Source organism: Protopterus annectens, chromosome 1.part1 (genome assembly GCF_019279795.1).
Source record: "Protopterus annectens isolate FY-2018-M chromosome 1.part1, PAN1.0, whole genome shotgun sequence".
NCBI lineage: Eukaryota > Metazoa > Chordata > Ceratodontiformes > Protopteridae > Protopterus > Protopterus annectens.
Window position 1 is genome coordinate 1,498,700,732 of NC_056726.1, and position 72,089 is coordinate 1,498,772,820.

The 72,089-nt window shown below is 39.3% G+C and overlaps 1 pseudogene; it reads right to left on the minus strand.

Moving 5' to 3' along the window:
* Positions 1-9,193: 9,193 nt before the first annotated feature.
* On the minus strand, positions 9,194-38,605 carry LOC122816429 (annotated as a pseudogene).
* Between the last annotated feature and the right edge of the window lie 33,484 nt (positions 38,606-72,089).

Genomic DNA, 72,089 nt, shown 5'->3' on the forward strand with positions numbered 1-72,089 from the left:
TGTGTGTGTGTGTGTGTGTGTGTGTGTGTGTGTGTGTGTGTGTGTGTCTGTGTGTGTGTGTGTGTGTGTGTGTGTGTGTGTGTGTGTGTGTGTGTGTGTGTGTGTGTGTGTGTGAGTGTGTGTGTGTGTGTGTGTGTGTGTGTGTGTGTGTGTGTGTGTGTGTGTGTGTGTGTGTATGCACGTGCGCATATGTGCCTGTGTGTTTGTGTGTGCCTGTGTATGTGTGTGTACATTTGCATGTGGGCTTATGTCTGTGTGTGTGTGTGTGTGTGTGTGTGTGTGTGTGTGTGTGTGTGTGTGTGTGTGTGTGTGTGTGTGTGTGTGTGTGTGTGCCTGTGTATGTATGTGTGTGTGCGTGTGTATGCGTGTGTGTGTGTGTTTATGTCTGTGCCTGTGTGCATGCCTGTATGTATGTGCATCTATGTTTGTATGGTGCTTCACAGGGTGCCACCTATGCCTTCTGTAGTTCAACTGGAAGATTTTTGCTGCTGTGTGGGAAGTTGATGGGATGAAAATAAGGTTCCTATTGAAATCTCAGAATTCGAATTCTTTAGTCCCAAGATACTGAAAAAATGTGATTGAAAATGCTGGCAAAAAGGTAAATATGTTAAAAGATTGTGCTTCGAATGCCTAGCCAATGTATTATCAAACATTTAACTTTTTAAATGTCTTTTTACAAGGTGGTTATGGAGTGCAAAATCCCCACACTCCTAAATTTATATATATCAACTCCCAGATTGCTGAAACTCAGAAAAAAGGGAATAGTTCAAGAAATGGCAATGGTGGACTTAATAATGATACCCATTTGATAAGCTGGTAGGCACAATTAATACACAACCCCTTTTCAGGGGAAACCCAGAAACAATGTTTGATTAAGTGATGTGCTTAGTCACATAGTAGGCAAGAGAGAGCTGATAGAATCAAACACTAGACTAAACAAACTACAGCTCAGAGTATAAACCCTCTGCCCTAACTGTCAAATACAACTGCCAGTGTATGTACATCCTGATAGAATCAAACACTAGACTAAACAAACTACAGCTCAGAGTATAAACCCTCTGCCCTAACTGTCAAATACAACTGCCAGTGTATGTAAATCCTGATTTTCAACCATTCAGTTTGCACATGGTAGGACTCAACAAAGTGAGTCCTAAGATTTTAAACAGTTGCCATGTAAATCAGTACCTCCATATTAGAGCTCATGGTTCTCTCTGAGAAATCATTGTTTTCTGTCAGTTAGGAAAGGGGAAAAGAATCTTGTGTGGAATAGTTTAAACATCTTGGGGTGTTGGAAGGTAGAGGAGATCAAAAAACTGACCAACAGATGGGTGAAGTTGCAGCAGTTGTACCAAACAGAGTCATCATAAATGTAAGCAGTAGCAATAAGGTTACTTTACAGTAGAGCCATGATCATTGTCTGTGACAGATGAGGTCAGTAATCTGGTAGTGATTTTAGCGACCAGCCATTTTTCTTTTTTCCTTTTGAGAGAGATTAGATGATGAAGTTTGTACTCTTTGTGAGGACAGTCATAGGTTATCTCCCATCTAGGAAATATTTGTTTGCTTTGTGCTTTTCCCAGCTTTGCCTGCTGGCAGATAAGACCGCCTCTCTTAAACATAACCCATTCTCCATACATTTGCTAGGAACCATCTAAAAGATCTGTCAGTCAGGCAGGTATCATGGAGTTTGTGTTCGTATTGGCATCCTGCCAATAAAAGGATTTTTGTGTAAGTTCGTAACTCTAGGCTTTGTACATCCCCATGCACTTGCTAATGATAGCTACCACTACAAGATGGATTTGTTGAGCGAAACTACTTCTTACGGGATACCCACTGCAATGTCAATTCACTTCTAAGAGACTGTAGCTCTGTGCATCCTGCTTTATGCCATGCTCTCTTAAGGACTGGAATACCCTTCTTCCCACCAGCTTCATCAAACATCCGATCCATTATTTAAACTTGAGTCACTAGGTCAGTCAGGGCTTTTGCTCTATACCATCAGTACTTGACAGTTTCCCATGAGGCATTCACTAGAGGTGGTCCACTGACAGGGGGCCACCAGGGCAGATGCAGGACACATCTGGAAAGATTATATTTATCAGCTTGACTGGGACTGCTTGGGTCCCACATAATAAGCCTGCAACAGTGGATGGGGATCCAAACATTTGGTCGGTTCTGTTTATCTTGCTACTAATTATTACCCTCGCAAAGAGAAGAGGTTTAGATAATAAATGAATGAGCAACTTTTATTTTGCATTATACAACCATCTTTATAGTAATTGGTATGACCTAGTTTAGAGAAAATGCAGGTCTGGGAGGAATTCTTTCCAAGAAAATATGTAGGGCATACGTATTCAAGAAGAGGATAACAGATATTGTAAATTATCTGTACAAGAATCCAAGTCTAGTGTCATTAGTTAATTCAATCTAATAGAGAGCATTTGTGAAGGCCAACCCACTCAGATTCTTAACATTGAATTAACTTCTGTTCTAGCTTTCTGCATTTCCACTTTTACTGAAAAAAAAAAATTTCTAAGCTTGCTTCCCCCCTTTCCTGTGGCAGGTCTTGTCCAGATACGGATTTGCTGTGTCCAGGACTGTTTGTGAGCTCCTGAGCCCCCCCACTTAACTAGGGTTAAACTATTCCTGGCGCCATAAAGTCTGCTCTTCAAAGTTTCCCTTGCAACTAGCCAGACTTTTAGTTTTAGCACTCAGCTCTGTTTCTTTGAGCTCAGCACTTGTTCAGAACTCATTGTAAGCACTAAATAAGCTACAAATTACTACAGTACTCAACTTTCCTCACTTGTCTAGAGGAAAACAGTTTTTAGTACTTAATAAATAAGCACCTATTCAGGCATGTCTAAAGGACAGCTCCAAGTGTTTTCTCCTGTCTACCTGATGAATCTGGGCATCTTGGGACAATGCAGCAATTGCCTCATGTACACAGACAACCCTCTCCTCCTACCACCCAACACTACGACCTGTGAGAGATGCACTTATATAACCAAACTGGAAGAAAATCTCTCTTCACCAAAGACTGGCCTAGACAGTCAAGAGGAGAAGGTAAACACTTGCACCGCACCACACTCATCACATAGTCCCTCAAAACCTACACCACCAAAACACACACACACAAGCACAAAACACACACCTACATTCACGGAGGCTCTCAGTACAAATCTGCCCAAACAACAGAGACCTCCAAACCAGAAATGCAAGCAACCTCCACCCCCCCCCCAACACAACCCAAATGACACATAGCCCACACATTCAGTGTGCCACTCAACTACAGCCCATAAGGCATAACGTACCCAACACTCTAGTCATAGGTGACTCTATAGTCAGGCACACTGATGTTCCACTCACCAGGCTAAACAAGGAAAAAGTTACTGTCAGCTGCCTGTCAGGTGCCAGGATCCACCACATGGCCTCAAGTTCAATGCCAAAAAGTGCAGTGTCATCCCCTTTGGTAAAAACTCTGTACCCATGAACTACCACATAGGCAGCAATCTACTTAACACCGAATGCGTGATAAGAGACCTTGGGACCCAGGTGGACAGCAGTCTCTCCTTTGATAGTCACATCGCCACAGTAGTCAGGAAGACCTTCTATGTGGCACACCTCATCATAAAAGGGTTCTCATCCAGGAAAAAAAGAGGTCATCATTCCCCTCTACTCGACACTCATTAGACCCATTATAGAGTACAATGCCCCTTTTGGAATGTACCTCACAAGACATCTGCAGCAGCTGGAAAGGCCACAGAAGTACCTCACAAAGAGGATTACTGGACTCAAACAAATGCCCTACACTGACTGTCTCAAAAAACTCCAGCTTTACTCCATAGCATATCGCCTACTCCGAGGTGATCTCTGCCTAACATATAAAGCTGTGTCAAATCCAGAGCTTTTGGACATGCTACACCTAAAGAAATCCCAATCCCTCCGAGCTACACGCTTTAGGGACCTAAACCTTGTCACCACAATAAACAGGACATGCTGGAGGGATAGATTCCTATCCCAGAGATTTCCCATACTCTGGAACAGGCTACCCATCTATGTCAAGCAAAGTTCTTCATTAGCACTCTTCAAGAAAAATCTTGATGAGTGGATGGAAAATAGGAAATACACCCCGGGGAACACTTCTGTGTCTCTGCTCGACAGTGGCACAGGAAAATAACTTTCTTGGGTGGCATAAGCCAGGGAACCTCGTTGGCTAGGCTTGCATAGGCTCTTGTGCCGATAGCCTAGTACCTACCTATGAACCTATGAACATAACGCATGCACTCAGGTCACTCCACAACAAGTACAAATATGACTGTCATTGTCCATGTTGGTGTGAATGACCTGAGATGTACCTCCCTGAACTACATGAAAAGAGACATGTAGAAGCTCTCCGATCTTGTAGCCCTGGCAGGTATGACCCTAGCCCTGAGTAGCATCCTGCCATCACCCAGAATGATACCACAGTACAAGGACAAAATGATTGACTTTAACAATTGGCTAAGCTTCTGGTGTCATTCTAAGGGAATCCAGTATCTTTCTGCCTGGGATGACATGATCGACAGACCATGCTGCTTTGCCAGAGATGGCCTGCACCTGTCGACCTTGGGATTCCGGATACTGGCAAAGGCTCTTGCCACCCCTGTAGTGCCTTTTTTAGGGAAGGTTCAAATAACAAATTCACCACCATAACAGGTACAAGCAAGCAAAATCTGAGGGTAATGCTACTCAATGCTAGAAGTCTAAACCTCAAAATGCACTCACTCGAGGCATTCCTTAAAATGGAGAACACTGACATCTGTGCAGTGACAGTGACCTGGTTCAAAGCTCCAGAGAGCACCCCTGCATTACCAAACTATAATTCATACCACACCTTTTGGCCACCAAACCCAGACTGAAACACTAAAGGTGGAGGCATGTCCATATTCATTAAGGATATCCACACCTCCAAGCTAGTTGCTCAGCATAATGCATCCAAGATTATCCAAGTTCAACTAACTCTGTGCAAAACCGCAATCCAGATTGTAGCTTGCTACAGACCCCCCACCATGCCCCAGGATTCCCACTGCTCTTTTCTTGATACACTGGAAAATATTAAGGTACAACCCAACACTCTAATAATGGGTGATTTCAACTACCCTACCATTAACTGGGAAAACTACTCATGTACCAACTCTTTTGCTCAACGTTTTCTGGAAATAATCAATTCCAATGCCTTGGATCAACTTAAACAGACCCCCACCAGGGGCAGCAATGTCCTAGACCTGGTCATCACCAACATGGGTGACCAGTGTTCCACACCAGAGGTTAGCTCCTCATTAGTCAGATCCGACCGCAAGCTAATCATCCTAGACATCCACATTCTGCTCCCACCCCTCATTAAGAAAACAACCGTAAAAAATTTCTCCAAAGCCAACTTCATGCTTCTTAAGACAGAAGTGGCAAACTTCACAACACCCATGCAGATGGACAATAGAGGTACGTCTGCTGAATCCTACACAAATGCACTTTATAAGCACTTACACGAGTGCATGGATCATGCTATCCCTAACAGAACCAAGATGCTATCCTCCAAAAAACGGAAGCCAATCTGGTGGTCCATAAACAAACTCTACAACAGAAGAAAGAAACTGTTGCAAAAAAGAGTAAAATCCCATGACTGGAGGAACTCCCTGGTCAGCCTCAGTAAGAAGCTGAGATCCCACATAAAATCCTCCAAAGCTAGTTATGAAAACAAAATCACCACTGATTCTAAAGGCAACCACAAAGCATTCTATAGCTATGTCAAGAATCTCAATGGCAACACTCAGATCTGCTCTGAGTTACAGAACAATGACACTAAATATACAGAACCAACTGATATTGCCAATATCTTGGCAGATAGGTTCAGTGCTAACTTTACCCCCTCTCACCCCCTAAAGGGCCCATCTTTATAACGGAAGAATGCAAAGTTCCTGTAATCACGACTGCACAGGTAAAAACCTCACCCTCCAAAGCCAAGAACACAGCATCCATAGGACCTGACAACATCCCAGGATGCCTTCTACATGAACTACAGAATGAACTGGCACCCCACCTAAGTACCATGTTCAATCATAGCCTCACCTCAGGCTTTGAGCCCATTGAATGGCGCACTGCGATGGTTATCCCACTCCACAAACGGCGGGCCACAACAGACCCCGGGAGCTACCGCCCCATTAGCCTGACGAGCCTGGTCTGCAAGGCCATGGAACTCATAAACAAAGACATTGGAGATCTCCAAAGTCTGGACCCCACACAGTTTGTGTTTGTAAAAGGCAGATCATGTCTCCTAAACCTGATAGACGTCTTTGAAGTAGTCACCAAAGCCATAGATGAGGGTAAGGTGGTTCACACAGCCTATCTAAATCTTGCCAAGGCGTTTGACACAATCCCCCACTCTGGAATTATAGATAAACTCACTAAACTAGGTATAAATCCCTATGTCACAAGATGGGTTGCCAACTGGCTTACTGACAGAACCCAGACGGTGAAAGTAGCAGACTCCAAATCAGACTTCAGACCAGTGACAAGTGGAGTACCACAGGGTTCAGTCCTGGGTCCTCTCCTGTTTGGTATCTACTTCTCTGAAGTACAGGCTAACACAGACGGTCTTTGGCTAACTAAATTTGCAGATGACTGCAAACTAGGAGCCATAATCGAAACTCCTAATGATGTGGACATCCTACAAAAAGGCCTCACTGAGACAGATGCCTGGTGTCAAAGCCATGGTCTCAAGCTCAATGCCAAAAAGTGCATTGTCATCCCCTTTGGCAAAAACTCTGTACCCATGAACACATAGGCGGTAGTATACTTAACACCAAAAGTGTGATAAGAGACCTTGGGACACAGGTGGACAGTAGTCTCTCCTTTGATAATCACATTGCCACAGTGGTCAGGAAATCCTTCAACATGGCACACCTCATCACAAAAGGTTTCTCATCCAGAAAAAAAGAGGTCATTGTTCCCCTCTACTCATCACTCATTAGACCCATTATAGAGTACAACGCTCCTTTTGGTATGTACCTCACAAGACATCTACAACAGCTGGAAAGGCCAAAAAAATACCTCAGAAAGAGGATTACCGGCCTCAAACAGATGCCTTATGCAGAACGTCTCAAAAAAACTCCACCTTTACTCAATCGCATATCGCCTACTCAGAGGCGATCTCTGCCTAACATACAAAGCTATGTCAAACCCAGAGCTGTTGGACATGCTCCACTTAAAGAAATCCCAATCCCTCCGAGCTACACGCTCTAGGGACCTACACCTTGTCACCACAATAAACAGAACATGCTGGAGGGATAGATTCCTGTCCCAGAGACTTCCCATACTCTGGAACAGACTATCTATCTTTGTCAAACAGAGCTCCTCATTAACACTATTCAAGAAAAATCTTGATGATTGGATGGATAATAGGAAATTCACCCTGGAGATCACTTCTGTGGTTCTGCTTGACAGGGGCACAGGAAAATAATTTTCTTGGGTGGCGAAAGCCACGGTACCTTTTCGGCTAGGCTTGTATAGGCCCTAGGACCAGTAGCCTAGTACCTACCCATGAACCTATGAAACCAGAAGCATTTAATATTTACATTTTTAAAGAAAGAAAGATTTTTATTTGTTTACCAGGAAGGTCCGACTTGGAATGAAGACAATTTTCAGCGGAGGCCCGGGTAGAAATGCTCCAGATATATGTCCTTGTAATGTGGGAGGAAACAGGAGCACCTGGAGAAAACCCAGACGAATGCAGGGAGGACATGCAGACATGCAGACTCTGCACAGAAGGCACCACAGATGAGAATCGAACTGGAGAACCTTTTGGTGTGAGGTGACAATGCTACAGCTGCACCACTGTGCCATCCAATGGGAGTGATAGAAACAACTAAATAAATCAAAAGATCTATAAATTTACAGAGACTACCATCTTTTAGAAGACAAGCATGCAGAACAAGGGAATGGAATCTACAAATTCAAGACAAATGATATCTAGAGCCGCAACTGCATGTTCAAATTATCCAAGCTTTAGCCTCAACTGCTTGAAGAAATTAGTTTGAATTGGCATTTGTTTATATTTTTTGCTGGCTACATAACATACTGAGAGCATGATACCCATCTGATAATACATTTGAGGGTGGTCCAAAATTGGGGCACACTGAAGAGAGGAAGACAAGCTTTGAACTACTTGTTAGTGGTCAATCTTTGTCCAAGGTACCAGGATCTCAGAGTAGAAATAATAAACTATGAAGCAGTGAGGGCTGAAGCCTCCATGTGGAGGGTGCAGGACTCTTATGCCCTCTCAAAGAAATTATTTTTATTAATGCCACATTTGGTCACAAATTGATTTGCACAAGTACCTGGTTTACAGAAATGTGGGCACTTAAAATCTGTCTTACAAATTCTTATGATAGAGCTCCAGTGATACACGTTTGGAGGAAATGAACAGGCAGGGCGGATATGAGCTTATCACATTTTTCAATACACACACACATACACACACACATATATATATATATATATATATATATATATATATATATATATATATAGATATATATATATATATATATATATATATATATATATATATATATATATATATATAGAGAGAGAGAGAGATAGATATATAGCGAGATAGATATATAGATACATACATACATATATACATATATATGTATAGATAGATAGATAAAGATATATAGATATATATTAACTAGGGTAGTGTACTGTTCTCAGTGGCACATTTGCAGACACGACCCAGGTGAATAGGATCACATAAATGAGTAAAACATAATTCACAGATATAAGGATATGATAATTATTAATACTTTAATTTTAGCGTAAGTGTTTCTAGATTATTATGAATGATATTTCTGATGAGGAACTAGGATCAAAGCAGTGAAAAAAAATGCAAGAATGCATGAAAGATGCACAAACCAATTGCAGTGTGACTGAAAAAGTGAACTTCTATTTAAGTCTGGTCTGCAATTTATCTATTTAGTAGAGCAAAGCCAAAGTTAGAGGCATATAGGTTAGTACTAGACTAACTGCCCTTGTAAGCCATTTTAAGCCTAGCCAATTTTTCCCTGTGAGATTCAAACCCTGTACCTTGTGTTTGTAAGGGAGACACCTTAACCATTAGGCCATCCTCCTTTCTTCTAAATTTTTTTCCAAATTACATGTGAACGAGAAGTGTGTAACGAGGGGGGAAAAAGTTCAGTCTAAAAAGTGCTGCCATCATAAATAAAGTATCAAACAGCAGCATTTTTTAAAGTTCAGTGTCAATGTCTCCAGCTATCGTCTGTGTCCACGATGTCTGCGTTTGGTGTTGTTATAGCTGCTGTTTCTTTCTCTTTTGGCACAATAGTGTTTTGTCACCACTTGTTTGCACTGCTCACATTTCACAGTGCAGCACCAGTGAAACTTGCAGTTACAGCTGCTGACTATCTCGGTTCGTTTCTCCTCAACTCTGAGGGCACACTCTATACAGAGTCTCTTACAGCTGCGCTTCTCACTGTGACAGATTCTTACCACTTTGGAGGCACTCTCTGCCCTCTGTTCCATGAAGCCCAAGACTAGTGTTGCGTGCACAGTAATCAGGCGAGTCTTCTAGATAAACTAGTTCTGATCGTGGAACGATGCTGAAAGCATCAGCAATGGCACCTCTGTTGTCAGCACTGTTTCCAGCTTTCATCCGCCTTTTGTCCATATCAAGCTTTTCGGCATGGCCATGTTTGATTTTCAGATAATTCCCAATGTCTCTGAATTCGGCCAGCTGAAGCCAGCACGTCTGAATACTACAGCTCCCAGAAACACCATGACACTTGCATGTCCTTTTCATGGTTGCTCGAACAGCTATTCTGCCTGCTTCGTTGTTGTGAAGATTCATTAATGCTCTGGCATCCTGCCCAGTCTCCAGAGCATCCCCTGTCCTTATCTGTTTTTATAATATAGATAGATATAGATATAGATATAGATAGATATAGATATCTATGTATACAAAAACACAAATAAGAGAAAATGCTCATTGTTGACTGACAGAATGTTCATGCCAAAACTTTGGAAACACCAACATCAACATCTCAGTTTGTGTACATGGAGAAACAGCCTTGGCATATGCAGTCTTACACTTAAAAAAAAAAATAAAATATTGTTTTTGCGGGGGCAAACCCCATTGCACCCTACATGTGGAAGGCTTTGTCCCCCTCACCGCCTGCTAATTACATATACTAACTCCAAGTCTGCACAAATATAGGGTAAGGGTAAATTCCCCAAACCCTGGATTTACATTCATCTCGTATGCAGTATTACATACCTGTCAATCACCTGCTAGTCAGCCATATGCAGTTTCCTCATTCAGCTGGGTCACTAACACACATATATATATTCAATTCACTGAAAACTTAATTCACTGAAACACATTTCATTGAAAGTTATATATGGCCTTTTCCCCACTGTATTGCGACCCTGGAGTTAGTATATATAGTAAGGGGGGGGTGTAGTCCCCTACATATTTTAAATATTTTGAACTATATACATGGATAATTGCAATTCCAATATAGTACTCTTTTTCGAGCATAATATATACTTAAAATATGTGGGGGGGGCTGAACCCCCCACACCCTCCCCTTACTATATATACTAACTCCAGGATCGCACTACAGTGGGGAAAAGGCCATATATAACGTTCAGTGAAATGTGTTTCTGTGAATTGAGGTTTTAGTGAATTGTGCTTTCAGTGATTTATGTTCAGTCATTTGAGTTTCAGTGAAATGTACATTCAGTGAAATGTCCTAGACTCATATATATATATATATATATATATATATATATATATATATATATATATATTATTTACATCATTACATAATATCAGATAACACACATTGCAAATGCAGTGTAATATTTTATCAGTGTTAAATCAACAGATTTCCTAAATTATTATATGAAATTTAGAGTTTAAAAGATATATGAGCCATAAGTTCTTTTAAGAATTATCATAATAGTTGAACTACAATGGTATACTGTAATAATCTGCATCAGCTGTCTTGCTCCATCCATCCCATTTGTTGAGACAATGTTTGAAGGTTATCTGGACAAAGACTGGCAGCTGAGGTCAGTAAATAAAGGCTAGTCTACAGGTTAGTTATAGCATAAACAAAATAGCCCATGAAACTTTAACAGAGCTGCAAATATGAAAGCAAACTATATATATCGGGAAATTCTCCTCATGTGTTTACCCAGATTTTTTTTTTTGGTAAATAATGTTTTCTATTCCAGTGTTTTCCTGGGAACAGCACTAAGAAATTATTAAAACCATTCATGCTGGTTTAAAATGTTACAAACACAGTATGTAACAAGTTACTTGCATCACTCCCAGCCACAGATGTTAATAATATTTCTGATCAATACAGAAATAACAGTTTTTTGAGTGTCTGGCTGTGTACAATTTATATAAGTCATTCACCTCATGCGGTGCTCCTTGGTCGATTTTAGGAAGAGACGTTTTCTACAAGCAGCTGTACCAAGTTTCTGCATTAGAAACTGAGATAGGCATTCAGAGAAAATATGATTCTGGACTCTGTATCATATGATGCAGTCAGCAAAAGTAATATATTTTCTCAAGCATCATGTACCATGCCTGTAAGAAAGTATAAATAACTTTTTGAGTTAGAATTCTCCTTTAGACATTACCTTTGAAAGAAAGGAAGGAACAGAATAGCTAAAGGAATAGTAAACTAGATGGTTTTATCTCCTATGATAACAGTGTAGCTACTTATATAAAACAGTATTACTACTTATGTGGTGGGATGCTTCATAGCTGGCATATTTTGAACTCCGACATTCCTGTAAATATTTTTAATGTTCTGTAGTGTGATGTCATAATCATGATAGACTCAAAGGAATGCAAAATTCACTTAGTTCAGAAAATGAACTCAAAGTAGAACTTGTGTCACATGAGTCAGTGTCCCTGCATATCGCTCATGCAAGGGGTATATACACTGGGCCCTTTGTTTAAAATAATCAAATCCAAAGTCACTCCAATTTGGGGAAAGGGTAATTTTGCCTGCAGTGACTTCAGTCAAAAGGAATGCGTTTTTAAACTCAGTGATGATTGCAAAAGCCAACCTTCATAACCATTGTAAACTAACATGCTGTGTTAACTTCCATAATTGAGTATGACACTGTATTCAGTACGGCCATGATCGCCCTATCAAATTCTATGGCCTGCACCTTCAGTATGCACATCTTTCTTACATGGTTGACCTCAGGTGGTGACCACCAGCCCTGGAGGTACCAAATCTTTATTTTACAAAGTCCTACCCAGTGTATCTCACTTACCCTTGGATGCCTTTAGATAACATTAATCAGGGTATTTACAGGCCATGAATATTCAGCCATCAGTGATGCTGCCAGATCATTATAACAGCAGATGTCCACTTCAGTTTTCAGCTTTCTAGATGAAAACACCACAACTCTGAACAGAAACCTCTCTGACTTAAATTTCCTCTGATTTTCTGGGATTCTTTATCACAACATTTAGTTGGTGATGTATTTATGGACTCCAGGTCACTGATGTAATTTAATGTTGTTGATTCCAATGTACTTATGGACCAACAATCGGTTATATTTCTGGTGGTTCGTTAGTGCTCTCATGTTTAAGTCCCCATTTCCAGAGTGGCATACAGATACAACAATGGTATGGAACTCTGGCTGCTTGGTTTCGACATTTCGTCAGAAAATGTGAATTCATAGTCATCTAAAACAGTGGTCTGGTACAGAAACCTGACCAGTAAAGGTAGAGCAGACGAAGAAGCTAAAGGTGATGGAAATGAAGTGCCTGAGACAGCTGGTAGGATGCATAAAAGACCAGAAGCAAAGTATCTCCAATTGCAGAAAAGATTAAAGAGAACAGATAACTGTGTTTTGGGCATGTGTGCAGAAAAGCAGAAGACAATCTGGTGAAGAAGGTTTGGGACAGACAGGGAGAAGGTGAGAGGAAACAAGGGCATCCAACAAATAGGTGGATGGATTGTGTGAGGGAAGATATGAGACAATCAGGCATAAATGTCGAAGAAGACAGGAGTGTCACATTGAATCAAGTGAGATGGTAACAGTTAACATGACACCCCGACCCCGTGTAGAAAAAAATGGAGAAAAGAAGATGATGTAAGTACGCAGGATATTAACATATCAAATGGATGCGATTTACAATACATTGCCAAAGCCTAGCCCCATGGTGAAGAGCGATAAATCCCTACCTACAACCAAAGAGATCTGTGTCCAAGTAGCAGCATCAGATCCTGAGGACCGGGTGAGGGTGAATGAGCTTGAGTATTGAGGACCAACTCATTTCTTCTTGAGGGGTGGGTGATGGACAATTGCCCAAGATAAGGAACAGTTTCTTTAATATGTTGCTGTTATTTATTTAGAAAGTTAATAGAACAATAGGTTTTGCACCAGTATAAATTTTCTGAAGAAAAATGCCTATAAAATTGACTGTAATTCTCAATGACTTACCAGAAAATCAAAAATGTTGTGAAAGACAGGAAACAAATATGAGACAAAATCAGGAACATTCTGGAAAATCTGGGACAGTTGAGAGGCATGGCTAAAAAGACATTCTATGGGATTCAGACACGTTTTATTCTGCTATACAATGGGTACCACCCATTGGGCCTAGAAGCAACATTAATTATCAGTGTAATAGGAGCCAATAGGTTCTGCAATGATTATCAAGTTAAGAAATCTGAATGTCTGATGAATAAAAGAGCATGTTGTGACTATGGTTACATGATCTGTGAACCACAGTACCAGGCTTGGACATAACTATGTCTGCTCACTTGTGTAAAGCTATGTAGGTAGTAGAACTGCTGAGAGCCATAATAAGGGACTCCCACTAATGCTCCTAACAATTGAATTCTTATAAATAGATGAAATGGAAGCACAGAGCTGTTAAAATGGAATAAGAGCGAGCAGGAGAACATGCAGAAGGACATGGGGGGAGACAGGGTGCAGAGGATGGTTAAGAAGAAGGTGGATATGGGGGTAGGATGCAGATAAGCACACAAAGAATATAGTCAAAAATCAACAAGGGATGTGCCAACACAAATGTGGGAACACAAGAGAGATGCCCATACAGATAGAATGTAGAATATTCTTTGATGCGGAGACTGGGACTAGAAACCAGAGAAGGGAATGAAACACACAAAGGAGGATATCATGCTAGGGGAACAGTACGGGGTGCTGGTTCCTTTTCAAACTGCCCAAGGTAGCACCTAGTCAGAAGGCAATCCTCTCTATTACTCCCTCTCTGCTGGATTGTACCCCTGGTACCACGCTAGACCATGTGGGTTAATGGTGGAACTCTAGTAGCTAAAGAATGACATTGTTCCGCTGGTTAATGTAGGTGTTCAGCCACCAGTTTACAAATGCCATCATCACCTCATATTCCTGTGGGGTAGTATACTGAGACCAATCTGAGTCTCCCCAGGACGTACAACAACACCCTCCCCAGTGACTCACCACTGTAGACGACAACAGAAATCTAAAGATCAGTACCCACTGAATAAGGTGTGTCATCCTGCAGAAACATGGGCTTGGAGACAAATGGAAACAGTGAAAATGGAGCCAAGGCAGGAAAGATTAGTACCCACTGAATAAGGTGTGTCACCCTCAAGAAACATGAACTTGGAGACAAATGGAGACCTTGAAAAGGGAGGCAAAGCAGGATAGATCAGTACCCACTGAAAAAAGATGTGTCACCCCTGCAGAAACATGGGCTTGGAGACAAATGGAGACCTTGAAAAGGGAGCCAACGCAGGAAAGATCAGTACCCACTGAATAAGGTGCGTCACCCTGCAGAAACATGGGCTTGGAGACAAATGGTGACCTTGAAAAGGGAGCCAAGGCAATAAAAATCAGTACCCACTGAATAAGGTGTGTCACCCTGCAGAAATATGGGCTTGGGGACAAATGGAGACCTTGAAAAGGGAGCCAAAACAGGAAAGATCAGTATCCACTGAATAAGGTGTGTCACCTTGCAAAAACATGGGCTTGGAAAAAATGGAGACACTGAAAAGGGAGCTAATGCAAGAAAGATCAGTAGCTTTGTCACCCTGCAAAAATATGGGCATGGCGACCAATGGAGACCTTGAAAAGGGGGCCAAAACAGGAAAGATCAGTACCCACTGAATAAGTTGTGTCACCTTGCAAAACCATGGGCTTGGAGACAAATGGAGACATTGAAAAGGGAGCTAAGGCAGGAAAGATCGGTACCCACTGAATAAGGTGTGTCACCCTGCAGAAACATGGGCTGGGAGACAAATGGAGACCTTGAAAAGGGAGCCAAGGCAGGAATGATCAGTACCCACTGAATAAGGTGTGTCACCTGCAGAAACAAGGGCTTGGAGACAAATGGAGACCTTGAAAAGGGAGCCAAGGCAGGAAAGATAAGTACCCACTGAATAAGGTGTATCACCCTGCAGAAACATGAGCTAGGAGACAAATGGAGACCTTGAAAAGGGAGCCAAAACAAGAAAGATCAGTACCCACTGAATAAGGTGTGTCACCCTGCAGAAACATAGGCTTGGAGACAAATGGAGACCTTGAAAAGGGAGCCAAGGCAGGAAAGATCAGTACCCACTGAATAAGGCATGTCACCTTGCAGAAACATGGGCTTGGAGACCAATGGAGACCTTGGAAAGGAAAAGAGAGTTAATATGGAGTAATATTTATACAAAGAAGAAAGTAAAATTAATGAATACAAAAAAAGCAGCGCCAAAGATATTTGAAGAAAAATATAGGCAGAGGAATCTGGATATGGAAAACTTTACAATACAAAAAATAAGAAGACTAAGAGGAAAAGTAGAAAAAGAGATGAGTAATGGAGAAGTCAAAGAAATAGAAATTGAAGTAATGGAACAGCTGTAAAGAGAAGGATTCAGTGTAGAAAATCAAATGCAGAAAGCACCACAACAGGATAGGGCAATGGATATCCAAATTAAGGGGAAACCAGTGGAACAGGAAGTAACTGGTCAGGTGCCATATCAAGATATTTTGGAGCCTTCCACAGGAAACCAGTATAAACATTCATTTGAAGCTAGACAACAAGGAAAGAAACAGGAAACTGTGGAAACTGATGCAGTCAATGTTGAGGAGTGATAGGCCAGTGAGTTCCCATATGACATAACAAGAGATGACACAGGATGAAACTGAAGAGAAGGTGCCACAGGAAGATGTTATAGAACTTTCTATAGAATGCCCACAGGAAATGGAAAACAAGGGATGTGTCCTCAGTATGGAAGAAAAGGACTTAAGAGAAGAGTTACTTGATTTAATAGACAAAGACAGATATATCAAGATCAATGAGAGAAATAGACTGCAGAAGGTTAATAAAACCCCAAAAGTGAGAAACTTGATAAAACTAATGCACACAGCAACTAGGACAGTCCATAGAGACCCATGCGATATACAGAAGTAAACAGAATATATTACTGTGCAGCTAAATTAATAACTGATAAAAGTTCTACCACAGGAACACAGGGTAGTGAGGGAAAGGAGGGGGCGAAAGAAAATACCATCATGGAAATATTGAACAGAGAAAACTATAAAGCAGCTAAGAGAAGAAGTGTCATTGTTAGAAGATTATAGAAAAGGGAACAGATCAACAAAAATATTAAGAAAGATAGATGTGATAAAAGCAATGCATGGTATTAGAACTGACCAGGATCTATTATGCACTATTGGAGATAACAAACTAAAAATTACAAAACAGGTGGAAAGACTTAGAAAATATGAAGATAAATATAAGGGAAAAACACAAAATAAACAAATTATTGATGACCCAAAAAAGTTTTACAGAGAACTGGGAAATAAGGTAAAAGGAATAGACAGACCGCCAAAAAAAGAGGACGTAGATACATTTTGGAGAAGTATCTATGAAGATCCTGTGGAACATAACAAAGATGCTAAATGGATAGAAGAAGTAAAAGAAAGAATAAGAAGTTTAAAGGTACAGGATATGAAATGGGATGAAATAACAACAAGAGAGATTAAAATAAACTTGAGAAAAGCCTCTAACTGGAAAACCACAGGCCCAGATACAATACCTAACTTTTGGCTTAAAGTATTAACTTCTTTGCACAATGATTTAGCCATGAGTAAGCACTATTTATATATATGCACCCCGAACACACACCACACTTGTTAACAACAGGAAAAACAATGCTCTTACTTAAGAGTGAACCTGCAAGCTACCCTAAAAATTATAGACCAAAAACTTGTCTTCCTACAACATACAAACTATGCATGGAAATTGACGCTGACAGAGTTTATAGTCATTTAGAAGAAAACTCAATTATGGCAGTAGAGCAAAAGGGCAATAAAAGAAAGTCATATGGAACAAAGGACCATTTGGTTGTTAAAGTTATAGTGGAGAATTGTAAAAAGGGGAAGAACCTAAGTATGGCATGGATTGACTACAAAAAAGCATTTGATAGTATCCCACATTCATGGATTAAAAGAGTGCTTAAAAATGTATAAGATATACCCTACACTGATTGATTACATTACAGTAGCCATGAAACAGTGGCTGACCACTATGCAATTAAGCCATGATAAAGAGCAGTGTATTATCCCAGGGATAAAAATTCAAAGGGGGATATTCCAGGGTGACTCTCTGTCACTCTTGTTATTCTGCCTTGCCATTAACTCATTAAGCTGTTTACTTAACAGCTTAGGCCATGGCTACAATTTGGCTTCTAGAAAACAACAAAGTCTAATGACTTCTCATCTTCTCTTTGTTGATGATTTAGAATTGTATAGCTCATCAGATGAGGAACTGAAAGAACAGCTGCAGGTTGTCAAAACTTTTTCAGATGATATCGGAATGTCATTTGGTCTTGATAAATGTGCAAAAGCAACCTTTGAAAAAGGAAATTGCAGCACCAGGAAAACATTGGTTTGGGGCAAGAATGTGATATAAAAGAACTTGAGCAAGAAGGAGTCTACAAATACTTGGTAATTGATGAAGGATCAGCAATAAAACATGAACAAATGTGAATAAGGCTTAGTAAGTAGTACTTTAGAAGACTTAAATTAATCCTGAAAACAGCATTGACATCTAGGAACTAGATCCAAGCTATAAATCAATTTGCTCTGTCTGTCCTAAATTATAGTTTTGGAGTGATTGACTGGCCCGAAAAAGTGTTGGATAGATTGGATATCAAAAGAAGAAGGATGCTTTATGCTCACCAAATGATTTATAAAAATCAGTGTACACCAAGATTATATATCTCCCATTCTGAAGGAGGTATGGGCCTCCTTGAAATTGATTACATGTATAGATCTGCAATCGTGGGACTCCACACATATCTATTGACCTAACAAGATCCAAATGTGGTGAAAGTTTTGAAACATGAGGAGAATAAATCTAAGATGACATCTCTGCTTAATTTAGCAGAAGCATATCAACGTCAAGCATGAATGGAAATCAAACCAGAAGTGCATAAAAACTAGGCAGAAACTGAATGTGCTAAAAAAGAAAAGAAAGAATATAAGGTGAAGGATCAGATGAGAAGGCAAGACATGTGGAAAAAACATAAATATAGCTGCAAGTATAAAAAAACTTCTGGAAGATCCTCATGTTGATAAAGAATGAATGCAGGAATGTTTAAGGAGAGGTGAATTTACATCAAGAAATGAAAGGTTAATATTGGCAGCACAAGATAGTGGGCTGCGTACACACTGGTTTATAAAGTCCATTGAACATGTGGGAGAAACAGACATATGTAGGTTTTGTGGAACCGAGTTGGAAACAGTTACCCACCTTATTGCTGGTTGCAATGCTCTAATGGCAGAGGGACTGTATTCTGAAAGGCATAATAATGTGGCGAGATTGTTACACTGGAGATTGTGCAAACATTATGGTATCAAAGTGGCTGAAAAACATTGGAAACATCAGCCACAGAGAATCATAGAAAATGATGAAGTTTACATTACATGGGATCACCCAATACAAACAGTCCAAAAGATAGATGCTAGAAAACCGGACATAGTGATCCAAGAAAAGAAGACAAAAGTAGCATTGATCATTGAAATTGCCACGCCTAATGACTATAGTGTCTTGAATATAGAGAGACAGAAAGTCATAAAATACCTTGATCTGTAGGCAAAAACGAGAGCCATGTGGAAGAAAGATACACAGACAGTTCCAAAAGCAGTAGGAGCAACTGGTCTTATAAAAAAGAATTTACAATCATATTTAGATATGTTACCAATTCATGTAACACCGTATGAATTGCAGAAGGAGTCATTGCTGGGCACATTGCAGATACTGCAAAGAGCACTTTTGGCTAACATCAAAGAGTGAAATAATAGTAATTTCATGAACTTTAATTGTACTCTGACTTAGGAATGGGGTCCATTCTCAACATGGTATTAGAAACCCAAAAGACTTGGAGAAATCAAAAAAGGGAGAGACCTTGAAAAAGGAACCAAGGCAGGAAAGATCAGTACCCACTGAATAAGGTGTGACACCATTCAGAAACAGGGGCTTGAAGAAAAATGGAGACCTTGAAAAGGGAGCCAAGGCATTAAGATCAGTACCCACTGAATAAGGTGTGACATCCTGCCGAAACATGGGCTTGGAGACAAATGGAGACCATGAAAAGGGAGCCAAGGCAGGAAAGATCAGTACCCACTGAATAAGGTGTGTCACCCTGCAGAAACTTGGGCTTGGAGACAAATGGAGACCTTGAAAAGGGAGGCCAGGCAGGCAAGATCAGTACCCACTGAATAAGGTTTGCCACCCTGCAGAAACATAAGCTTAGAGACAAATGGAGACCATGGAAAGGGAGCAAAGGCAGGAAAGATCAGGACCCACTGAATAAGGTGTGTCACCCTGCAGAAACATGGGCTTGGAGACAAATGGAGACCTTGAAAAGGGAGCCAATGCAGGAAATATCAGTACCCATTGAATAAGGTGTCACCATGCAGAAACATGGGCTTGGAGACAAATGGAGACCTTGAAAAGGGAGCCAAGGCAGAAAAGATCAGTACCCACTGCAAAGGTGTGTCATCCCACAGAAACTTGGGCTTGGAGACAAATGGAGACCTTTTAAAGGGAGCCAAGTCAGAAAAGATCAGTACCCACTGAATAAGGTGTGTCACCCTGCAGAAACATGGGTTTGGAGACAAATGGAGACCTTGGAAAGGGAGCCAAGGCAGGAAAGATCAGTACCCACTGAATAATGTGTGTAACCTTGCAGAATCCTGGGCTTGGAGACAAATGGAGACCTTGAAAGGGGAGACAAGGCAGGAAAGATCAGTACCCACTGAACAAGGTGTGTCACCCTGCAGAAACATAGGCTTGGAGACAAATAGAAACCATAACAAAGGAGCCAAGACAGGAAAGATCTGTACCCAATGAATGAGGTTTGTCACCCTGCAGAAACATTGGCGTGGAGACAAATGGAGACATTGAAAAGGGAGCCAAGGGAGGAAAGATCAGTACCCACTGAATAAGGTGTGTCACCCTGCAGAATTATGGGCTTGGAGACAAATGGAGACCTTAAAAAGGGAGCCAAGGCAGGAAAGATCAGTACCCACTGAATAAGATGTGTCACCCTGCAGAAACATGTGCTTGGAGACAAATGCAGACCTTAAAAAGGGAGCCCAGGGAGGAAAGATCATTACCCACTGAATAATGTGTGTCACACCACAGAAACATGGGCTTGGAGACAAATGGAGACCTTGAAAAGGAAGCAAAGGCAGGAAGATCAGTACCCACTGAATAAGGTGTGTCACCCTGCAAAAACATAAGCTTAGAGACAAATGGAGACCATGGAAAGGAAGCAAAGGCAGGAAAGATCAGGACCCACTGAACAAGGTGTGTCACCCTGCAGAAACATGGGCTTCGAGACAAATGGAGACCTTGAAAAGGGAGCCAAGGCAGGAAAGATCAGTACCCACTGAATAAGGTGTGTCACCCTGAAAAAACATGAGCATGGAGACAAATGGAGACCTAGGAAAGGGATCCAAGGCAGGAAAGATCAGTGCCCACTGAAAAAGGTGTGTCACCCCTGCAGAAACATGGGCTTGGAGACAAATGGAGTCCTTGAAAAGGGGGACAATGCAGGAAAGATCAGTTCCCACTTAATAAGGTGTGTCACCCTGCAGAAACATGGGCTTGGAGACAAATGGAGACCTTGAAAAGGGTTCCAAGGCAGGAAAGATGAGTACCCACTGAATGAGCTATATCGTCCTGCAGAAACATGGCCTTGTAGACAAATGGAGACCTTGGAAAGGGAGCCAAAGCAGGAATGATCAGAACCTACTGAATAAGGTGTATCACACCTGAAGAAACATGGCCTCGGTGACAAATGGAGACCTTGAAAAGGGGTCCAAGGCAGGAAAGATCAGTACCCACTAAATGAGCTATGTCACCCTGCAGAAACATTGGGCTTGGAGACAAATAGAGAACTTTAAAAGGGGTCCAAGGCAGGAAAGATCAGTACCCACTAAATAAGGTGTGTCACCATGTAGAAACATGGGCTTGGAGACAAATGGAGACCTTGAAAAGGAAGCCAAGGCAATAAAGATCAGTACCCACTGAATAAGGTGTGTCACCCTGCAGAAACATGTGCTTGGAGACAAATGGAGACCTTGGAAAGGAAAAGAGAGTTAATATGGAGTAATATTTATACAAAGAAGAAAGCAAAATTAATGAATACAAAAAGAGCAGCACCAAAGATATTTGAAGAAAAATATAGGCAAAGGAATCTGGATATGGAAAACTTTACAATATAAAAAATAAGAAGACTAAGAGGAAAAGTAGAAAAAGAGATGAGTAATGGAGAAGTCAAAGAAATAGAAATTGAAGTAATGGAACAGCTGTAAAGAGAAGGATTCAGTGTAGAAAATCAAATGCAGAAAGCACCACAACAGGATAGAGCAATGGATATCCAAATTAAGGGGAAACCAGTGGAACAGGAAGTAACTGGTCAGGTGCCATATCAAGATATTTTGGAGCCTTCCACAGGAAACCAGTATAAACGTTCATTTGAAGCTAGACAGCAAGGAAAGAAACAGGAAACTGTGGAAACTGATGCAGTCAATGTTGAGGAGTGATAGGCCAGTGAGTTCCCATATGACAGAACAACAGATGACACAGGATGAAACTGAACAGAAGGTGCCACAGGAAGATGTTATAGAACTTTCTATAGAATGCCCACAGGAAATGGAAAAAAAGGGATGTGCCCTCAGTATGGAAGAAAAGGACTTAAGAGAAGAGTTACTTGATTTAATAGACAAAGACAGATATATCAATATCAATGAGAGAAATACACTGCAGAAGTTTAATAAAACCCCAAAAGTCAGAAGCTTGATAAAACAAATGCACACCGTAATTAGGACTGTCCATAGGGACCCATGCGATATAAGAGAAGTAAACAGAATATATTACTGTGCAGCTAAATTAATAACTGATAAAAGTTCTACCACAGGAACACAGGGTAGCGAGGAAAAGGAGGGGACAAAAGCAAATACCATCATGGAAATATCGAACAGAGAAAACTATAAAGCAGCTAAGAGAAGTGTCATTGTTAGAAGATTATAGAAAAGGGAACAGATCAACAAAAATATTAAGAAAGATAGATGTGAAAAAAGCAATGCATGGTATTAGAACCGACCAGGATCTATTATGCACTATTGGAGATAACAAACTAAAAATTACAAAACAGGTGGAAAGACTTAGAAAATATGAAGATAAATATAAGGGAAAAACACAAAATAAACAAATTATTGATGACCCAAAAAAGTTTTACAGAGAACTGGGAAATAAGGTAAAAGGAATAGACAGACCGTCAAAAAAAGAGGAAGTAGATACATTTTGGAGAAGTACCTATGAAGATCCTGTGGGAATATAACAAAGATGCTAAATGGATAGAAGAAGTAAAAGAAAGAATAAGAAGTTTAGAGGTACAGGATATCTAATGGGATTAAATAACAACTAGAGAGATTTAAATAAAGTTGAGAAAAGCCTCTAACTGGAAACCCCCAGGCCCAGACGCAATGCCTAACTTTTGGCTTAAAGTATTAACTTTTTTGCCCAATGATTTAGCCATGAGTAAGAACTATTTATATATGCACCCCAAACACACACCACACTGGTTAATAAAAGGAAAAACAATGCTCTTACTTAAGAGTGAACCTGCAAGCTACCCTAAAAATTATAGACCAATAACTTGTCTTCCCACAACATGCAAGCTATGCATGGGAATTGAGGCTGACATATAGTCATTTAGAAGAAAACTCAATTATGGCAGTAGAACAAAAGGGCAATAAAGGAAAGTCATATGGAACATAGGACCATTTGGTTGTTAAACAAACTTATAGTGGAGAATTGTAAGAAGGGGAAGAACCTAAGTATGGCATGGATTGACAACAAAGAAGCATTTGATAGTATCCCACATTCTTGGATAAAAGAGTGCTTAAAAATGTATAAGATATACCCTACACTGATTAATTACATTACAGTAACCATGAAACACCGGCAGAACACTATGCAATTAAGCCATGATAAAGGACAGTGTATTATCCCAGGGATAAAAATTCAAAGGGGGATATTCCAGGGTGTATCTCTGTATCTCTGTCACTCTTGTTATTCTGCCTTGCCATTAACTCATTAAGCTGTTTACTTACCAGCTTAGGCCATCACTACAATTTGACTTCTAGAAAACAACAAAGTCTAATGACTTCTCATCTTCTCTTTGTTGATGATTTAGAATTGTATAGCTCATCAGATGAGGAACTGAAAGCACAGCTGCAGGTTGTCAAAACTTTTTCAGATGATATCGGAATTTCATTTGGTCTTGATAAATGTGCAAAAGCAACCCTTTAAAAAAGGAAAATTGCAGCACCAGAAAAACATCAGTTTGGGACAAGAATGTGATATAAAAGAACTTGAGCAAGAGGGAGTCTACAAATACTTGGTAACTGATGAAGGATCAGCAATAAAACATGAACAAATGTGAATAATGCTTAGTAAGGAGTACTTTAGAAGACTTAAATTAATCCTGAAAACAGCATTGACACCTAGGAACAAGATCCAAGCTATAAATCAATTTGCTCTTCCTGTCCTAACTTATAGTTTTGGAGTGATTGACTGGCCCCAAAAAGTGTTGGATAGATTGGCTATCAAAAGAAGAAGGATGCTTCATGCTCACCAAATGATTTATAAAAATCAGTGTATACCAAGATTATATATCCCCCATTCTGAAGGAGGTATGGGCCTCCTTGAAACTGATTACATGTATAGATCTGCAATCGTGGGACTCCACACATATCTATTGACCTATCAAGATCCAAATGTGGTGAAAGTTTTGAAACATGAGGAGAATAAATCTAAGATGACATCTCTGCTTAATTTAGCAGAAGCATATCGACATCAAGCAGGAATGGAAATCAAACCAAAAGTGGAAAAAAATAGGCAGCAACTAAATGTGCTAAAAAAAAAGAAAGAATATAAGGTGAGGGATCAGATGAGAAGGCAAGACAAATGGAAGAAACATAAATATAGTTGCAAGTATAAAAAAACTTCTGGAAGAGACTCATGTTGATAAAGAATGAACACAGGAATGGTTAAGGAGAGGTGAATTTACATCAAGAAATGAAAGGTTAATATTGGCAGCACAAGATAGTGGGCTGCATTCACACTGGTTTATAAAGACCATTGAACATGTGGGAGAAACAGACATATGTAGGTTTTGTGGAACCGAGTTGGAAACAGTTACACACCTTATTGCTGGTTGCGATGCTCTAATGGCAGAGGGACTGTATACTGAAAGGCATAATAATGTGGCGAGATTGTTACACTGGAGATGGTGCAAATATTATGGTATCAAAGTGGCTGAAAAACATTGGAAACATCAGCCACAGAGAATCATAGAAAATGATGAAGTTTACATTACATGGGATCACCCAATACAGACAGTCCAAAAGATAGATGTTAGAAAACCGGACATAGTGATCCAAGAAAAGAAGACAAAAGTAGCATTGATCCTTGAAATTGCCACACCTAGTGACTATAGTGTCTTGAGTACAGAGAGACAGAAAGTCATAAAATACCTTGATCTGCAGGCAAAAACGAGAGCCATGCGGAAGAAAGATACCCAGACAGTTCCAATAGCAGTAGGAGCAAATGGTCTTATAAAAAAGAATGTACAATCATATTTAGATATGTTACCAATTCATGTAAAACCGTATGAATTGCAGAAGGAGTCATTGCTGGGCACATTGCAAATACTGCAAAGAGCACTTTTGGCTAACATCCAAGAGTGAAATAATAGTAATTTCATGAACTTTAATCGTACTCTGACTTAGGAATGGGGTCCATTCTCAACATGGTATTAGAAACCCAAAAGACTTGGAGAAATCAAAAAAGGGAGAGACCTTGAAAAAGGAGCCAAGGCAGGAAAGATCAGTACCCACTGGATTAGTTGTGTCACCCTGCAGAAACATGGGCTTGGAGACAAATGGAGACCTTGAAAATGGAGCAAAGGCAGGAAGATCAGTACCCACTGAATAAGGTGTGTCACCCTGCAGAAACATGGGCTTGGAGACAAATGGAGACCTTGAAAAGGGAGCCAAGGCAGGAAAGATCAGTACCCACTGAATAAGGTGTGTCACCCTGCAGAAACATAAGCTTAGAGACAAAAACAGACCATGGAAAGGGAGCAAAGGCAGGAAAGATCAGGACCCACTGAATAAGGTGTGTCACCTTGCAAAAACATGGGCATGGAGACAAAAGGAGACCTTGAAAAGGGAGCGATGGCAGGAAAGATCAGTACGCACTGAATAAGGTGTGTCACCCTGCAGAAACATGGGCATGGAGACAAATGGAGACCTTGAAAAGGGAGCCAAGCCAGAAAAGATTAGTACCCACTGAATAAGGTGTGTCACCCTGCAGAAACATGAGCATGGAGACAAAAGGAGACCTTGGAAAGGGAGCCAAGGCAGGAAAGATCAGTAAACACTGAAAAAAGTGTGTCACCCCTGCAAAAACATGCACTTGGTGAGAAATGGAGACCTTGAAAAGGGGGCCAAGGCAGGAAAGTTCAGTACCCACTGAATAAGGTGAGTCACCCTGCAGAAACATGGGGTTGGAGACAAATGGAGACCTTGAAAAGGGTTCCAAGGCAGGAAAGATCAGTACCCACTGAATGAGCTATGTCGTCCTGCAGAAACATGGGCTTGTAGACAAATGGAGACCTTGGAAAAGGAGCCAAGGCAGGAATGATCAGAACCCACTGAATAAGGTGTGTCACCCCTGCAGAAACATGGCCTTGGAGACAAATGCAGACCTTGAAAAGGGATCCAAGGCAGGAAAGATCAGTACCCACTAAATGAGCTATGTCACCCTGCAGAAACATTGGGCTTGGAGACAAATGGAGAACTTTAAAAGGGATCCAAGGCAGGAAAGATCAGTACCCACTAAATAATGTGTGTCACCCTGTAGAAACATGGGCTTGGAGACAAATGGAGACCTTGAAAAGGGATCCAAGGCAATAAAGTTCAGTACGTGCTGAATAAGGTGTGTCACCCTGCAAAAACATGGGCTTGGAGACAAATCGAAACCTTGAAAAGGGAGACAGGCAGTAAAGATCAGTGCCCACTGAATAAGGTGTGTCACCTTGCAAAAACATGGACTTGCAGACAAATGGAGACCTTGAAAAGGGAGCCAAGGCAGGAAAGATCAGTACCCATTGAATAAGGTGTGTCACCATGCAGAAACATGGGCTTGGAGACAAATGGAGACCTTGAAAAGGGAGCCAAGGCAGGAAAGATCAGTACCCACTGAATAAGGTGTGTCACCCTGCAGAATCCTGGGCTTGGAGACAAATAGAGACCTTGAAAGGGGAGACAAGGCAGGAAAGATCAGTACCCACTGAACAAGGTGTGTCAACCTACAGAAACATGGGCTTGGAGATAAATAGAAACCTTGACAAAGGAGCCAAGGCAGAAAAGATCAGTACCCACAGAATAAGGTTTGTCACCCTGCAGAAACATTGGCTTGGAGACAAATGGAGACAATGAAAAGGGAGCCAAGGCAGGAAAGATCAGTACCTACTGAATAAGGTGTGTCACCCTGCAGAATTATGGGCTTGGAGACAAATGGAGACCTTAAAAAGGGAGCAAAGGCAGGAAAGATCAGTACCCACTGAATAAGGTGTGTCACCCTGCAGAAACATAGGCTTCGAGACAAATGGAGACCTTGAAAATGGAACCAAGACAGGAAAGATCAGTACCCACTGAATAAGGTGTGTCACCCTGTAGGAACATGGGATTGGAGACAAATGGAGACCTTGAAAAGGGAGCCAAGGCAGGAAAGATCAGTACCCACTGAATATGGTGTGTCACCCTGCAGAAACATGGGCTTGGAGACAAGTGGATTTGTTGAAACGGGAGCCAAGGCAGGAAAGATCAGTACCCACTGAATAAGGTGTGTCACCCTGCAGAAACATGGGTTTGGAGACAAATGGAGACCTTGAAAAGGGAGCCAAGGCAGGAAAGATCATTACCCACTGAATAATGTGTCACACTGCAGAAACATGGGCTTGGAGACAAATGGAGACCTTGAAAAGGAAGCAAAGGCAGGAAGATCAGTACCCACTGAATAAGGTGTGTCACCCTGCAGAAACATAAGCTTAGAGACAAATGGAGACCATGGAAAGGGAGCAAAGACAGGAAAGATCAGGACCCACTGAATAAGGTGTGTCACCCTGCAGAAACATGGGCTTGGAGACAAATGGAGACCTTGAAAAGGGAGCAATGGCAGGAAAGATCAGTATGCACTGAATAAGGTGTGTCACCCTGCAGAAACATGGGCTTGGAGACAAATGGAGACCTTGAAAAGGGTGCCAGAGTAGGAAATATCAGTACCCATTGCATAAGGTGTCACCATGCAGAAACATGGGCTTGGAGACAAATGGAGACCTTGAAATCGGAGCCAAGGCAGAAAAGATCAGTACCCACTGAATAAGGTGTGTCATCCCACAGAAACTTGGGCTTGAAGACAAATGGAGTCCTTTTGAAGGGAGCCAAGGCAGGAAAGATCAGTACCCACTGAATAAGGTGTGTCACCCTGCAGAAACATGGGTTTGGAGACAAATGGAGACCTTGAAAAGGGAGCCCATTCAGGAAAGATCAGTATCCACTGAATAAGGTGTGTCACCCTGCAGAATCCTGGGCTTGGAGACAAATGGAGACCTTGAAAGGGGAGACAAGGCAGGAAAGATCAGTACCCACTGAAAAAGGTGTGTCACCCTGCAGAAACATAGGCTTGGAGACAAATAGAAACCTTAAGAAAGGAGCCAAGGCAGGAAAGATCAGTACCCACTGAATGAGTTTTGTCACCATGCAAAAACATTGGCTTGGAGACAAATGGAGACATTGAAAAGGGAGCCAAGGCAAGAAAGATCAGTACCCACTGAATAAGGTTTGTCACCTTGTAGAATTATGGGCTTGGAGACAAATGGAGACCTTAAAAAGGGAGCCAAGGCAGGAAAGATCAGTACCCACTGAATAAGGTGTGTCACCCTGCAGAAACATGTGCTTGGAGACAAATGGAGACCTTGAAAAGGGAGCCCAGGCAGGAAAGATCATTACTCACTGAATAATGTGTGTCACACTGCAGAAACTTGGGCTTGGAGACAAATGGAGACCTTGAAAAGGAAGCAAAGGCAGGAAGATCAATACCCACTGAATAAGGTGTGTCACCCTGCAGAAACATAAGCTTGGAGACAAATGGAGACCATGGAAAGGGAGCAATGGCAGGAAAGATCAGGACCCACTGAATAAGGTGTGTCACCCTGCAGAAACATGAGCATGGAGACAAATGGAGACCTTGGAAAGGGATCCAAGGCAGGAAAGATCAGTACCCACTAAATGAGATATGTCACCCTGCAGAAACATTGGTCTTGGAGACAAATGGAGACCTTGAAAAGGAGGCCAATGTAGGAAAGATCAGTATCCACTGAATAAGGTGTATCACCCTGCAGAAAGATGGGCTTGGGGATAAATGGAGACCTTGAAAAGGGTTCCAAGGCAGGAAAGATCAGTACCCACTGAATGAGCTATATCGTCCTGCAGAAACATGGACTTGTAGACAAATGGAGACCCTGAAAAGGGAGCAATGGCAGGAAAGATCAGTACACACTGAATAAGGTGTGTCACCCCTGCAGAAACATGGCCTTGGAGACAAACGGAGACCTTGAAAAGGGATCCAAGGCAGGAAAGATCAGTACCCACTAAATGAGCTATGTCACCCTGCAGAAACATTGGGCTTGGAGACAAATGGAGAAATTTAAAAGGAAGCCAAGGCAGGAAAGATCAATACCCACTAAATAAGGTGTGTCACCCTTTAGAAACATGGGCTTGGAGACAAATGAAGACCTTGGAAAGGAAGCCAAGGCAATAAAGATAAGTACCCACTGAATAAGGTGTGTCACCCTGCAGAAACATGGGCTTGGAGACAAATGGAGACCTTGGAAAGGAAAAGAGAATTAATATGGTGTAATATTTATACAAAGGAGAAAGCAAAATTAATTAATACAAAAAGAGCAGCACCAAAGATATTTGAAGAAAAATACAGGCAAAGGAATCTGGATATGGAAAACTTTACAATACAAAAAATAAGAAGACTAAGAGGAAAAGTAGAAAAAGAGATGAGTAATGGAGAAGTCAAAGAAATAGAAAGTGAAGTAATGGAACAGCTGTAAAGAGAAGGATTCAGTGCAGAAAATCAAATGCAGAAAGCATCACAACAGGATAGGGCAATGGATATCCAAATTAAGGGGAAACCAGTGGAACAGGAAGTAACTGGTCAGGTGCCATATCAAGATATTTTGGAGCCTTCCACAGGAAACCAGTATAAACGTTCACTTGAAGCTAGACAGCAAGGAAAGAAACAGGAAACTGTGGAATATGATGCAGTCAATTTTGAGGAGTGAAAGGCCAGTGAGTTCCCATATGACAGAACAACAGATGACACAGGATGAAACTGAAGAGAAGGTGCCACAGGAAGATGTTATAGAACTTTCTATAGAATGCCCACAGGAAATGGATAAAAAGGGATGTGCCCTCAGTATGGAAGAAAAGGACTTAAGAGAAGAGTTACTTGATTTAGTAGACAAAGACAGATATATCAAGATCAATGAGAGAAATAGACTGCAGAAGTTTAATAAAACACCAAAAGTCAGAAGCTTGATAAAACAAATACACACAGTAATTAGGACTGCCCATAGAGACCCATGCGATATAAGAGAAGTAAACAGAATATATTACTGTGCAGCTAAATTAATAACTGATAAAAGTTCTACCACAGGAACACAGGGTAGCGAGGGAAAGGAGGGGGCGAAAGCAAATACCATCATGGAAATATCGAACAGAGAAAACTATAAAGCAGCTAAGAGAAGAAGTGTCATTGTTAGAAGATTATAGAAAAGGGAACAGACCAACAAAAATATTAAGAAAGATAGATATGATAAAAGCAATGCATGGTATTAGAACCGACCAGGATCTATTACGCACTATTGGAGATAACAAACTAAAAATTACAAAACAGGTGGAAAGACTTAGAAAATATGAAGATAAATCTAAGGGAAAAACACAAAATAAACAAATTATTGATGACCCAAAAAAGTTTAACAGAGAACTGGGAAATAAGGTAAAAGGAATAGACAGACCGCCAAAAAAAGAGGAAGTAGATACATTTTGGAGAAGTATCTATGACAATCCTGTGGAACATAACAAAGGTGCTAATTGGAAGGAAGAAGTAAAAGAAAGAATTAGAAGTTTAAAGGTACAGGACATGAAATGGGATGAAATAACAACTAGAGAGATTGAAATAAAGTTGAGAAAAGCCTCTAACTGGAAAACCCCAGGCCCAGATGCAATGCCTAACTTTTGGCTTAAAGTATTAACTTTTTTGCACAATGATTTAGCCATGAGTAAGAACTATTTATATATGCACCCCGAACACGCAGCACACTGGTTAACAAAAGGAAAAACAATGCTCTTACTTAAGAGTGAACCTGCAAGCTACCCTAAAAATTATAGACCAATAACTTGTCTTCCAACAACATACAAACTATGCATGGGATTGAGGCTGACAGACTTTATAGTCATTTAGAAGAAAACTCAATTATGGCAGTAGAACAAAATGGCAATAAAAGAAAGTCATATGGAATAAAGGACCATTTGGTTGTTAAACAAACTTATAGTGGAGAATTGTAAGAAGGGAAAGAACCTAAGTATGGCATGGATTGACTACAAAGAAGCATTTGATAGTATCCCACATTCTTGGATAAAAGAGTGCTTAAAAATGTATAAGATATACCCTACACTGATTAATTACATTACAGTAACCATGAAACAGTGGCAGAAACATGTGCTTGGAGAAAAATGGAGACCTTGAAAAGAGAGCCCAGGCAGGAAAGATCATTACCCATTGAATAATGTGTGTCACACTGCAGAAACATGGGCTTGGAGACAAATGGAGACCTTGAAAAGGAAGCCAAGGCAGGAATATCAGTACCCACTGAATAAGGAGTGTCACCCTGCAGAAACATAAGCTTGGAGACAAATGGAGACCATGGAAAGGGAGCAAAGGCAGGAAAGATCAGGACCCACTGATTATGGTGTGTCACCCTGCAGAAACATGGGCTTCGAGACAAATGGAGACATTGAAAATGGAGAAATGGCAGGAAAGATCAGTTTGCACTGAATAAGGTTTGTCACCCTGCAGAAACATGGGCTTGGAGACAAATGGAGTCCTTGAAAAGGGAGCCAAGGCAGGAAAGATCAGTACCTACTGAATAAGGTGTGTCACCCTGAAGAAACATGAGCATGGAGACAAATAGAGACCTTGGAAAGGGAGCCAAGGCAGGAAAGATCAGTACCCACTGAAAAAGGTGTGTCGCCCCTGCAGAAACATGGGCTTGGAGACAAATGGAGACCTTGAAAAGGCGGCCAATGCAGGAAAGATCAGTACCCACTGAATAAGGTGTGTCACCCTGCAAAAACACGGGCTTGGAGACAAATGGAGACCTTGAAAAGGGTTCCAAGGCAGGAAAGATCAGAACCCACTGAATGAGCTATAGCGTCCTGCAGAAACATGGGCTTGTAGACAAATGGAGACCTTGAAAAGGGAGCCAATGTAGGAAAGATCAGTACCCATTGAATAAGGTGTCACCATGCAGAAACATGGGCTTGGAGACAAATGCATGACTTGAAAAGGGAGCCAAGGCAGTAAAGATCAGTACCCACTGAATAAGGTGTATCATCCCACAGAAACTTGGGCTTGGAGACCAATGGAGACCTTTTGAAGGGAGCCAAGGCAGGAGAGATCAGTACCCACTGAATAAGGTGTGTCACCCTGCAGAAACATGAGTTTGGAGACAAATGGAGACCTTGAAAAGGGAGCCAAGGCAGGAAACATCAGTCCCAGTAAATAAGGTGTGTCACCTTGCAGAATCCTGGGCTTGGAGACAAATGGAGACCTTGAAAGGGGAGACAAGGCAGGAAAGATCAGTACCCACTGAACAAGGTGTGTCACCCTGCAGAAACCTACGCTTGGAGACAAATAGAAACCTTAACAAAGGAGCCAAGGCAGGTAAGATCAGTACCCACTGAATGAAGTTTGTCAACCTGCACAAACATTGGCTTGGAGACAAATGGAGACATTGAAAAGGGAGCCATGGCAGGAAAGATCAGTACCCACTGAATAAGGTGTGTCACCCGGCAGAATTATGGGCTTGGAGACAAATAGAGACCTTAAAAAGGGAGCCAAGGCAGGAAAGATCAGTACCCACTGAATAAGGTGTGTCACCCTGCAGAAACATGTGCTTGGAGAAAAATGGAGACCTTGAAAAGGGAGCCCAGGCAGGAAAGATCATTACCCATTGAATAATGTGTGTCACACTGAGGAAACATGGGCTTGGAGACAAATGGATACCTTGAAAAGGAAGCCAAGGCAGGAAAGATCAGTACATACTAAATAAGGTGTGTCACCCTGTAGAAACATGGGCTTGGAGACAAATAGAGACCTTGAAAAGGAAGCCAAGGCAATAAAGATCAGTACCCACTGAATAAGGTGTGTCACCCTGCAGAAACATGGGCTTGGAGACAAATGGAGACCTTAAAAAAGGAGCCAAGGCAGGACACATCAGTACCCACTGAAAAAGGTGTGTCACCCTGCAGAAACATGGGCTTTGAGACAAATGTAGACCTTGAAAAGGGAGCCAAGGCAGGAAAGATCAGTACCCACTGAATAAGGTGTGTCACTCTGAAGAAACATGGGCTTGGAGACAAATGGAGACTTTGAAAAGGAAGCCAAAGCAGGAAAGATCAGTAACCACTGAATAATGTTTGTCAATACCTGCAGATACTTTGGTTTGGAGACAAATGGAGACCTTTAAAAGGGGGGCAGGGCAGGAAAGATCTGTACCCACTGAACAAGGTGTGGCACCCTGCAGAAACATGGGCTTGGAGTCAAATGGAGATTTTGCAAATGGAGCCAAGGCAGGATAATAGTGTGGTGGCCACAGCTGCACCTCAGTCAGATACATAGAGAGAAATAAAAGAATAAACATCAAATATATGCATATAAAATCGATTACAATAAAGAGAAGGAGAGATAAACAACTAATTCACATTAATATCAGGTTTGTATCTGTCAGACATTGAAGCAGCTCTAGAACTAGAACACATTTGTCAAGTATATAGCTGTAATATGGCTGACTGGATGTACTACTGGACATGCTTCCATTATGATAGGGGTCCAGAGGGGCAGGAAGATCATGGATTTTAACTATGAGTATCTGGGAATGCAATGCATGTGATGTGCTGGGTTACAGTGAAGCCCATAGAAAGTGTGGTGTACTTTCCCTACTGCTATGTATTGTAGCAAAAGGACAAAGAAGGACCCTGCAGTCATGACCACCTATGCAGAATTAACAGTACAACACACTGACTGTGCAAGTGTGAGAGAGTATAGACAGACAATACATTGACGTTAACAAAGGCACCTGTTAATGTATGGTGAGCAAGAAATATGATACAAGCGAGACAACTGTACTACACAGAGTAGTTATAAATATAACATGTCATGGGTATGCCATGTATAAGTGTGACTGCCATTGTCCTTGCATGGGACACTGCATGTCAAATATGGAGAAGTGTGACCACTGCTGTATTTGGGACTGCCAAGGTTGTAGCAGTTAACACAGTGTGGTAAGGAATGGCATCCTTAGATCTGTGGAAGGACAAAGCAGCTGGCATCATGCCATGGCAATCCATGACAGTCATAGGTTAGGCAGGGTTGCAGACAGGACTAAATCTCTGTACTGTTTATGAGCTGTGTCTTGAGTCCAGAGTACAGAGACTAATTTCTTTCACATTCATTGGCCCACTGTGTGAAACTGAGCAAGTCATTTAACCAGACAGTGTTCTCAGGTTGCCCACAAAAGAGACAAATGTATCCAGTGCGCTTACTTGGTCACCCAAAAGAAAAAATAAATATGTTTGTAATCTAAAGTGATAGGCAACAGTTGTAAATTGTATTAATGTGACAATGCTTTTGCCTACACAGTCAGGCTCATAGATTAGTACTAGGCTAACTGCCCTTGTGGCCCATTTTAAGCCTAGCTAATTATCCCATGTTAGAATCAAACCCTTCACCTAGTGTCTGTAAGATAAACACCTTAACCATTATGCCAACCTGTATTGCTGCAGTCAGTAGGTGTTTTAACTATCAAGATCTTCACTCTAATTTATTGAAATCTACAAATCTGCAATGATACCTATATCTGGCTATACTATTACATTTATGTACTTATGTCTTTGTCTGGAGACACAGTCCATACACCTTTGAAAGAAGAGCTGGTTCTCCCTCAATCTGTTCAGGAGATGAATATTTGTAAGATTTATATGTCCTCAAAGGGTTATGGTAATCATGCAGTAAATTAAACTGAAATGTACCCATTAGACATACTTACTGTACAACTCAGAAGAATGCTCTCAATTGTACTGACCTCTTCTTCCTATTGACACAGAAGGACAAGGTGCTGCCCCTTGAGGTCATTGTAGTGGTGCCTGCACTGCCCCCCAGACCAGGTGATACCAGTTATAATAGCCATTGGCCTGACAAGGGTGTGCTGGGCATCCAAATTATAAGAGAGACACTTATAAGAAATTGCCAGTAAGCACTTCCAGTGATCTCCATGCTTAAGGTACAGAGATATTTGTGATTCTTTAGATCCCACCTGGGAGCCCTGCCACTTTCAGTACCTTCTGAAGTGATTGCCACTTCACAGGTCACATTCCAGAACAATACAGCAGCTCATTTGTGCCAACACATGTTACTACTGCCAGCATGTGACACTCAGCAGTGGGTACTGAGTCTGATGTGCCACACTGCCACCATATAGTGAAATGTGCATATGCCTGAGATAGTGTAATGTGCCACACTGCCACCATATAGTGAAATGTGCATATACAGCATGGCAGGATGGGGTTTGGCTGTGAAAAGTACAACAGAATGAGAGCATGTAGCCAAAAGTATCCACTTCTGATGCCAGTGTTGATGTTTAGTGTTCTTATGTGCTACAGGATAAATGGAAATATATCCCTATCCTAAGTGGAGTCAGTGACCTGCTCACACATGTACCCACTGGGGTCAGTGCCCTGCTCACTCATTTACTCACTGGGGTCAGTGACCTGCTCACAAATATACTCACTGGGGCTCAGTGACCTGCTCACACATGTACTCATTGGGGTCAGTGACCTGCTCCCACATATACACACACTGGGGTCAGTGACCTACTTACGCATGTACTCACTGTGGTCACTGACCTGCTCACTCATTTACTCAATGGGGTAAATGACCTGCACACACATGTACTCAATGTGGTCACTGGCCTGCTCACACATCTACTCACTGGGGTCACTGGCCTGCTCACACATATACTCACTGGGGTCAGTGACCTGCTCACACATGAACTCACTGGGGTCATTGACCTGCTCACTCATTTACCCACTGGGGTCAGTGACCTGCTCACTCATTTACACACTGGAGTCGGTGACCTGCTCTCATGTACTCACTGGGGTCAGTGAACTGCTCACTCATTTTCTCACTGGGGTCGCTGACCTGCTCACACATACTCACTGGGATCAGTGGCCTCCTCACACATGTACTCACTGGGGTCAGTGAACTGCTCATTCATTTACTCACTGGGGTCAGCGACTGCTCACACATATACTCACAGGTTTCACTGACCTGCTCACACATCTATTCACTGGGGTCAGTGAAATGCTCACACATGTACACAATGGGGTCACTGACCTGCTAACTCATTTACTCACTGGGTCACTGACCTACTTACATACTCACTGGGGTCATTGACCTGCTCACACATATACTCACTGTGGTCAGTAACCCACTCATACATGTACTCATTGAGGTCAGTGACCTGCTCAACACATATACTAACTGGGGTCAGTGACCTGCTCACACATGTACTCACTGTGGTCAGTGGCCTGCTCACACATGTACTCACTGGGGTCACTGATCTGCTCACACATGTACTCACTGGAGTCAGTGACCTGCTCACACATGTACTCACTGAAGTCAATAACCTGCTCACACATCTACTCACTGGGGACATTGACCAGCTCACACACGTACTCACTGGGTTCAGGGATCTGCTCACTCATTTACTCACTGGGGTCACTGACCTGCACACACATATTCACTGCGGTCAGTGACCTGCTCACACATGTACTCACTGGGGTCAGTGACCTGCCCACTCATTTACTCACTGGGGTCAGTGACCTACTCCCAAGTACTCACTGGAGTCATTGACCTGCTCACATGTACTCACTGGGGTCATTGACCTGCTCACACCTGTACTCACTGGGGTCACTGACCTGCTCACTCATTTACTTACTGGGGTCAGTGACCTGCTCCCAAGTACTCACTGGAGTCGTTGACCTACTCACACATACTCACTGGGGTCATTGACCTGCTCACAACTGCTCACTGGGGTCGCTAACCTGCTCACACGTACTCACTGGGGTCAGTGACCTGCTCACACATGTACTCACTGGGGTCTGTGACCTGCTCACTCATTTACTCACTGGAGTCAGTGACCTGCTCACACATGTACTCACTGTGGCCACAGGCCTGCTCACACATACTCACTGGGGTCAGTGACCTGCTCACACATGTACTCACTGGGGTCAGTGACCTGCTCACAAATGTACTCACTGGAGTCAGTGACCTGCTCACACATGTACTCACTGTGGCCACAGGCCTGCTCACACATACTCAGTGGGGTCAGTGACCTGCTCACACATGTACTCACTGTGGTCAGTGACCTGCTCACACATGTACTCACTGGAGTCAGTGAATTGCTCACACATGTACTCACTGGGGTCAGTGACCTGCTCACAGATGTAGTCACTGGGAACAGTGACCTGCTCACACATGTACTCACTGGGGTCAGTGACCTTCTCACACATACTCACTTGGGTCAGTGACCTACTCACACATGTACTTGCTGGGGTCAGTGACCTGCTCACACATGTACTCACTGGGGTCATTGACCTGCTCACACCTACTCAGTGGGGTGTGTGACCTGCTCACACATGTACTCACTGAGGTCAGTCACCTGTTCACACATGTAGTCACTGTGGTCAGTCACCTGCTCACAAGTACTCATTGGAGTCACTGACCTGCTCACACATACTTACTGGGGTCAGTAACCTGCTCACACATGTACTCACAAGGGTCAGTGACCTGCTCACACATGTACTCACTGGGCCTCTGACCTGCACACACATGTACTCACTGGGTTCAGTAACCTGCTCCCATGTACACACTGTGGTCAGTGACCTGGTCACACATGTACTCACTGGGGTCAGTGACCTGCTCACACATGTACTCATGTGGTCAGTGACCTGCTCACAAGTACTCATTGTGGTCGTTGATCTGCTCACACATACTTACTGTGGTCATTGACCTGCTCACACATGTACTCTCTGGGGTCAGTGACCTGCTCACACATGTACTAACTGGGGTCTCTGACCTGCTCACACCTGTACTCACTAGGGCCAGTGCCCTGCTCACACATACTTACTGGGGTCAGTGACCTGCTCACACACGTACTCACTGGGGTCAGTGACCTGCTCACACATGTACTCACTGGGGTCTCTGACCTACTCACACATGTGCTCACTGAGTTCAGTAAACTGCTCACATGTACTCACTGTGGTCAGTGACCTGGTCACACATGTACTCACTGGGGTCAGTGACCTGCTCACACATGTACTCACTGGGGTCAGTGACCTGCTCACACATGTAGTCACTGGGATCACTGACCTGCTCACACATGTTTTCACTGTGGTCAGTGACCTGCTCACACATGTGCTTACTGGGGCCAGTGACCTGCTCACACATGTACTCACTGGTGTCAGTGACCTGCAGAAACATGTAGTCACTGGGGTCAGTGACCTGCTCACAAGTACTCATTGGGGTTGCTGACCTGCTCACACATACTTACTGGGGTCAGTGACCTGCTCACACATGTATTCACTGATGTCAGTGACCTGCTCACTCATTTACTCACTGCGGTCAGTGACCTGCTCACACATGTACTCACTGTGGTCAGTGACCTGCTCACACATGTACTCAATGGGGTCAGTGACCTGCTCACACGTACTCACAGAGGTCAGTGAATAGCCCCCACATATATTCACTGGGGTCAGTGACCTGCTGACACATATAGTCACTAGAGTGAGTGACCTGCTCACAAGTACTCATTGGGGTCGCTGATCTGCTCACACATACTTACTGTGGTCAGTGACCTGCTTACACATGTACTCACTGGGGTCAGTGACCTGCTCACACATATACTCACTGGGGTCTCTGACCTGCTCGCACATGTACTCACTAGGGTCACTGTCTTTCTCACACATACTTACTCGGGTCAGTGACCTGCTCACACATGTACTCACTGTGGTCACTGACCTGCTCACACATGTACTCATTGGGGTCAATGACCTGCTCACATGTACTCACTGTCGTCAGTGACCTGCTTACACATGTACTCACTGGGGTCAGTGACCTGCTCACACATGTACTCACTGGGGTCAGTGACCTGCTCACAAGTACTCATTGTGGTCGCTGATCTGCTCACACATACTTACTGGGGTCAGTGACCTGCTCACACATGTATTCTCTGGGCTCAGTGACCTGCTCACACATGTACTCACTGGGGTCTCTGAACTGCTCACACATGTACTCACTAGGGTCACTGACCTTCTCACACGTACTTACTGGGGTCAGTGTCCTGCTCACACATGTACTCACTGTTGTCACTGACCTGCTCACACATGTACTCATTAGGGTCAGTGACCTGCTCACATGTTCACACTCTGGTCAGTGATCTGCTCACATGTTCTCACTCTGGTCAGTGACCTGCTCACACATATACTCACTGGGGTCACTGACCTGCTCACACTTACTCATTGGGGTCAGTGACATGCTCACACATGTGCTCACTGTGGTCAGTGACCTGCTCACACATGTACTCACTGGAGTCACTGACCTGGTCACACATGTACTCACTGGAGTCACTAACCTACTCACACGTACTCACTGGGGTCAGTGACCTGCTCTCACATATACTCACTAGGGTCAGTGACCTGCTCACACATATGCTCACTATGGTCACTGACCTGTTCACACATGTACTCACTGGGGTCAGTGACCGGCTCACACTTATACTCACTGGGGTCAGTGATTTGCTCACACTTATACTCACTGGGGTCACTGGCCTGATCATACGTACTCACCTGGGTCAGTGACCTGCTCACACCTACTCACTGTGGTCAGTGACCTGCTCACACATGTACTTACTGTGGTCAGTAACCTGCTCATACATGTACTCACTGGGGTCAGTGACCTGCTCACACATACTCATTGGGGTCAGTGACCTGCTCACTCATGTACTTACTGTGGTCAGTAATCTGCTCACACATGTACTCACTGGGGTCAGTGACCTGCTCACACCTTTTCACTGGGATCAGTGACCTGCTCACACATGTACTTACTGTGGTCAGTAACCTGCTCACACATGTACTCACTGGGGTCAGTGACCTGCTCACACATACTCACTGGGGTCAGTGACCTGCTCACACATATACTCACTGGGGTCAGTGACCTGCTCACACATATACAATCCTTTTTGCTGCCACTCTTATGGGTACAAGATCAAGAACGAGACTCATAAAGCAATCGTGTGCTGCTTCACAGTCTGATAAAAGTGGATTCAGAGAAATTACCTTGAACTGGCTCATTTGTATAATTACATACTATTAGTCTCAAAAATTGCACAATAAATTTACTATTTCATTACTCACTGTGCTATGGATTTGCTATAAATTATTTTTGTATATTCTAAAACAGCAGACTTAAATGTACTGGGAATATTGCCTGTATATTTTGGCAACATACTTTGATACATCAGCTACAGATCTGCAGTTGTTTTTTTGTTTTGTTTTTTTTTTGAGTAAAATATCAGTTGATAACAACTTACTGCTGACTGATAAATGTATATACAGGATGAATTGTTAATATGGTATGATGTGCACTGCTACTGGGCATTTTATTTTGCACAGCATAACTTACATTTACAATTGATAGAGAATGTAGTTGTGAGTGCACTGGGTTCTGGGGTTTTCACATTGTTGCCCACCCTTTGTTTTCCTGTACAGTGTGGAAGTGTAATTAACTACCAGTATGTTTCTTTTGTTATGTGGAGTTATAGGAGGGGGAACAACTGACAACTCTGCCCTTGTCCTCAGCATTCTGTTATCAGGGTAGCCTAGGTATGATGCACAGTGTGGCCACTTCATAACTTCATACATGGTAAAGCATAGCCTGATATTAGAACTGCAAACATCATTGCTGATATGTCTTATGTCTAATCTGACCTATAGTTATGAATCTTTTTGTGGCATGGCATAAAGCACCCCCCTGGCCTCACATGGGCATCCCCTGCAGCCGGGTCCTCCATGGCCTCTTCATGATGGACTTCATTCACAGCTGACTTCATCAGGTCTTCTTCACTATTGTCAGTCTGTTGCTGTAATTGTTTGCATATCAATATATTGTATAACAATGTTTACATGTGAATACCTGCTGAATGTTTGTGGACTGTTTTGGAGAACACCACTAGAAACATTTAAGTACTGGAAGTGGCTCATCATCAATATGAGCAATCTTTACATATTTTGTGTTTGTGACAGGGTGGTATTATCTCTATATATATATATATATATATATATATATATATATATATATATATATATATATACATATATATTCTGTTCCATGATCTGTAAGTTTCTTATCAATGTAATTTGCCATAGCTCCAGGGCATATCTGATGTCACCAATAATACATCCCTAGAGAAAAATTACGCTTTACAAACTGTTAATATAGGTCAGACATATACTAGATGTGGGAATTGTGGGATCTGCCTTTAGGTCGCAGTGACAGATTGTATATTATACTTCATGCATTGCACATCACATAGCAGTTGATTAAATGGAGTCCTTTATGAGTGATATACAATTGCCCGTGTACCCCAGCTGGGGCCTTGATGGCTGTATGAGTGTTGTCAGTGGCTGCCAGTACCTCTGGGATATGGGATATATCACAGAATGCCTGCATGGTATAATTTCTCTCCTTTGTGGTGTGGGAAGCACAGTGTACTATTCTACATTCTACCCTTAACATCATGTTTGATAAATCTACATTATAATATATTAATTCTACTTTACTGGTCACATTTTAAAGAGACTATTCTTTCCACAATTCTCTAGTATCCTTTATTGCAATCTGTTTATTCCCTTTATCACATGGACAATTTTATTCTCATTTTTTGCAAGTGCACTGTATTTCATCTCCCATGATGTAATTCACTTTCTGATAATTTATTTTGACATTGTTTTCTTCAGTTTTGTTTACTGACTGTAGCAGATATTATTTTGGTGGAGGGTTGTAACTTAACACTTCACAATTCCCAATTACTTAAATTAACTTCTGAATTTCCTACAGTAATAATGAAAAACAAGGATCATCTTCTACATTTCCTTTAGAGGAAAACTATAAATGTATTTTTGATTTTATAGCTGTCATTTAGTGTAATAAAATGCAGCCAAAGAATTCACCTTAAATCCTTGATCAGGGGATAGAATATGTTTTGCTTCTAGTCAGCAGATATTTGGCAGTTGCACACTTATGGAATACTAAATGCTTTCTACCATACCACATGCCTTTAAAGTTGATTTCTGGTTTACTTTTTATAGGCCATTTATTTTTTTGTATTATTGACTTTACCATACACCAACATCATGTTTCTTATAAATGCTACATTATTTTTTCTACTTAAGGTAGACCTCTTAAGTGTCCTTATTTTGAAGGAGCACATTCTATTTTCAAGACTGATTTACCTCTGCACATCATGTGTCAATTTTTGAAGTTATGTTTCTATTGTCATGCTTGATTTACCTATTCATACAATTTTCTGATTCTCCATCATCACATGTGACTTTTGATGTTGTCTATTATACAAAAATCCGCACTACATGACCAGCATATTATAGTGGCACCAATAATTTAAAGTAGAAAGCAAATATCTAATATCAACTTTTTTCAGAAGTTAAAATAAATTAGATTGAATGGTAGAATTTTGCAATACAACTCAATAAAGTCTACAGATTTTGTACTGTCTCTTTCACATTGTCATTAATCTTTCCATCATTTTGTCACTTTCTGCTTTTAAATATGTTTCTGAGTAATATCTCAGATTCCCAGTGGAAGTGGGAATCTATATGCTATTCATATTTTATGCTAATTAGATGTCTGGATTTTTCCCAGGATGTTCATACTTGTTGGTGGCTTTTGTTCCTATTTTCAAAGTCTGTAGGTTTGGATGTGCACTTTAGGGTCCATGGAACACACAAAATTCTTACATAAAACTTCACATAATTTTTTTTTACTTTTGTGTTTTTTGTCAAAATTATTTTTTATTAAGAACATCATAAACAACAAGCAATACATTTTACAGGAACATAATTAAATAATATAGTAGCATATAAATATTTACATAAAGAAATGGATTGCAAATTAGTTTAAATAATGGAACCCTTGATTGGCAGATACATTTTTATTCTAGCAATGTGGAATGTAGTCCACTATTAAAGAAAACATGTAATAATTGAATCACATACCTTATGAAAGCATTTTGCTGTTGGGTTATCTGCCCACATCACCAGACATTAACTGCAAATACTTCAGGGGCTATTGTCCCAGGTTCAAAAGCTCCATTCTCCAATTAATAGCCTCAGATTTTATTGTATTTTATTTTATTTATTTTTACTAAACTGGACTTCTCATAACAATGGAACTCATTATTTCTTGTTGCTCAATATGTGACATTAAATATTACATCACCCTTTTTACTCAAATCTTTTTATTGGGAATTTGTAACAAATAATACCAATATTGCATTATAACAAAGTGTTCTTGCACATGCAAATGAGAGAATAAAAGAAAAAAGAAAAAAAAGAGCATTATACATTTCAACTTTTTTACCACATACACCATGCCTGAATATGAATTCAGAACATTTTTGAAACTGCAGTCTATAATAACTGAATTTATTATTAAAATTAAACAGTTTAAACAAATTATCGTTGGTAATATTTGTAACATTTGCTGATAAATCTGAATAAGAAATAAAACTTTTCTCCATGGGTTCTTAGTGTCTTTGGTGATATTCTGGTCTTCTTTATGCTGATCTTTTTATGGCTATAGCTTGATAAAATAATAGAAATTGCTCAAATTGTGGTGAAGATACATTTTGCCATTGATTTGTTACTATTTATATTGCTACAGCTAAAATTGTCTACATTAAATAATAATTTTCATTATTCATTTTAGAATTCTCCAGTATATCAAACAGGACTAAATTATTTGTTAAAAGGAAATAATCTGTCTATAAAGCTTTCAGAAAAGCTGTGATTTTATTCCAATAGATATGTTTAGAAGAGCAGTCATGGAATATAAGTGCTCAATCTGCATTATTTGTTTGTTCACATCTCCAACATTCTGAATTATTATCTTTACTAAATGTTGATATTGTGTTCGGTGTTAGAAAGACCTTATGTAAAACTTTCCATGTGAAAACATACAAGTAGTTAATCTAACAGGTATTTTTTACTGATTTCAGTAACTGAAATTTATTATCTTTAGATATAGTTGTATTATGATTCAGTATAATGTAATCCCAAAATTTATCATTTACACTCTTATCATATATAATAAGGTTTTTATATAGGCTTGAAACCATACTTCCCATTTCAAATTCATTGTATAAAGTATTCATAGAAAGACTGGAGTAGTTTAGGTATTTTATTATCTTGAGAATGCATGAGTTAGTAGTTTATCTTGTGCAAAGAGTCAAATCCTTTGTAGATGTATCCAGTCTTGATGAACTAGATTATGTTCTGATAGCATTGACTCTGTACTGGTTTTATTTTATGCCATCAAGACAATGATACCAACATAGGAAGTTTCTGTTTTCCCAGGTGTCAAGTTTTTGTTTTGTAGAGTTGTCAAGAAATTCTTTTGTAATTGCAAAAGGGATGAGTGTGTCAAACAAGAGTTTCTGATCAATATTACTTAAGATTGTATTTTGGAATGATTTTAAAACTAGATTAACATAATTGGATTGTGAAGGATAAAATATTTTATATTGAATATAGTTAAATAAATCCAAAAGGAGTTTGCATAAGTGTTATGATTCTTGTTGATTTCTACCTTATTAAGGTTAATAATCCAGATAGTCCAGAAATGTAATGTTTTCCAATTCAAGTTATAATTAGAATCTGACCAGTTAGGTATGTTTTTAAAAAGTGAAACTTTTGTGTATGTCTCTAGATCTGAAAAAGTTTATACCTTGTAGGTTTCCAGGTCTAATATGATGTTGATATGCTATCTTTGGTTTATTTGGGAACCAAAGAAAACTCAATAATAGTTGGCTAATTTTGCTTGTGCATTCTATTTGGAGAGAGATAGAATAGAATAGAACAGAATAGAAATTCACCTTGGTGAACTTGACACCTGAGAATAAAATGAGAGAGAGAGAGAGAGAGAGAGAAAGAAGGTTGGATGATCTGGGGATAGTGAATCAGGAAGTGCAATGGATTAGAAAGGAGGAATTAAGGACAGTTATGAAGAGGATGAAGAATGGAAAGGCTGTTGATCCAGATGACATACCTGTGGAAGCATGGAGGTGGTTAGGAGAAATGGCAGTGGAGTTTTAACCAAATTATTTAATGAAATCTTGGAAAGTGAGTGCCTGAGGAGTGGAGAAAAAGTGTTTTGGTACCAATTTTTAAGAAGAAGGGTGATGTGCAGAACTATAGTAACTACAGAGGGATAAAACTGATCAGTCACAACATGAAGTTAAGGGAAAGAGTAGTGGAAGCTAGGTTAAAAAGGGAGGTGATGATTAGTAATCAGCAGTATGGTTTCATTCCAGGAAAGAGCACTACAGATGCAATGTTTGCTCTGAGACTGTTGATGAAGAAGTATAGAAAAGGTCAGAAGGAGTTGCATTGTGTCTTTGTGGACTTAGAGAAGACATATGACAGGATGCCTATTGGAGCTGTGGTATTGTATGAGGAAGTCGGGACTGGCAGAGAAGTATGTAAGAGTGGTACAGGATATGTACGAAAGTAGTGTGACAGTGGTGAGTTCTGCGGTGGGAGTGACGGATGCATTTAAGGTGGAGGTGGGATTACATCAAGGGTCAGCTGTAAGCCCTTTTTTATTTGCAATGGTGAGGGACAGGTTGACAGATGAGATCAGACAGGAGTCCCCATAGACTTTGATGTTTGCATTTGACATTGTGATCTGTAATGAGAGTAGGGAACAGGTAGAGGAGACCCTGGAGAGGTGGAAATATGCTGTAGAGAGGAGTGGAATGAAGGTCAGCAGGACTAAGACAGAATATATGTGTGTGAATGAGAGGAAGGATAGAGGAATAATGAGGGTGCAGGGAGTAGAGTTGGTAAAGGTGGATGAGTTTAAATACTTGGAATCAACAGTTCATAGTAATGGTGAATGTGGAAGAGAGGTGAAGAAGAGAGTATAGACAGGGTGGAATGGGTGGAAAGAGCGTCAGGAGTGATTTGTGACAGGTGGGTACCAGTAAGAGTGAAAGGCAAGGTCTACAAGAGGGTAGTGAGACCAGCTATGTTATATGGGTTGGAGATGGTGGCATTGACAAAAAGGCAGGAGTTAGAGCTGGAGGTGGCAAAGTTAAAGATTTTACGATTTGCACTGGGTGTGACAAGGATGGACAAGATTAGGAATCAGTATATTAGAGAGACAGTGCAGGTCAGAATGTTTGGAGACAAAGCCAGAGAGGTGATATTACACTGAGTTGGACATATGCTGAGTAGGGATTCCGGGTATATTGGAAAAGATGCTACGGATGGAGCTGCCAGGTAAGAGGAAAAGACGAAGACCTGAGATAAGGTTTATGGATGTGCTGAGAGAGAGGACATGAAGGTGGTTGTTGTGACAAAGCAAGATGCAGAGGACAGGAAGAAATGGAAATAAATGATCCACTGTGGGGACCCCTAATGGAACAGCCAAAAGAAGAAGGGGAATTCTATTTAGGGAGAGAGCTAAAACTTCAATTTTATGTAAATTTTTGGAAATAGAACCATTTTAATTAATTGTAGATTATCCTCAAAATACATTATTAACATATTTCATCTAGAAATTAGGTTTGATATAGGTTCTATATTTTTTTCATATTTTGATTTTTTTTTGTTTTGTCCAGTGGTTTCTTTATAATAATAATACCTAAAAATGACACTTCTTTACCAATAATATTATTTTGGATTATTTCTAATTATTTTCTTTATTTCAGATTATTAAAGTGCAAATTTGTATTGAAATTGTACAATAATAGAGTTTAACTGTCCTAGTGTTTCACTAGAATTAATAGAGATAGCATAATATCATCTGCATATAACATGATTTTGAAATTGTGCTTTGCCACAATTTCTTTACCTTTTATTCTTGTGTTTGTTTGTATTAAAATGCCAGAATGTCAATGGCTAGAACAAATAAAATGGGAGATAAGTGACAACCTTGTTTTTATATGAATAGACTCAGAAGGAAAGGGTCAGAACTTGACACATGCTTTATTATTTTTGTATGTATTTGTTAAAAGACAGAAGAATTCCAAAAATAAAATGAGTCTAGTGTTTTAAATAAACAATTCCAATATAATAAATCAAAGGTTTTATCAATATCTAGACTGATGAATGCAGCTTCTTCTTTTCTATTATTTATGACATCTCTAACTGTAATTACTCATTTTATGTTATAATGTGTGTCTTTTATAGATAAAACTGGTCTGATCTAAGTTAATAATATTTGATAAAAGTTATTTTTTATTTTACCCATTAGAATATATATATATATACATATAAACTTTATAGTCTGTTTAAAAGAGAGCTAGTTCTTAAGAGGGGCATAGCTTTTATTTCCCTTGAGTAATGTAGTAACTAAAGAGTATTTCCAAGATGGGGGATCATTTCATTTAATTGGATATTTTGAATAGCTTTATGGAAAAATAGATGATATTTTTATGGAATATCTTATAAAACTCATGAATTATTCTATCAATACTGGGACTTTGTTAGGTTTAAACTCTCTTATTTTATGCTGAATTCTTTGAGGGTGATTTGTTTTAAGTAAATACATTTAATTTGTGGTAGTATCTTTTTCATGTGAGTATGATCAAAGTTTGAAAAAAAAAATGGATTGCTTTTCAAATCCTAAAGCCAATAATGGTGAACATCAGAATGTTAAGACAAAATGTCTAACACTTAAAATCATGAACAGACAATTTTTTTCTCAGGGCAAGGAAACATTTGCCCAGTATGTGGAAATATGCCTTTTTCCCCACTGTAGAATTGTCCAGGAGTTGGTATATATATATATATATATATATATATATATATATATATATATATATATATATATATATATAGTTGCCGGTATTGGGGTGCAGTGTGGAGGCATAGCACACCACCTGGATTGCTTTTACATAGGCCATTGTGGTTTAGTTACATGATGGGCAAGTGTTTCCTTGCTATGGGAAAAATTGACCATTCATGACTGTAAGTGTTCAACATTTTCCTCTCAACATTCTGATGTTTGGCATTATGGGCTTTGGGATTTGAATCTAGATATATATATATATATATATATATATATATATATATATATATATATATATATTGTTTTGTTTTGTTTATTGATTTTAAGTTATAGTGTGTTTGAATGTTTCAAGCATTTCACCAATATCTGTGAATAATTTCTTGTTTTCATTATTTCTTATTTCTAGGTTTTGCTTAGATCTAGATTGTATTTCAACTCTTTTAGATAAATTATGTATATAGTTTGGTGACATGGCATGAGAGGCATTTTTTATGTTAATTCTGTTTTATGTGATAGGAGTTCTGAATATTTTTATTTAAAGCTTCTATTTTATTTTTTTAAATGTTATTACAATCTTTATATTTGGGTTTAAATATTTGAAGTTTGTTTTGAATATTTAATTTCTTTCTACTATTCTTTCAAATTTTCTTATAACAAGCTGAATATTTGCCATAGACGAAAGCTTTGAAAGAAACCCAAATCACAATGTTATTAACTTTCTCTTAGTTATTCATTTATAAAAAGAAATCAAATTTTGAGAGCAGCCAAGATATAAATTATTTTAATTTAGAAATATATGTGGGAACTCTTGTCCATCAATCCATCCAAGTTCAACCGCTTTTTCCATTTCTGCACATAGGGTCGAGGTGCGACTTCAGCAGTGACAATCATCTTAAGCCAAGGTTTACACTGCCAGGACTCTAGTCATTTATGGTATTTTTTTTTAATCTGTATCAGATTTTAAAATAAGTGCATTATGATCTGAAATAGAATAAGAAGGTATATTAAAATGTATTATTATTGAGACAATATCTTATGTGGTTGATTGCATCAATCCTAGTTTGCATACCATAGCAAAAATGAAGAATGTTCAAAATCTAATGATTTTCTTTCTCTCATAAAAATGTATCCTTTAAATGTAGTGATTCTATCCATTTTTTATACCTTGGCTACAGGAGATATCCTCATTGTTCAAGTTGCAGTACAATCTGTATTGTTTAATAAGTAAATAAAATAACCACCTAATATTACATTTCCTTTAAAGTAGCAGAGAATGATGTCTAATATCTGAGTGTTTAATATGTGTTTCTTGAAGAAGTGCAATTTGTGCCTTATTAGAATGAATATTTCATATATATACATATATATATATATATATATATATATATATATATATATATATATATATATATATATAGGCAGGACTTTATTTTTTTCATGGGAGATGGATTTGGAAAAAAAAGGCATTTTTTACTATTGAACATGGTTGTGAGTTACAAGGTCATGCTTCAGTTGCTGTTAAACCTTTCTGAGTATTTTTTTGTGGTGTATCTCACTGTCAGATGTGCAAATGACTGGAGTCATCCATGTACTGTATTAGGGAAGCCTGTTGTGTGGATGTGTGGAGGTTGTTGGTGAGAATATTATAGAGGAGGTGACCAAGGATAGAGCCTTGTGGTACACCAGTGATGACTGGGAGGTATGGATAGAAGGTGAAGTGCCATTTTACTGACATACTTATTGGATAAGTAGCTTTTGAACCATAGACGGAGTTGGCTGAGATAGACCTAATGAGAACATTTGAAATAGAAGTGTGCTTTGACAAGCTGTGTCAAAGGCTTTAGACAAGTCTATAAATAAGGACACTAGCTTGCAGTTACCTTCACTTTTACTGACAGTATTTATATAGGTTAGAAGTGTAGTGTTAGACCTATGGGAACAATGGAAGCCATGTTATGTGAGGACTGAACAATGGAAGCCATGTTGTGTGGGGATTGAACAATGGAAGCCATGTTGTGTGGGGGTTGGAGTTCTTCCTGCAGGAGATAGTTTAGCAATTGTTTCTGAATGCATTTTTTCAAGAATTTTGGAGAGGGGGACAAGAGATCTATAACTCTAAAGTTAATAAATTCTGTTGAATTTCATCCTGTGAGCAGAGAGATAATGTGTGTATTTTTCCAGAGAAAGGGAACATGAGATTCCTGGACTGACCTATTTATAAGGATTGAAACAGGGGATGGAGTGCTGTCAGCTGGTATTTTAAAGGGACAGTCCCAGGGATTTTTTGTTTTGATTCAGCATTTGTTTACATTTCAGGTTTGCCTTTCTGAGCACGCTCACCTTTGGATGGGGGGAGAGGTGGGAGAAGAGTGCCTGAAGGAAATTTCAAAGGTCTTAGCCAAATGCCATCTCAAATTGCAGTTGTACTGACAACAGCTCTCCCCTGTGAGATATTCATTAGTTTAATCTGCACATTTTACCCACTGAGAAAAGTAGCCTTTCAGGCATTTTATGACCTGACTGCTTCTGCTCATCTGTTCAGCACATCAAAAATGCAAGGCTTTTAAAACATTAGTAAACAGAGTGTTCTGTCTCTTTTATTTCATATATTATTCTGTGGTGACTGAATCCTGGCCATCTACAACAATTTGAAGGCATGGCTTCTACCTGTAGAAAGCATCTGAGTCAGGCAAACAATAGTGGAAACCATATGTCTCTTTCTTTCATGTTTTACTTTATTCTGATTTTTGAATACTAGCTGGTATAGTGACTTTCTGACCTGCTAGTAATTCCATAGAAAGCAAGTGTGTGACAGAAGGCTGGAGCATTAGTAAACACACTCTTCTGATCTCTTTTCAGCATCTAGTTTGATATGTGCTGATTTCTGAATACTACTAGACAAATGCACTATTTCTTATGACCGGGCTGATTGTACATCTATAGAAGCATGAGTGATGCAAAATTTAAAAATTAGTATACATTGATGTCCCTTTTCCCTTTATTTATTTTAAATATAAGTCAGGAGCTGGGGGTATAGTTCCGCAAACCAATGTAAGTCCGAGACGAACACAAATCCAAAGATTAGTTTATCCTGGGAACTGAAACAAGACTGGAACTGTGGATTTACAGGATATTTAAAAGTAAAATGACACTGTGGCTGGAAATGAAAGTGATGTGTTGAAGTAGGTGTGACTTCTGTCAGCTTAACTCGGACCCTAATGTTAAACAATGGTATGGTACATTTAAGGTATCCACTTGGAAGGTCATCCGCTGAAGTAGAGCCTGGTTTCAGTTTATTTAAGGATAGTTTTATATAGGATGTGGACACAGGTTTAAAGGTTCAGTGGATGTAGGGTTATATGACTGCTGGGTGGGGTTAGGATTAGATGTTGGGGAAACCTTGATTAGAGGTATTATACTATTTATAAAATAAGAGTTAAACTGTATTGCAATTTCAAGTGATGAGTTATTAGAGAGGGGTTAGGGTTAAATGTATGGCCAGGATGCAAGCTGTCTTTAATGGCTATCCAGAATTTTTTGTTTTGTGTTTACTATCCTTATGAAAGTTATTATAGAATTGTTTTTTGTCTTTATTAATTTGCTTTTTAGTATGATTGCAGAGCATTTTGAAGATTTCAAGATCTCGTGTTGTTTTATATTTTTGCCGTTCTTTCCACATTATTTTCTCTATCCTGCATTAGCATTCTACTCTTATTGGATAGCCACATTTTAGTATATATTTTCAGTCTCTTCCTTCTAGGAAGTGTAAACCTATTAAGGAATTCAGGAATGCTGTAATGAATTAATTTACAGTATCATCTAATGGACGGATGTTTAGAAAGTTCCAGTTAGTAGAGGATAGGTTAGTAATGAACATTTGTGAGTTAAACTTGGAAATGTTGCATGTTGTTTTATAAACATGCTTTTTAAGTAGATGCTTTTAAAGTGGACATGTGAAATGTCTGGTTGTATAGATTGGGGTATGATCACTGTATAGATTGGGGTATGATCACTGAGACAGTCAGACATTATATCCGAGGTGGTGTTTCTGCTATGGTCTACAACTAGGATCCCATCTAATAGGGAATTTGATGTATTGATATAATGTGTAGGACTATTAGTCATGCTAGATGTAGAGGAGTTAGAGTTTATACCCAACCAACTGGCATTCACTTCAACTAGTAGTATTATTTCTTGAGGAATGGTTATGGATATCCAATGCAGGATAGCTTCCAGTATAACTGTATTATTGCCAGGAGGAATGTAAAGAACAGTAATATATATTTGTTTAAATTGTTTAATTTCAGGAAAGTAATAAGACGTTCTGCTGAAATGAATTTTGATATTGGTTTGTTATAAGGGGAAATGCAGCAGTTGTTCTGAAATATTAAAACAGTACCAGCACATTTCTTCTTTAAATGGTCATTATGGCTGTTATTATAGCCAGAAGGTGTAATTTCGGAGTCATTTGTGTTGGGTTTAAACCAAGTTTAAGTTTCAGTGAGAAATATCAGGCTTATGTTTAGTAATCCAAGCATGCAATTCAGCAATTTGATTTCTTATGCTTTTAATGTTTAATGGCAGTAAAAGTTAGATTACTGGTGATGGGGATTGACCATTGCAAGGCTAGAGTACTGTGTGAAAGAAAATTGTCTTGATGTTCATTGTGATATGCAGGGCTAGGATTACGTTGAATGTCTCCTCCTAAGAGGATTTTAGTATATTGGGGAAATATTAACACTTGTTTTTAGAGAATCGTTTTCCACTTAATTTTGTTTTGGTTTGTGATTAAATGGAATTAATAAGTTTATATTTGGAGTAAAGGTGAGGGGTGTCATTAAACAGGTTTGGTGCAATGTGTGGACAGTGTAATGAGGAAGTATGAATAGGTGGTTGGGACAGAGCTGGAGATATGTTGAGAGCTATTATAGAGGGGTCTATATTATTTTGTCAAACCGACTACCAGCGGAACACCTATTCTTCAAACTTAATCCATCAGACGCAAATTCCATCAAATTTTCATTTAAGCACATTTATTCCCAGGGAAAAAAAACAGTTGGCCAACTTATCAACTGTCATAAAAAAAACACAACATTTGAAACCGACCTATGCTGGGAGCTATGGCCCACACCCCCAACTAAATATATCAACTCCGAGATTGCACTACAGTGGAGAAAGGTGCAAATTCCCAATGATGGCCAACAAGTTTTTTCCCCCTGAGAAGAAATTTGCTTAAATGAACATTTGACAGAATTAGCGCTCAAAGTATTAAGTTCAATGAATAGGTGTTTGACAGAGAGTTGCTGTCAGAAAAATATGTATTAATGTGTGTGCTTAATGCTAATTAGAAACCTAAATGAGATAGCATGTTTTTCATTCTATTTTATATGCACTATTTTTATACAGCTTAGTTTTATATAAGACTAAAAGATGCTTTTGAAACTGCAGTGGGCTTTCTGAAACTTGCAAGATGCTCTCTGACCTAGTAACTGCTAGCACAGCAAAATTTATGTTTATGCCTTTTGGAAATGTACTTGAGAAGCAGGTGATTATCTGCTAGGTCAGGAAGCAATGAATGAACAATCCCATATTCTATAATGTAATGATTTTGAACAATTAGCTCTGTTCGAAGTATGAGAACACACACAGCTGCAGAAGGAAGAGATAACATAGACAAAGGACTGTTGGAGAAATGAACTGCAATCTATACTTGCTTTGTGCTCAAATTAGCCATAGTACCTTGAATGGTAACATTACATATATTTAACTGGTTGTAGCCAAGGCCACGTTGTTTTTCTTAGGAAGTTTCTCAAAAAAATTGATAGTACAAGCAGAATTTTACAAAAACAATCACTACGAAATGATGATGTTAAAACTTGTGATTTACTACGTCAGCTTGGTAGGCAATGTCTTATTAGAAAATGTATAAAAATGTTTGCATTTCCTGATTCTAGTCAGACAAACTCTGTATCAGCACGTTTTTGTCTCCTTGCTGCAAGATTAAAGTGCCTTAACCTGAACCTACCATGTACTGATCATTTTTAAAGTATATTTTTCCTTTGACAGATTGGTCCTTTGGACTGGAAATTATATCTCTCACTCTAGCTCAGGTCAGAATTGGGCCCGGTGGCATGAACCCGTACGGAGAAGCAGCCACATCCGTTCTTCTGCTTTGAAAGACCTCCGACTGAATTGTCGTTCAAAAGAAGCCAGCCACTGTTTCTGATCGGTAATTGGAGGACGAGTCAACGTTCCAGTGGGATCAAGACATGGAGGCTCAGGTAAGGAGGAATTTACCTTTTTCTGTTTTAGATCAGGGACTTGTTACAGTATTTTCATTTTTGTCATGGAGATTTGCAAGTGCAGATCAGGGACAAAAAAGATTGCTGTCTTGTCATAGATCAGGGAAACAGAATAGGTAGGCAGTTATTCTAGATAAACTGTAAAAAAGGTGTAAGTCGTGGTACCACGTGATAAAAAGGGTTACGTAACAATTTCTAACTTAGCTAAGGCAACATGGGAAATCAGTGCACAAAAAGTTCCCGAGACCCGTCCTTAACCGAAGACGCGAAATATATGCAATTACAGCGTGCCGATAATGTTAGGTATTATACAAAATGGGTTAATAAATACAAATTTGATGGTAATTTAGATAAACCTTCACTTATTAAACTTGTTAGACAACTTAAAACAGACGCAAAAGGTCATCTAAAAAAGCAATGACAATTAGGAGTCCCTCAGGCACACAGGTGGCTTGAGGAAGCAAACTGCAGGGAACAAAAGATTAAAAATTCAGAAGCAATGTTTTTAGATAAAGAAGACAAAAACTTGGTAATAGCAACAGCCCCTCTGCCCCCACCGCTTCCCTTACCAGAATATGAAGTGAGTGGACAAGCTGATCCACCTCTGCTATACCCAGTTGTTCCTGCAAAACCAAAGCTATTTGTCAGAGATCCTATCGAGACCAGGTCTCAAACACGCAACTTAAGAGGGGATATTGAAAATTATGAAATAAATAAAAATTCAGAAGCTATGAGTGAAGAAGAGATATGTCCACTCATAGAAATACCAAATCCACAGGCAGGACAGGCAGAACAGGACCCATCTCTTCTAGTATATAGACCGTGGACACCGGGAGACATCCAGAAAGCCACAGAGGGAATTCCCCATCCAAAAGTTAATTTTAGAAAATTCTTAGAAGACTTACAGGGATGAGGTTAAGTTACAATTTGAATGGAGAGGAAGTAGAGAAAGTAGTCAGACAAATCATAGGTCCAGATTGGCACATGATCAGTGGCAACTGCAATCCCCGTGACGCAGAGCTTAAACCACTCCAACATAGTAAAGCAGAAATGGACAACAGAGTGAAAGGTCTGACAGACCGAATCTCTGAGAAATGGAAGCCTAGGGCTGATTGGACTTGCATTAATCAATGCATACAACAAGAAGGTGAAACTGTTGATAGATATTATGCCGGATTATTTGAATGTTTTAATAACCATTGTGGAATGCAGGTACCTGAAGACTAAACACATGATTCCCCATATGAGCAGCAGCAAAAGAATGCATTTTTGAAAGGCAGTATTGCACCCATTAGCAGCTTTATTACAAAGCACATGGTAGATCATCATACAAGTAGATTACAGACATTACTTGAATATGCAAGACGTGCCGAAAGGCATTTTAATAGCAAAAAGAAAAAGAAAACTCAAGTATTTGCAGTAGAAGACGGATCAGAAGTCTTTGTAGTACAAACTGGAAAGAAGGCTAAGAAAAATGCCCAGTGAAACAAACAATCTGATAAACGATCAGAGGACTTTGAAGAGAGAAAGAAAAGGGGTAAATGTTTTAAATGCGGGAAAAAGGGACATTTAGCAAGGGATTGCAGGCAAAATAAAAAGGTAACTACAGAAGACAAGGAGGGTGAGGACTGACCATATGATAGTCAAAAATCACTGGAAAAGAATAAACAAGAAAAGACAAGTGCAAATGTGATAGAAGGGGTAGAGGACATGATAGAAGAAATAGAGGATGTGCATGAAATCACAGATAATGAAGAAAATGACATTTTGGACTTAGCATTATTGAGCCTAGAGCTCTACTTAGCAGACACAAAACCAGAAGTTACACTTCTGGTAGAGGGGAGGGAAGTTAAATTCCTGTGTGAATCAGGGGCTTCACGGACCCTGATACATCCTTCCAAACTACCAGAAAATTCAGAATCACTTGACTACATATTAGTGAAAGCAGCTAATGGACAGTTGTATCGGGAGCCACTCTCCCACAACATAGCGATAACTGACCCAGTTTCAGGGATGACCCAGAAAAGCAAAATTGTTGTTTCTGCAAAATGCCCAGTGAATCTCTTGGGCAGAGACCTAAAGTAGATATTTGGCATAGCCGTAGTTCCAACTATGCAGGGTATGGAAGCACAGCGACAGATGGATACTTTTGTAGTGCGACCGGAGGGTGAAACATTTTATTGATACAGCCAGGACTTAGTTACGACTGGTCCAGGGGCAGTAACCGAAGAACTGATGAACGCACCCATCAGTAAATCCCCCTCCCTTGACACTGACAAACAGCACCTAAACCAACTACCAAGAAGAAAATTATGTCCTTCCTGGGTACTACTAACTTTTGTCAGAGTTGGATTCCAAACTATGCCTTGGAATCTGCTCCACTGACCAACTTGATATTCAAAAAGCCTATGGCAGCACAAGATTTATTACAGTGGACACCAGAAGTAGAATCAGCTTTCTGCAAATTGAAACAACTGATAGCTTCTTCATTAGTTTTAGGATTACCAAACTATCATAAACGATTTTTCCAAACTGTAGATTGTAAGCAAGGTTAAATGACATCAGTGTTAACACAACAGCATGGAGACAAACAACGCCCCATAGCTTACTATTCATCACAGCTGGACCCAGTGGCGCAATCCCTGCCCCACTGTGTACAAGCAGTAGTCACAGCTGCAATGGCAGTGCAGGCTTCAGCTGCAGTAGTGTTGTTCCACCCTCTCACATTGAGAGTGCCTCATGCAGTCGTGATTATTTTACTGCAAGAAAAAGTAGCATATCTTTCTCCTGCTAGACATCTTTCCTGTATGACTATACTGTTGAGCCAACCTCATATGACAAATGAACGATGCACAACTTTGAATCCATCAACCTTGCTCCCAACCCCTACAGATGGCAAACCACACTGCTGTCTGCAGGAGATTGAGCAAAAGACACTACCCAAAAAGATCTTACAGATGTTCCCTTGGATGATGCCAAGGTGACATACTATGTGGACGGATCGTGCAGGAGGGGTCCTACAGTACAGAATCTAGTGGGGTATGCAGTAGTTTCTGATACTGAGATTTTAGAAGCAAAGTCTTTATCACACGACTTATCTGCACAAGCAGCAGAATTGATTGCTTTAACAAGGGCATGTACCTTGACAAAAGGTAAACGAGTGAATATTTTTACTGACAGCCAGTATGCTTTTTCTACTGTACATGTTTTTGCACAGCAGTGGAAAAATAGAGGAATGATAACATGTACTGGTAAACCAGTTAACCATGCGCAATTTATTTTAGATTTGTTAGACTCTATTCAGTTACCTCAGAAAGTAGCTATTTGCAAATGCGTACCTCATACCAAGCAACAGGATAGCATTTCAAAAAGTAATGCAAGGGCTGATACAGCTGCAAAACAAGCAGCTTCAGCTTCAGAAGTATTTCTTGTGAGTGAGGAATTACAACCATCTGAGATTTTAGACTTAGAAATGTTAAAAACAACGTAGACACTTACTACAAATATAGAAAAAGAAAAGTGGATAAAACGAGGAGCAATCCTTGAGAAGGGACTGTACATCTCCAAAGAGAGGAAACCGATTTTGCCATCTAACTTGTTTAAATATGCAGCTTTGTTGAGCCATGGGCAGTGCCATGTCTCAACAGGGGGGATGGTACAGTTAGTGAATCGAGTGTTTACGACGTATGGATTTACAAACTACACAAAACATTTTTGTGCAGCATGCCATGTTTGTAACAAGCATCATGCTCAAGGGGCATTAAAACCTAAGCAAGGGAGTTTCCCTACACCACCGTATCCATTCCATACTATTTGTATGAATTTTATAGAGCTGAACAAATGCGAAAATAAGAAGTACTGCCTTGTCATTATAGATATGTTTTCCAAATGGGTGGAAGCTTTTCCAACTAAAAATCCAGATGCAGCTACTGTTGCAAAAGTCCTCATTAAAGAAATTATTCCTAGATTTGGCATACCGGAAAAGATTTATAGTGACAATGGCACACACTTTGTAAATCAAACTATACAACAACTAAGCCGTTATTTCGGGATTTCCCTAAAAAATCATTGTGCATATCACCCCCAATCTGCAGGATTAGTAGAGAGGCACAATGGGGTTTTGAAAAACAAACTTAGGAAATTGATTAGTGAGACACAAAAAAACTGGGTGCACTGTCTACCTCTGGCACTGTTGAGCATGAGAACTGTTCCAAATGTAAAAGGGTTAACTCCTTTTGAAATTCTGTTTGGGAGGGCATATTATACACCTCAATGGAAACCTCTCATGCCTGCAGAGCAGGAGGCTGACAGTTCACTTGCAGAGTACATGAGACGATTTTTGAATAACAAACTTTTGCAGTTAAATTCTGTTTCAAACAAAGAACAAACCAGACCATCGGAAGCAGCTATAGCCCCAGGCACGTGCGTCTGGGTGAAGGTTGTGAAGAAAAAGAACTGGAGTTCTCCGAAGTGGGAAGGACCGTACCAGGTACTACTGTCAACACCCACTGCAGTCAAGATCGCAGAGTGAGCGTCCTGGATTCTTCTGACACACTGTAAATTGGTTAAGAACTTTGAACTGGACAAAAACCTTGTTACTGTTGTACAACAAGAACAAAATGACCAGGTATAGAGTAAACAGAGATGCAGAACAACCTCAGAAAATTTGCATGATTATTCTGATAGCTATACTGATAACAATGATCTTTTTGCTGTGGTCTTTCCTTTTCCCAGCCACAAGAGTTGAACTGAACAAACGTGATGCATTACTCATAGACTGGCATCCAAACTGTAACACTTACCAAGCAATTAAATATGTGTATGCTGAGACTTTTAATGTTTCGAACTGCTGGATCTGCACAGCTATACCAACAGCATACACAGGATTATTAATGACTGCTGTCCCCGTAGGGGTCAATGAGACCTGGGAAAATTTGATTTTTGATACTACACCTGTGAAATCACAAGACAAAATAGCATTGTACCTAGCTGTTACACAAAAAGGGATTGTATGTTTTTACAAGAATGACACTATTCAGGTGGGTTGGAGCAATTGCAATGTGACTGTTTCTTATAAATGTTATATTAAAGCTAGTAAGACGAAAACTATTTGTGATACAAACTATGATGCATATTTTGTGAAGATGCATAGAAATGTTGACGAGATACAACATAATCCTGTTCTTTTAAAGCAGCTTTCTATTATTGATAAGAAAATGTTTCATGCAGGGCAAGCTTATATAAATACTAAAGTAGAGAATTGTTATTTTGTTTGTGGGAAAAAAGCATATAAATGGCTACCTGACAATTGGTCCGGCAGTTGTTTTTTGGGTTACCTGGTTCCGGCCATATGACACACTGCAGCTTTGCCTCAGGGAAAAATTCGAAATGTCAGAGAGGTCAGCAGTAAACCTAGAAGTCCAATTAAGAGACCCGAGAATCCAGTGGGACGAATCGAAGCAGGGTGGAGAAACCATAACTCCATAAAAAACAAAGATAAACTGACACACATTGACTTGAGTGACACCGTTATATCATGTGCAGGCATAGCCCCTGCGTATGGTGCAGTGAAATCGATTTGGGAGCTGAGAAAGCTGTCTAAACTTCTCAAAGTTATGAGCAATGCAACTTTTTCTGCTCTCGAATTAGTGACTGATGAACTGAATGCTATGAGAACTGTGGTGCTTCAGAACCGCATGGCTCTCGACTTCACCCTAGCGGTGAGAGGTGGTACGTGCGCTTTAATCAAAGAAGAATGCTGTTCATATATTCCTGACAACCAGCACAAAATAAACGACCATCTTCAGGTGATCCAGCAAGTGTCGACCATGACCAAACCAGGCCCAAACCCTCTGATGGACTTTTTCCAGAATCTGTTTGGGGGGGGTGGGGTTCCATCCTAATGAACATCCTGATTGCCATTTGTGTAGGATTACTCCTATTAGGAGCATGCATTTGTTGTGGTATTCCCTGCATTAAAAGTTAATCAAAGATTTTATAGACATGTCAGTTTCTGAGACTTTGTATCAAAGTACTGAAATTGAAGAGTTGTTGAAAAGTGAAACACTTTCATAAGTTTAAACTGAATGACTCTTTTAACTGCAAATCCTGAATGGAAGAGGTTAGGAGAAGAAGCAAACTATTTATTCTTTTGAAAATAGAATTAAAAAAGTATTAACAGGGGGGAAATGTCAGAAAAATATGTATTAATGTGTGTGCTTAATGCTAATTAGAAACTAAATGAGTTAACATGTTTTTCATTCTATTTTATATGCACTATTTTTATACAGCTTAGTTTTATATGAGACAAAAAGATGCTTTTGAAACTGCAGTGTGCTTTCTGAAACTTGCAAGATGCACTCTGACCTAGTAACTGCTAGCACAGCAAAATTCATGTCTATGCCTTTTGGAAATGTACTTGAGAAGCAGGTGATTATCTGCTAGGTCAGGAAGCAATGAATAAACAATGCCATATTCTATAATGTAATGATTTTGAACAATTAGCTCTGTTCGAAGTATGAGAACACACACAGCTGCAGAAGGAAGAGATAACATAGACAAAGGACTGTTGGAGAAATGAACTGCAATCTATACTTGCTTTGTTATCAAATTAGCCATAGAACCTTGAATGGTAACATTGCATATATGTAACCGGTTGTAGCCAAGGCCACGTTGTTTGTCTTAGGAAGTTTCTCACAAAAATTGATAGTACAAGCAGAATTTTACAAAAACAATCACTACGAAATGATGATGTTAAAACTTATGATTTACTACGTCAGCTTGGTAGGCAATGTCTTATTAGAAAATGTATAAAAATGCTTGCATTTCCTGATTCTAGTCAGACAAACTCTGTATTAGCATGTTTTTGTCTCCTTGCTGCAAGATTAAAGTGCCTTAACCTGAACCTACTGTGTATTGATCATTTTTAAAGTATATTTTTCCTTTGACAGTTGCTTTGACAAAATGATACAGACCCATTACAGAGTCATACTAAGATGAAAGTTTGCCCAGTAGCAGCAAAAGAATAGAGAATACTCTCAGCAGTACCATGATTATATAAAGAGGTCTGAATGTTATAGTCTTCAGGTATTGGGGAAGTAGGAATCATGAAGGAAAAATAAGTTTTTGTGTGTGTGTGTGTGTGTGTGTGTGTGTGTGTGTGTGTGTGTGTGTGTGTGTGTGTGTGTGTATATATATATATATATATGCACACACACACACATATTGTTTAAGTAATATAATAAGTCACATCTTATATGCAGTAGTCATATATAAATAAGAAAAATAAATACTATAAACTAACTTAACTATATACAAGGAATATCAAAATTCCTAGTCTAGAAACAAATAAATGTAACTACACTAGCTCTCTCTTGCCCAGACGTTGCTTAAACTCTGAACTTAGGTTAAGATTTAAATGTAACCGAGCTCTGCCATAACCAAAAAAAATAAAGTAATTTTTCTGGAGTTTTTTTTCCCCTCTTTTCTCATCCCTTTCTCCTCTCCTACTCTTCTTTCTTATTTGTCTCTTTTAACCCCTTTTTCTTTTCCACTGAATTTTGGTAATAGAATAATTATGCATTCTACTTATGTTTATAATAGAACAACTTTGTATTAATTATGTTGTTGCTTATATATATATATATATATATATATATATATATATATATATATATATATATAATCTATTAAATATACTATTACTACAATAAAACAGATACCTGTAATTAGGGTGAGTAGGAAGACAGGGCAGTGACTACTGCAATTTTAATATCAATGGAATTTTACATCTCACTTAAATTTATATATTTTTTATGATAATTCATTGCTTATGATTGTTGTTACTACAATTATTTGTTTAATTTAGGTATAATTGCTATAAGCAAATGTCTAGTTAAATATATAAAGACAGTATTGCTTTCGTATAATTCTAGGTGTTTTATTACTCTCTCTCTAATGCCTCTGTTCAGCATGCACCCCTTCTTCATTTGAAGTCACAATGTGTAATAAAATCAGTTAAACCAATCTGTCACCTTGGAATTTCCAATAATAATTTCAAGATTCTGTATCTTTCAGTATCTAATGTTTGTTTGTAAGTGTATTATTAGTAACATGAATACAGCACATATTATTTTTTTTAATAAGTAGCTGTAGTCCTCTGTTTTCACATATAAACATTCTATTTAATTTCACAGTTCATTTTCCATCATGCTTCACCCTTTCTTTTCTGGTAGCCTAAGAATGTAAACATCTTCATACTTGGTGTGTTTTCAGGGCAGAGCATGAAATACCAGCTGTTGTGACAATGCTAATCCCCTGCTTAACATCACATATTTTAGACTAAACTAAAAAGAAGTGGAATTGTACCTAGTGAACATAAGCATTTATCTTTGGATTAAATACTTTGCATTCTCTAGCAGCTATGTTTCCTGTATCTTTCTTTCTGTCTTTATTTATTGCATTTGTTTACCAGGAAAGTCGGCTGGGCCTAAAATAGCCTATTTTCAGTGGAGACCAAGGTTGAAAAGCTCCAAAAAGAACATAGATACAGAATATATTAAATATAAATTTTTACAAAAGCAGATACACTGTAACATATAGTGATTACAGTGATATATGCAGAATATATACATAAAAGCAGGAATTTTGTTGGTTGCCAGATGAATTCAATCAGAGGGGTATAAACAGAAATATATTAATCAGCATTATTCTTTCCTTCTTTCTTTCTTTCTTTCTATAATCCTTTCTTTCTTTCTTTCATTGTCCTTCCTTTCTTTCTTTCATTCTTTCTTACTTTCTTTCTTTTTTATCTTTCTTTCATTCTTTCTATCTTTCTTTCTTTCTTTCTATCGTCCTTCCTTTCTTTCTTTCTTCCCTTCTTTCTTCTTTATTTCTTCCTTCCTTCTTTCTTTCCTTCTTTCTTTCTTTTTTCTTTCTTTCTTTCTTTCTTCTTTCTTTCTTTCTTTCTTTGTTTCTTTCTTTCTTTTTATTTATTTCTTCCTTTCCTTCTTTCTTTCTTCCTTCTTTCTTTCTTTCTTTGCTTCTTTGTTTCTTTCTTTTTATGTCTTCCTTTCTTTCTTCCTTCCTTTCCTTCTTTCTTTCTTTCTTTCCTTCCTTCTTTCTTTCTTTGCTTCTTTGTTTCTTTCTTTCTTTTTATTTCTTCCTTTCTTCCTTCCTTTCCTTCTTTCTTTCTTCCTTCTTTCTTTTTTTGCTTCTTTGTTTCTTTCTTTTTATGTCTTCCTTTCTTTCTTCCTTCCTTTCCTTCTTTCTTTCTTCCTTCCTTCTTTCTTTCTTTCTTTGCTTCTTTGTTTCTTTTTTTCTTTTTATTTCTTCCTTTCTTTCTTCCTTTCCTTCTTTCTTTCCTTTGTTTTTTCTCTATTTCCTTCCTTTCCTCAGAGAGATAAAACTGAGTATTAGATGATATTTATTTAGCATCACCTTTCAAATTCTCTAATGATGAATACACCAGAGAAGCAGCTATTCACTTTTCCAAATCCGGTGCAGACCCATCTCAAAGTAGGTATCAAACTCCCATTCATGTCATTGAGGTGCAAACAAAGCACTGAAATCTGTCTTGCCTGCTTGTTATGCTCCACAAAGTATATATTTAAGTGATTCCCAGAACTATAGTTTATGAGAAGAGCATATATTATCAATTTCAGGAAGAGATGAGGAGGTCTTTTTTAAAGCTGGGGACAAGTGTTCACTGCCACATGAGCACTGCCACATCAATTTTCACTATGTATTCTACGATAAATTTGTATCTAAACCATCACTTCTTTATTTGGATCTACCATGAAAAACTCCACAGTACAAGCAAACAATTCCACCAAAGCCAGGTGTATACTTGTTCCATGAGGTTTCACCAAGGATATACTCACATAGTCTTTGCATTTATTTTTATTTTATATTTAAGAATGTAAACATGTTGTTAAAAAAAAATCTTCCTTATCTATTTATAGATAATATATTAGTGTAAGTGAGCATCCTGAGCTATTCACATCTTGTCTGCTTATTACGTTAATATGCCAGTAGAAGAGAAAAAAACTTTACTCTAATGCTAGCAGTAAGACCAGGAAAGTGACTCCTTTAAGCTTTGTGTGTGAATAAATTAATGTGAGCATTAGACTAAATGTGATTCATGTTTCAGCTCCATATTTCCATATTTATTAAACAGTTAGTGCATAGTATTTTAAGTTCCTTTTCTCCTTATTTTTTATTTCTCTTCAACATTTATCATAAAACCATGTGTCCAGACCACATATAGGCTGTATATTGCCATGAGCAGGCATTACACCAAAAAACTTTCAGTACAATCTTTTGTTAAGGTTAAAACTCTATCAATGCAGATTAGACATTAGCTGGCTTTCTAGATGAAAGCAATTACATGAAAATTATATTATTTATTTTCTTATTGTTTCACTTACTTAATATTGGATTTATGTTTAATCAATATCAAAATAATTTTACCTGAATATATTTGCAGGTGAAGTAAAACAATAAATAAGAATGGTTTCTTTTCCATATACATCAGTCTTTGGAACTATGTTTGTTTTCAGTGTATTAGTGAAATAAGTTCAGTATTGAAAACTGTTATATCTCCATTCATTTTATTTGTGGATTCTTAGATGATTTTGGCAGTGAGCATGCAGTTTGTTCAGTTCTTTGTTTATTTATTCTGGTCTCTATCTTATATTATGCTGGCTGAGTTTTAAAGGTGATATTTCTCCATGCTGTCTTTAAAACAAATAGGCTGGCAGCTCATAAATTGCACTACCCTTTCTGAATTTATAAAGTTGTGTAACTTCAAACAACTAATAACCACACCCCACCCATTACAATAAATAAAATTTGAGAGAGAGGCACTCAACATTAGACTGGATCCTTACAAACAAACCAGACAAAATGACAAAAGTGAGCTGCCTCTCAGATAGCCTAAGTGACCACATACCAGCATATGCCATTAGAACTCATCATAACCTAGATAAACATATTATCTATAACCAAATATGATATGCAGCCAATTTCATCAAAGATATTTTCAGTGAAACACTGAAACAATATAACTGGAATGTACTTAGAATAATATCACTAGACACTGCTGTAGAACACTTTAATAACATATTCTTACAGACTTTAAATAATCTAGCACCAGCACATAATAAAAAAGTAAAGACCAACCATGCATCATGGCTATCAAAAAAAAACAGAAAAATTCATGCTAAAAATGGATAAATCCTGAAAAAAAATTAGTATAAAAATAGAACACAAAATGCCCTCCAGCAATTTAGACAGCTTAGAAATCAAGCAAAAATCCGTGTCTAACGGGACAAGCAAACATACTATGCCAGCCTACAAAACAAACATCAAAACAACTCAACACCGTTTTGGTCATCAATAAATAAACTATTCCACGGTGGCAAGACTACCCCTCCCTCTCTAAAAACAGAATATACCAGACTCTATCCCCACATAGTTTTAATTCCTACTTTATACAATTAATATTATCTCTTTTAGACAGTAATACAGCTGAACAGATGTCAGTTTTCTTTTTATTATTTGTTAATCATGCCAGTAATGCCAAGCTAAGACTCCTGACAATGGAAGTCAGTTTTCCTTTTATCATTCCCTAATCCTGCTATTAACTCCACATCATCCTTCTTAGTTCACATATTCAGAGGTCTGAGGATATTAGCTGCCTTCCAAAGTTCCTCTGCACACTTTCTTAGACACAAATTTATCATTGCAGTCTGCCCTTGCCTATCTCTCATCTGTAACATTTCTTTTCTACAGTCTAGTTTACTCCTTTTCTGTCTCTCCATCAGGCATATATGCCATTATTTCTTATACTGCTGTCTTCTGCGTCAATCATAAAATGCCATGATTTCAGAAATGCATCACATATTCTACTGTGAATTATACTTGGATTTCACCGTCTGTTTTACAACCTTCCAAGTTGCTCTTGCAAAGTGTTTTTCTTCCTGTGTTACATGCTTCTTTTGATGAACCTCTTCATTTCCCTCTCTGGTTCCTTGCCCCATCATTCCCACTTCCCTCTCTCCTGTCATATCCTCATTCATATTCCTTAGTTGAAATGCAGACCAGCAGTCATTATCAGTTTTCACTCTGAATGCAGTCACAATCATTGTCTTTCAAACAGCTCTCCTGGTTTACTTGGGTCCTCCTCCATCCTTTGCATAACACCACATTCCTATAAGTTAGCATTTACTGCTTGGCGTTGATAGCCTGAATGACCAATACCTTCTAGCATTCCCAGAAATAAAACTTTCAGGATCCCCCCCCCCACTGCTTTATGCTCTATTTGTTAACAACTGCATCATCTCGTCCATCAGATATTCTCCCCTGATATTAGGATATGAGGAATTGTCTCATCCGAACTCCTTCAGTAGCCCATATTTTGACAGGTGTCAATCTTAGCATTGCCCACAGTATCACTTTAGTATGTCTATGTGTATCCGCCCATCTAACTTTTCAGATACATTTCCATAATACCAAGATCCTTTTAAAAATTTATATCCACCATTCACTGTCATGCACTTTTAGGGCTTTTTCTTTATGGAGATCTTTTATTCCATCACTCTTATCATAATCCATCCTTTGCCATCACCCACCATCACTGCCACTTTCTGATCATCTCCTAATTTTCCTGACATCATCTTGTTACCTTTAGAAGGTACTGCCCTAAAATAACTTTTCAACTTATCCCTACATTATCTCTGACTCTGTCCCCTTATCTGTGGCCTAATTCATCGGATCTCTCCATGCATCTGTTATCTTCTCCTCCAAGCACATCTTTCCTCATTGTCTAGCCCTGAACCTCTTTCAGCATTGTCATTGTCTAGCCCTGAACCTCTGTCAGCATTGTCATTGTCTAGCCCTGAACCTCTGTCAGCATTGTCATTGTCTAGCCCTGAACCTCTGTCAGCATTGTCATTGTCTAGCCCTGAACCTCTGTCAGCATTGTCATTGTCTAGCCCTGAACCTCTGTCAGCATTGTTTGAGTGAGGTCTTAAATGTAAGGGCTGTAAGGCAGTACAGACACTTATTAAGAATCAGTAACAAATCAGATGGGCATGGAGAAGAAGAGGGTATTTTTACCAACTAACATGGTGTAGAAATAGTATAATTCCATTTTCCATTTATGGGACTTTTTTTCCAATCTGCCAGAGTGGGCCATTGATGCCTTGCTTAGCATTCTTACCATATCCTTAAATTTAATTCCCATTTGAAGTTCTATCTTTGCAGAGTCTGCATGTCCCTGCTATATCCAGTAAGAATTAATTTGCCAGTCCAGTTTTCCCCACCATATTGTAGGTGAACTGGTATTCTTCCAAATTGCTTCTAGGCATATCCCCAGTGTGTAAGTGATTGAGTATGTGTGTGTATGTGTTTGTGGGTTTGTCCTGCAATAGTGTTCAACCATATACCCAGTAAGTGCTGAGAAAGGTGAACAAGTTCTCCACTATGTCACTATGATTTAATTTTACTTTCATATTGTTGTGGTTTTTTATTTGTGGAAGCATCGATGCAAACTGTGAATTTTGTCTGCTGATACAAAGAGCAGTGAATATAATGGATAGAAGAAGGAAACCAGTGATCTAGACCGCTATCAATAAATAAATAGATCCAGATGGAAAGATATGTTCATCACACCGGACCTCCACTTGCTCTAGAACAGAGGTCCCCTATATGGCAAGCAATGTTATTCCCTGTCAGACAGCTGGACTAGTGACCTTAAATTTACAACAGGACTTACAGGCATCACCTTCCTTGCAAAAGGCGGTAGGATTTGCGGGTGGGGGTGTTCGCAAGATGTGCATGGCCCCTGGTCTGGCTCGCCTTGTGTATCTTATGATCACTCGGAATGGGTTTTAGATGTTGTTGTAGATATAAAAATAATATCATTGTCACAGTATGACATCACGTAAAGTAACGATACTAGAGATGAGTGAATCTCTCATGTGTAAAGACATTAGTGCATTTGCTAACTTCTTCCATTTGTAAGCAGATATATGTAGAAATGTCAATGTGTGGAATTAAAACAGATTATATATTTTATGGAGTTGTTCTGCTTTAGATTATCTGATTTCTTACCTACAGGTATTTATTCCAGTTTGCAGGCTGGGTAGAACTTTCTGAGCACTTTCTCATTGACAAATCAGAAGCAGTTTGTGAACTTACTAGGGAAGATGTGACCTGAGCTCTAGTGAAACATCTTTGGTGTTTATGATGAGGTGTATGGTTCCAATAAATATATCTTACAGTGAAGCTCAGAGTGTGAAACTGAGGGTTGTCTTCAGGAATGTTCAGGCACCATGATAGCAATCATTGGAACAGTGAGAGTATAATAGGTTCATAAGTTCATAGATCAGTACTAGGCTAACTGCTCTTGTGGGCCATTTTAAGCCTAGCCAGTTACCCCATGTGAGAATCAGTTTTAAATCATCCACAACAAGAAGATGAGAAGTCTTTACAATTTATTGATTTCTGGGAGCCAGATTGTAACTATGACCTAATCTGCTAAGTAGACAGCTTAATGGGTTAAGGGAGCAGTGATGACAAAGAATCACCCTGGAATATCCCCTCTTAAATTTTTATCCCTGGAATAATAATTTGTTCTTTATTATGGCTTAACTACAAAGTGGTCTTCCACTGTTTCATGGTCACTGTAATGTAGTTGATCAGTGTAGGGTGTATCTTATACATTTTTAAGCACTCTTTTATCCATGAATCTGGGATACTATCAAGTGCTGCTGTTGTAGTCGATCCATGCCATACTTAGGTTCTTCTCCTTTTTGCAGTTCTTCATTATGACTTTATTTAACAGCAAACAATCCTTTGTTCCATATGATTTTCTTTTGTTACCCTTTTGTTCTACTGCCATGATTGTGTTTTCTTCTAAATGACGATAAACTCTATCGGCATCAATTCCAGTGTACAGTTTATACATCATCAGAAGGCAAGTTATTGGCCTTTAGTTTTTAGGAAAACTTGCAGGTTTGCTCTTAAGTAGGAATATTTTTTTCCTGGTGTTAACTAGGCTGGTGACTGTTCAGGCTGCACATGAAAATAGTTCTTACTCATGGCTAAATCTTCACATAAAGGTACTGCATTTGGGCCTGGGGTTTTACAGTTAGGAGCTTTTCTTAACTTTATTCCAGTCTTTCTGGCAGTTATTTTATCCAATTTCATATCCTGTATATATGAAGTTTTTATTCTTTCTTTTACTTCTATGCATTCAACATTTTTGTTATATTCCATAGGGTCTTTATACATACTTCTCCAAAATGTATCTGTTTCTTCTTTTTTGGTGGCGTTTCAATTCTTTTTACCTTGTTTCCCAATTTCCTATAAAACATTTTTTGGTCATCAGTAAATGGCTTATTTTGTACTTTTACTTTATATTTATTTGCAGATCTTCTAAGTTTTTCTTCCTGTGCTGATAATTTTAGTTTATTTGTGCTAATGCACAATAGATCCTGATTTGTTTTGAAACTGCACATTGCTTTTATCACATCTATCTTTCCGAGTATTTTTGTTGATCTGTTCCCTCTATACTCTTCTAACAGTGACACTTCTTGTCTTAATTGCTTTATACTTTTTTCTATTCGATACTTCCATGATGGTATTTGATTTCACCTCTTCCTTTCCCTTACTGCCCTGTGTTTTTGTGGTACGACTTATTTAGCTGCACAGTAATATATCTATTTACTTTGTTATATTGTGTGACTCTCTATGAACAGTCCTTATTACTGTGATTATTTGTTTTATCAGATTTCTAACTTTTGGGGTTTTATTGACTTTCTGTATTCTATTTTTTTCATTGATCTTAATATGTCTGTCCATCTCTATTAAATCAAGCAACTCTTCTCCTTGCTCATTTTCCTCTAAACTGAGGGCACATTTTTGTTACCCATTTCCTGCGGGCATTCTATAGAAAGTTCTAGAGCATCTCCCTGTGGCACATTCTCTTCAAGTCCATCCTGTATCATCCATGGCTCTTTCATATGGGAATTCACTGGCCTATCACCCAAAAACATTGACTGTATCAGAGTTGACACAGTTTCATGTTTCTTTCCTTGGTGTGCAACTCCAGTTGAACTTTTGCCCTGGTTTTCTGCGGAGGTCTCCGAGTATCTTCATATGGCAACTGATCAGATGTTTCCCACTCCACTGGTTTCTCCTTAATTTGGGAATTCATTGCTCTATCCTGCTGTGATGTTACCAGATTAATTTTGTACACTAACTCCTTCACTTCGCAGGTACTCCATAACCTCTGTTTCTATTTCTTTAACGTCTCCATTACTAATCCTCTTTTCTACTTTTCCGGTTTGTTTTCATAATTTTTGTTTTGTAAAATGTTAAAAGGTTCCATATCCAGATGCCTTTGCCTTCACACTTCTTTTGAATTGCCCTTTTTGTATTGATTAGTTTTGCTTTCTCCTTTGCATAAATATCTCACCATATTAAATTTTTTTTCTTTTCCATGTCCATATTTCTTCGTCAGATGTCTCCAGCTCCTTCTGTTTCTCCTTACTTGGGGAACTCATTCTGTCATGTTATAATATAATCTGTGTTAGACTGTCTAGACTAAATCCTTCACTTTGCAGGTGTCCCATAACATCAGCTTCTATTTTTTTAACTTCTACCTTTGTGCTGTGTTTCCTGTTTATAATTTTATTTTTGTATTGTGGAATTTTCCATATCTGGATGCCTTTGCCTATATTTCTCTTTGAATATCTTTGGGGCTGCTTTTTTGTTCATAGGTTCATAGATTAGTACTAGGCTAACTGCCCTAGTGAGCCATTTTAAGCCTAGCAAATTATCCCTTGTGAGACTCAAACCCTGCACCTTGTGTTTGTAAGGCAAAAACCGTAACCATTAGGCCACCCTCCCAACCCTTGTGTTGATTAGTTTGGCATTTTCCTTTGCATAAATATTGCACCATATCATATCTCTCTTTCTTTCCCATGTCCATATTTCTTTTTTATACCTTTCAAAAATCTCTAGGTTTTGTTGTCTATATTTTTACACTTCCTCAGTTGCCTCTTTTTTGAACTGGCCCAAGGTTTCTTGGTCTATATATTTTCATAAATCTGTTGTATTAATGAACACAAATTTTTAATAGAAACTTCTGACAGTTTTTCCTTGCGCAAATATTTTTCTTTACTGTAATTTCTCTCTTATTCTTTTTGCATGTCTTCTGTCTGGAAATTCTGAGCATACCAGCAACAATACATAATTTCTTTCATTTCATCAGTAGTTAATTCTACCATCTTTATGGCTCTTTTCTGGCCTATCAGTTTTTGAGATTTTTGTTGACTACAACTTCCTTCTACAACAGGGGGGCCCTCCTCCCCGTGAGTCTGGCCTAGCCCCATTGTAAGAATGTTTCTGTGTCTTGAGGATTGTACGCTGTCATTTTTTCCAGTACTGGCACCAGTGCACCTACCAGGATTGGGCACTTTTTTTCTGGGTCTTGTGCACCCAGCTATCATTTTTTTATTGTTATTTGCTTGTTATTTGATCTGTTGAGCTTTTCTTCACAGTCTTCCACAGAACATAGGCATGTATCCAGTCCGACATTCACAGTC